General features: G+C 36.7%; 10 protein-coding genes across 11 annotated transcripts in view; 6 read left to right on the forward strand and 4 right to left on the reverse strand.

Annotated features, from left to right (window-relative positions):
* LOC109012797 (ABSCISIC ACID-INSENSITIVE 5-like protein 2) overlaps positions 1-4,080 on the forward strand; it is a 7,386-nt gene extending 3,306 nt beyond the window's left edge. The window contains exon 4 of the mRNA XM_018994615.2: positions 3,696-4,080. Within this exon, the coding sequence (XP_018850160.1) occupies positions 3,696-3,776 (81 nt within the window). The 3' untranslated portion in view covers positions 3,777-4,080. The remainder of the gene's footprint in view (positions 1-3,695) is intronic.
* A 762-nt stretch (positions 4,081-4,842) lies between these two features.
* Positions 4,843-13,463, reverse strand: LOC109012796 (protein ZINC INDUCED FACILITATOR-LIKE 1-like). Its single transcript, XM_018994614.2, has 18 exons — positions 13,208-13,463; positions 12,815-13,081; positions 12,544-12,584; positions 12,257-12,317; positions 12,059-12,161; positions 11,842-11,944; positions 11,628-11,681; positions 11,480-11,542; positions 10,761-10,810; positions 10,574-10,649; positions 9,914-10,126; positions 8,475-8,562; positions 7,760-7,845; positions 7,559-7,666; positions 6,661-6,705; positions 6,476-6,564; positions 5,386-5,429; positions 4,843-5,142 (listed from the first exon to the last, which is right to left on the reverse strand). Exons 2-18 carry the CDS (start codon positions 12,957-12,959, stop codon positions 5,057-5,059), a joined length of 1,455 nt encoding a protein of 484 aa, XP_018850159.1. The 5' UTR covers positions 12,960-13,081; positions 13,208-13,463; the 3' UTR covers positions 4,843-5,056.
* A 6,384-nt stretch (positions 13,464-19,847) lies between these two features.
* LOC109012800 (ACT domain-containing protein ACR11) lies at positions 19,848-25,193 on the reverse strand. Of its 2 annotated transcripts, none has more exons than XM_018994622.2 (10): positions 24,652-25,193; positions 23,248-23,302; positions 22,970-23,095; positions 22,690-22,784; positions 22,073-22,157; positions 21,903-21,962; positions 21,034-21,089; positions 20,724-20,829; positions 20,561-20,629; positions 19,848-20,136 (listed from the first exon to the last, which is right to left on the reverse strand). In XM_018994622.2, the coding sequence occupies exons 1-10, from the start codon at positions 24,804-24,806 to the stop codon at positions 20,074-20,076; spliced, it is 870 nt and encodes a 289-aa protein (XP_018850167.2). In that variant the 5' UTR covers positions 24,807-25,193; the 3' UTR covers positions 19,848-20,073. The 2 variants fall into 2 exon arrangements, with proteins under 2 accessions (XP_018850167.2, XP_018850165.2); XM_018994620.2 differs by having other exon boundaries at positions 23,248-23,305; positions 24,652-25,191.
* Positions 25,194-25,937: 744 nt separating this feature from the next.
* On the forward strand, positions 25,938-27,365 carry LOC109012801 (wound-induced basic protein). The gene is made up of 2 exons (XM_018994623.2): positions 25,938-26,129; positions 27,049-27,365. Exons 1-2 carry the CDS (start codon positions 26,059-26,061, stop codon positions 27,119-27,121), a joined length of 144 nt encoding a protein of 47 aa, XP_018850168.1. The 5' UTR covers positions 25,938-26,058; the 3' UTR covers positions 27,122-27,365.
* A 2,707-nt stretch (positions 27,366-30,072) lies between these two features.
* Positions 30,073-31,365, forward strand: LOC109012809. Its single transcript, XM_018994630.2, has one exon. The coding sequence runs from the start codon at positions 30,073-30,075 to the stop codon at positions 31,363-31,365; it is 1,293 nt and encodes a 430-aa protein (XP_018850175.1).
* A 2,164-nt stretch (positions 31,366-33,529) lies between these two features.
* On the forward strand, positions 33,530-36,482 carry LOC109012798 (galacturonosyltransferase 8-like). Its single transcript, XM_018994617.2, has 3 exons — positions 33,530-33,838; positions 34,119-35,366; positions 35,832-36,482. The coding sequence occupies exons 1-3, from the start codon at positions 33,653-33,655 to the stop codon at positions 36,105-36,107; spliced, it is 1,710 nt and encodes a 569-aa protein (XP_018850162.2). The 5' UTR covers positions 33,530-33,652; the 3' UTR covers positions 36,108-36,482.
* A 1,998-nt stretch (positions 36,483-38,480) lies between these two features.
* Positions 38,481-39,557, forward strand: LOC118344540. The gene is made up of 2 exons (XM_035685509.1): positions 38,481-39,210; positions 39,411-39,557. Exons 1-2 carry the CDS (start codon positions 38,778-38,780, stop codon positions 39,485-39,487), a joined length of 510 nt encoding a protein of 169 aa, XP_035541402.1. The 5' UTR covers positions 38,481-38,777; the 3' UTR covers positions 39,488-39,557.
* Positions 39,558-41,402: 1,845 nt separating this feature from the next.
* LOC118344440 lies at positions 41,403-43,155 on the forward strand. The gene is made up of 2 exons (XM_035684967.1): positions 41,403-42,310; positions 42,546-43,155. The coding sequence occupies exons 1-2, from the start codon at positions 41,531-41,533 to the stop codon at positions 42,627-42,629; spliced, it is 864 nt and encodes a 287-aa protein (XP_035540860.1). The 5' UTR covers positions 41,403-41,530; the 3' UTR covers positions 42,630-43,155.
* Positions 43,156-43,440: 285 nt separating this feature from the next.
* LOC109012799 (nuclear transport factor 2-like) lies at positions 43,441-50,742 on the reverse strand. Its single transcript, XM_018994618.2, has 10 exons — positions 50,500-50,742; positions 49,558-49,628; positions 49,326-49,463; positions 48,557-48,830; positions 48,249-48,475; positions 47,818-47,995; positions 47,568-47,689; positions 47,401-47,460; positions 44,574-44,637; positions 43,441-44,090 (listed from the first exon to the last, which is right to left on the reverse strand). The coding sequence occupies exons 2-10, from the start codon at positions 49,612-49,614 to the stop codon at positions 43,795-43,797; spliced, it is 1,416 nt and encodes a 471-aa protein (XP_018850163.1). The 5' UTR covers positions 49,615-49,628; positions 50,500-50,742; the 3' UTR covers positions 43,441-43,794.
* A 13,144-nt stretch (positions 50,743-63,886) lies between these two features.
* On the reverse strand, positions 63,887-68,324 carry LOC109012802 (ninja-family protein 5-like). The gene is made up of 2 exons (XM_018994624.2): positions 67,182-68,324; positions 63,887-64,824 (listed from the first exon to the last, which is right to left on the reverse strand). Exons 1-2 carry the CDS (start codon positions 68,011-68,013, stop codon positions 64,217-64,219), a joined length of 1,440 nt encoding a protein of 479 aa, XP_018850169.2. The 5' UTR covers positions 68,014-68,324; the 3' UTR covers positions 63,887-64,216.
* Between the last annotated feature and the right edge of the window lie 1,234 nt (positions 68,325-69,558).

The raw sequence follows: 69,558 nt of genomic DNA on the forward strand, positions 1-69,558 counted from the left end.
TGAGCGTTGGAGGATCAATTGGCTAGTTAGAAATGACTGAAATTTTTAGTCATGGTTCTTTGGACCAAACCTGGACTCCTGCTCTCTTAAACAAGTGTAGGGTGGGCCATAGACTCAATCTTGTAGGAGTGCACGGTTTAGCAACTGAGTTTTGTAAGATTTATAATTTTATACCATACATGTGTCTTAACATTTTGTAAGATCAATGGGCTAGATTTTCATATTTTCTTGTATACTTCCTGTATAGCTTGGACTATGCCTATTCCTAATGACAATTTCATGTCTCTAAAATTACTTTTTTTCTTGTTTTGCCTAGGGAAGAAATTAGGAGCCTGGGGAAAAAAAAACTGGAAGAAGGATGTTTAAACCCCCCCCCCCCCCCGCGAGAGTGATGCTTTTTTTCTCCCTTCTTAACTTTGGGGGGAGGGATGGTAATTTTTTTTTTATAAGTAGGGGAGGGATGGTAATTAGGAGGCCGACTTTTCTTCTCTATCCTCTTTGCTTCCACCTCCTCTCAAAATTCATTGTCCATATATGCAGGGGCACAGAGGGGCCTTGGCACTCCTATCACTCCAAAATTTTGAAAAAAAAAAAGTTTATAGGAGGTTTTAATTAATTTCCTCACATTGCTCCCCCTAAAATCAGTTCCACCCAACAAAAGAAAAATAAAATCCCTAAAAAAACTGCTTCCTGGCTTCGTGCATATATGTATATGGTATCATGTCACAGGTGGATTTTTTTATCACTCAATTTTCAGTTGGAAATTTGATGATGTATTCTTACCTGTCAAAAAAAAAAAAAAAAGGAATTGATGATGTATTCCTGAGTTTTTGGCATCATAACTCCACAAGTTTTGGGAGACTGTCAACTTATTGTTGTTTTTAACTCTAAACCTGTTAGGTAATTTTGTTACATTGGCATTATCATTTAGCTATTACAATGGGAAGTAGAGGTCTTGTTGTTTGGCTCACGGTTTACTTGACAAGAACCTGTGGGAGACAACATCCTCCTTTTAATTCTTCTGAAGGGCAACCTTAATTTCTTTTTCAAAATATAATTTAAAGAATCTGTCATACTCGTGAATAAAGGAAAAAGGGCTGTGTGGTGGTTTTATTTATTTTATTCTTTTTCTGGCAGTGTGGTAAGTTTATGAGGCTGGTTTTGTTTAACAAAATTCAGAACCAAGCTGATATTATGTTTAACTTTGAACTCATGTAAGCATATTTCAATGAGCTGAAATGGTGTAAACATTTATCGAATTATAGTAGATATATATATATATATACATATAATTACTCTAGAAGGTTTATCAAATTTAGATTTGCAAACACCAGATATCCTAAATTTTTGAGAAGCGAAGAAAATGTTCATGTGTATGACTTTGTAGCTCTAGTCCAGGATTTTGGACACAAGGGCTTTTTTTGGTGGATAGGTATACTTATGTTTCTCCTTTTTAATGAGTAAACCAACTATATAGAAATTAAAGTAAAGGGACTACGAAACTGCAATGCTATGAAGTTATAAGCATTGTAATAAAGGTACTTAAAATTACAGTAAATTTGAAATCCAAAAGATCTAGGACAAAGAATGGGAGTACAATCATCAACAGATCCAGTCAAAAGGTGATTGCAGGGAAAAAAAGGTTGGACTTAAATTAACCATAGCCAAATGGTTTTCTGAATTTAACAAACTGCACTTTCTGTGGTTGGCTAGTTGATTCTGATTTCAGTTGCACTTGTGCTTACTTGAGTTGAATAGCTTTATGCAAATGGCTAACGTGTTCAGAAATATGATAACATAATACCTGAAAATGCAAATTTGGTCTATGAACTGAATGTTAGATTCCAATTTTGTTCTTGTATTTTTTATTTTCTTTAAAAAGTCCCATGGCTACTAGGGGTGTGCTACCCGCCCATGCAGGGGTGGCCCCTTCCCTCACTGGGGTTTGCCCCCCCGGAATCCGCCCTGGTCCATCCACTCCCCTTCCACCGCCTACCCACGGCTGTGACCCAACAGGAAAAAAAAAAAAAAAAAAAAATCACAAATCCACAACAAAATCCACATTCCACAACAAAAAAATCCTTCACAAACAACAAATTGGAAAGAGAGAGGGTCTGAGGAAAGAAGAGGAGGAAATGCCGAGGAGGATGAAAAGAGAGGAGAAGAGACTAGAGAGGCTTTGAGAGAAGAACCAGACTGACTGTGAGAGAGAGAGAGAGAGAGAGAGAGAGAGAGAGAGAGGGGAGGGGGGGGGGGGGGGGGGGGTTTGACTTAACCCCCCAAAACAATGTCATAATAAAAATAAAAAAATTCGTTACCAATTTATATATATAATTACATATATATTAATTTGGACTGGGCTTAAAGCCCAAGCCTGGGGTGCAGGGTGTGGAGGGGGGCGAGCCTGAGCCCAGACTGCCCCCCACCCCTGCTGGGTTTTCTGCCTGTGGGTGGGGTTGCCCGCGCCTCCCAGGCGGGGCAGGGGTGGGGACACTGCTTCCCACCACCCCTAATGGCTACTCTTACCATGTCTTGTTGTTATTATGGGAACAAAAGTTGCTGATCTAGTGGACATGTTTTGTACATATGTTTTTATAATGTCGACATGGCACATTGGGCCACATGCTGATCTCACAGCATTCATTTGGCATCAATTTTCCATCTCAGATGTGCTCAATTTCTTTGCTGGCTGCTTGGCTGTTATTAAGCCCACTTCCAGCTAGCCTTTAATGTTTTATCATCGTGTTTTGGGTAGTTGAGAAATGATGTCGTTGGTTTGGTGGGTGTCTATCAAAGGCAGCCTGCCTTCTACTTCTATGAATTTTTTTTGGATCATTCATTTGTAAAATTGTAATTTAAGGGATTCTCTAGTAGCATACTTTAGTTATCGCCTCTTTTTTTTTTTATGAAAAAAAAAATCTACTTGTGGAAAGAACAAGAGAAAAAAATAAGTTGAAAGCTTTGAAATGTGTCTGCTAGGTGTGACTTCTGGGCTTTATGATCTTCTGTACCCAGTTTACGCTTACGGAGTTGCTGCTCTTATATGTCATATCATCACAAAGTAATTAAATATTAGTTATTCTCATATTTTCTATCTTACCCTTTCCCAGGTCACTCTGTCAAAAGGGAATTGACCAAAGACTGCCGTATCAATGATATTAGTTATGATACATATAGGTTTTTCATTCAACCAGCCCATGTTGATCTGAGAATGTATTAAACAAAATTTTTACTCAGATATTCACTCATTCATTCAAATGTGTGGGAAAGTAAGAGATAGAGATTCCCTTTATTACAAGCAATATGGGTTACATTTAATTGGGCAGCAATGGTCAAATAGGATTTATTTTGATCCATACCTTTCTGAATCCAGTCTAAAGTTATGTGCTTCCTAGAAAATTATTTGGTGTATATACCTTTAAGAAAAAATTGAAAGTTGCTCTTTGGGGGACAATTTCTTCTTCCCTTTCTTCTTTCTTTAGTTTGTTACATCTTCCTGAGGCTTTTTATCCTCCATAAAAAAGAAAAAGAGAAGAAAAGGCGGTGTCACCATGACATGTTGCTGTGATTAGTGTTGTTTTCTGGGTTGATAATTATGATTGTCATGCCTGTCGGAGACTCGGTTTGATACTTTTTTTCCCTCAACAATGGAGTACTCATGAAAGTGACGAGTAACTTTGGTCCTTGTCTTGCAGGAGCTAGAGAAAATGTTGCCATCTGTACCTCCTCCCGAGCCAAGGTATCAGCTTCGCAGAACATCATCAGCCCCAATCTGACATCTGTATTCATTCATGGAAGTATGTAGACATGATGCATTTTGGGATGCTCCTTTTAGTTTACTGTTAGGTGGATGAAAGCACTCGCCCAATCTCCCGCTGAACCAACTGTCTGTTGCATCTTTGTGGATGGTTTACTCCTCCCTATTATGGGATGTTGCTTGTATCTATTTCTGTGTCAAATCATTCACCAAAATTTCCATCACTCTTTGTACTATTTCACATTCACTAATGAGTTTTGACAGAAGTTTGGTATATAGCCTCTTTCTCCTAGCCATGGTCTAATCATATTAAGTTTGGCTCATCGGTTCTTGTTGATAATTTGCTTATTGAGGTTCTAATTGAAGTTGCTCCTGCTATTTTTGAGCTTACCCAGAAGTATTATGAAACTCCACACATGATTCTCTCTCTCTCTCTCTCTCTCATGGGTCTCTTGGAAATTGTTATTTAGACCTTCTGAAATGTTCTTCTTGATCTTTTAGCTGTAGAATGTTATGGTTTATGGGGAAGTGCTATAATTTGGATCTGAAATTCTAATCAAGGCTCAAGGTTATCCATTTACTAAGTTCTGTATGTTAGAATTCTCATTTTGAGTAATTTTATATACAATCGTAAAGTGCGTAAACGTCACGTAATCGCTTTTAAAAAAGAGTGAGATTTATTTACTATTAAAAAATTAATTTTGATTACGTGAAAGTGGTACAATTCACGATTATGCAGACCAAAGATTAACAGCCAAGAGAGAATTTCAAATAAATATTCCCATACGTGGGTTTGGGTCCCAAAATAGATATAAAAAAGAAGGTAATAGTGAGGAGAATTTAGAAACAAATCTCAGTTATTTTATTTTATTTTGACATGTTTTCAATTTGATAATGCAGAGATGCAAGTTTATGCCTAATTTAAGGCCAGGATTCCCGTTATGCTTTCCACCAAATTATTGACTGACATTGCTGGCGTGGCGTCAACACCACTCAAGTTGAGGTGGGAAATGGAACATGCGTGAATACAGACAGCCCCAGATTTAACAACAACGATGCATATAGGAAAAATATTGTTAGGAGTATTTCCAGTACCTAAATCATGAAATGGTTATAGATTGCTTTCTTTCCTTGTAATATATAGCTGCTGATCAATTAGTCAGTCTCAAATACAATGCACGCACACGCACTGATCTACCAACACAATAAAGAATCATTAATCATCCCAAGAATTTTATTCAACAATTCTTGAGATTTCTTTACATTCAACTCTCTCTCTCTCTAACCATGGCATGGCATTTACTTCTGAGCAAGAAATGGTTTGAATGTCATCAGCACCCCAATCACCTCGATCACATTCAAAGCGAAGAAAACCATCTGGTCACCTATATTTCAACACCATTTGCAAAGCTCAGCTCACACATTTTCAGTTCAGATTAACTATTATTGTTTTCATTGTGCTGGTGAAATAATCACATGCATTTTTCACTCCATAAATATGAGGGATGTAAAGATTGAAATAAGTAAGACACTGACAAACTTTGTATTGAATGCCGATGAAATAAATTGATGCCGATTAACGAAAATCATCTCAGTAAATATGGTTTTAGATGAGTGCAGCAACATACCTGGGAGGAAAACAGCATGTTGACGCTTTTGTGCCCAAGAAAATCTACACAGACAAAGGAAATGCAAAAATCAGAAGTCTAGAGTTCCCCCATAAGAGAAAATGTAGTAAAAATATAAAAGGATAAATACACTTTGCACCCCCAAACTACCATGGATGCAAAAGTATGCTTTTCTCAAATATAAATATGGCAATGTACAAAACAATGTAACATATATCATACACGTAAAATTATATACATGCTCTACAATTCCTCCAATAAATTGGTCATGGTATCTTCATCATTTAAAATCAACCCCGGGTAGGGTGCACGTAGAAGGATAAGTGACCTGGTTCAACATTAGCATGGAGAATTTCTTAAAAGATTAGGATATGACTGATTTAGTGGGTACATGCTACTAAAATACACCATTATTTAGTAATTATATACTCATTTTTTTTGTCAAACTAGGTAACAGTAGTGACATAAAATTAGATTTAGTTTTTATTTCAATTAACACATAAGTAGGACCTATATAGTTATTTATACATACATAAGAAATCTTCTTCTATATATCGTATTCAATGCATGTGTTCATTTGCAATGGAATTTAAAATCTCTACAAGTATAGAAGGAAGGTACGGCGGCAACAATGCTCTAGGAACATGACTGTAGAGTCCATGCTACTTAACCATATACAAATATTTCCAATGAAATGGATCCCGGCTGTATTTCAATGGCTAGCAAAACATTTGTTCCTAGCATAATTATGTCATGAGCATTAGGGATGGCATCAATTTCAGCCAAAACCAACGTTGGCTACTTCGCGGTTCACCCACAAAACTACGATTGGCAATCTTGATCTCCATTTTATGACCACAATACTAACATTTGTTTACAAGCATAGATTTAAATTATGGGAAAAATAATGCTAAAAAAAGGAATTTTATTATGTCTCATATGAAATCTGATTACTAAATATGAAGTGTAGTTTAAGAAAATTGTCGACAATGCACATTTAACAATGTAAAGCCCTATTATAATCCATAAATGGGTTTCTGCATCACCAACAAACTAAAATAAACGCCAAAGAAATTCAGAGGACACTCACAATGCACCACCTCCAGCTGGAGCAGCTGCTTTGAATAGAGACATTGCGGTCATAGAAATACCATTAGCAGCTCCTCTTTGGTTTTGCTCCTATTGAGTTGACATAAAAATATTTTGTGATTACGACCACTTCAAAAGATATCAAGAGAAGGAATTACATTATGCAAAATGAGGAAAGAGGAATACCACAGCTCTATTTTGCAGAATGAACAAGGTTGTTATAATCGCCACCTGCTTACGAAGAAACATTAGAAACTTCAAAAACGCATGATCTAAAAAATTTGACCATGAGTATTAGTAATATGGAAATATTTTATCTCATCAGCTAAGAAAATATTACCCTACCTTCTACTTTCATCTTTCCATTCTGTGCAACGTTATTGCTATTGCACGCATAAATATAGTATGGCATCTAAAGAACTAACAAAAACTACTGCTTAAAAATGCTCTCTTCTTCCTTTTGCTTACATCTAGCTCTATGTAAAACCTAACTCGTGACTCGCATAGATTTTGACACTTATGCATTAAACAATTAGCACATGACCCACAAACATTATCCTTTCACTTGGCCACATGGCTTGCTACACAAAGAAATACCAATATGACCAATATATCAAGAGTTTAATACCTATTTTCAAAAGTATGATACTTTCTTGTAACCAGCCAACAAAACACAAGAGAAGTGACACGATGTTCCATTTTTATTGTCCATCTTCAAAGTGATAGTGATAAGAATAAACAAACTGTGAACAAGAAGAATGTGTTGATTTAATGTAAGGATATTACAAATGCCGATTTGATTTGGTACATTAATCTGTGAATATCTAAGCAATACCTTCTAGTACAAGCAATAAAATCTAATTTTCATATATTGAGTTTCAATATATTTTAGTCAAAAGTCTATCTGAATGACTTGCAACACCCGTAATTAGTCCTAGAGAGACCTTCTAATACAAGTGGATTCTCATTTTCAGATAATCAAAATGTATCTCAGCATCTTCCGATCAGCCTACTGATGAAGCTTGATATCACGCTGGTGAATTTTTAAATTAAAATGAGTTCTTTAAGACGTATATGGACTTACAGAGAAGACATTCTTGAACAGAGAAGCACAATTTAGCAAGATGGTGAGACTGAACCCAGACAAGAAGGTCATGAACGGGTAGCTTGCTAACAAAGGAATGGATAAAACCTGCATATGGGATTTATAAGCCCAAAATCGTGAGGAAAGACATGATTATACAGAAATGAGGTACAGATCAAGTACAGAGATTTGAAAACTTACACCTGCAATGCGCATTACCATTGTGGGCCCAATATATCTCTCCACGTATGGATATAAAGAAAATTGAAAAACGAGAAGGCCAAAACCTAAAAATTCATGTATGTGATCAACAATAATCCAACAATTGTATTGAGTGATGGATGTTTCAGCACAAGTATCTATGTTTATGGAAACACCCACTATGTTTAGCAATGAATCTGCAGATGCATATAACTTTGTTTTAAATATGATTATAGGGATGCATTACAAACCAATGACAAAGCTGAAGTGCAAAAGTAAAAGCTAAATTCCATAGAATTGAAGGGGGCAATTTAAGTGCACAAGTGTATTATCCTTCCACTCTTGAATTGTTTGTGAAACCATATATGGACTGTACATTAAAACATCATACTTAATTTTCTATTAAGAGGTTGAAAGGAAAATATATCTTTAGATTGAGTGGATGATGCAATCCTTGAAATTTCTCGTCTAGAGATTCATATTGGTAGAAACATACACAACTCCTTCAATATCCATTAAAGAAGTGTGTTTCCTAGTAGTAGAGATAGAACAACCATTTTTAAACAAGTTCTTTTTAATAAAAGAAAAAATCTAACAGATGGTATAGACCTGCCCCTTCACATTTGATTCAAGAATGTGTTAAAAAGCTTTTGGGACAAAAATATGAATTGATTAATAATTAATATGAATGGAGGCATAAGTATAAAATAAATACCTGAAAATGAAAGAACTTCGCCGACATCACTGGTTGAGTAGCTCAAACCCCCAAGACTTCGGGGGCTGACAGCCCATAAGGAGAATATCTAAAAGAGATGTTGGTTTAGTAATATCACCAACTTAGAAATTCGGAGACAGGAAAGGCAAGAAAGAATTGAAAAAAGTTATACAACGTCGGTTTCTTTGCTTATCAAAGTAGAATTAGCCTTAATCTCAAAGTGAAAAGTTCTTCATTGAGGACTGCAAGAATAACGGGCATCTAGACAAGATGAAGGGAGGGAAGCCAAGAAGAAGAAGACCCCTGCTGGAAGTAGTAGAGTAAACAAACTATGGGAGACAGAACTTGTCATTCAATGTAACCCCATTAAGAATTTAAGACATCAAGATCATATAGTGACTTGGGAATGCTCGTCAAGAGTCATAAAAATTCTGAAGGACTCTGGACCAGAAGTTTTCACCCAATCGGCCATCATCTGATTGGAATCCCAATGGTATTTTCACTTCCATCAAAGGGTTGGGTAGAGGGGGTGAAAATCTCAACGGAATCTCAAGCGAACTCTGCTTGTCTGAACTTGGCCCATCCTCTTTTCAGCATATTTAGGCCTACATTCGAAGAAGGACCGGCTGTACTTGGGTTATCTGTTTAGACACCCAGCTTGACCTATGACATAATAGGACTTGGGACCTTTTTTTTAGTACGAGGGACTTTTTATTCTTGGCTTTGAGTGTGAAGGACTGAATGGCTTGTTTATCATCTTCTTACATGAATTTGGAGTTGAGACTAACACTAAAAGATAAAAACTGTGATTCCCCTACAACTTCTAGTCTTCCCTTCACTATTTTTTCAAATATACAACTAAAAGAATAAAACATAATCGATTATCAAATGACTCCTTCACGTAAGCCTTAAAAAGAGTAATATTTGTTGGTACCTGAAAACTACATGGTGATCTATCTAACTCTTGCTAGAAAACCTTTCATTCAGCAAAATATACCATCACACAGAAACATCAAGTGCATGTCAGGATGTCCCTTGATGTAACCATTACGTCTAACAAGGTGTATCCAGCAGGAGAAGGATAGCTCTACCTTTGGTGAGTGGAGCTTCTAATCATAAATAGAAATTGTGGATTTTTTTAAATTGGTACTTTAAGATACACCGTATTTGTTGACTGTGTACTACAGTTATTCCAATTTTACAGAGAAACCAAGAGGAAAAAAACAGTAAACTTTGTATGTATCCAATAATGGACACACAAGCCAACTACACACATCTTACAAAAAAGAAAAAACCAGATATTTCACTTTCATGAGAACATAGATGAACCAGAAAATATCCGTGGAAAACTAATATGCAAGAGTAGTGACCAACCAAATCATGATATGTTCACAAGTCTACAACAAGATATAAAGAAATCATTTAAAACATTTTCATACCTCCGTATAAGCCATATCATGAAGTGAGAAAATACAATAAACAACGATAGCTGACATCAGAGGCCAATTCTTTATGAGGTTTTCCTTTGCAGTTGGTCTTGTTCCTTCAATTTGTTCTGTTTTTTCATTTATGTTAGAATTGCATGACCCGGTTTCTAAACCCTCATCTAAGTCATCGGGTAATGTCTTGCCACCATGCATGTGCAGCGTTTCCTGTAAAATCCAGCTATTTTTAGACAAATATGTGCTAAGTAGACAATAATAGTCCAGGCAAGTAATTCTCAAGCAAGTGCAATTATATTAGTTGTCGACCTGTGCCATTCGCAGTGATAGCTAAACAAGAAGCCTTTCTTGAACAATCATTGCTTTTCCACTCAAAAACAACAATATTTTTTCCAAATAGCAACTTTAGCTCGTGAACAATTTTCAGTGTAAGTTCATTACGAAATCCAAAGATATTAAACAAAGTACTGATTCTAACAACATTTTAATTTAAAACATAAAGACTTCCAAACTTCAACAAAAAGTTTTAGTTGAATCGTAATAAGCTAGAGAATTTGAGGCTATTAGAAACATCTATTGTGATGACAAGTTGTGAAAAAAAGTAGAAAAATAATTAGATATTATATAACTACAGAGCATTAGAAACAAGGAAAGTACCGGAAGCCAGAAACAAGCAATGGATACTGCCAATGCAAACAGTGATATACAAAGGCAGGGCAAGAAGTATGGGAATCTGCATTATAAATTTTAGAATGTTAATGAAAGTATAAACATCAGCCAGTAGTGGAAATAAGACAGTCCCTCTGCATGTTACCTAAATGTTCCTCAAAAGAAACACTTTTACCTCCCAAATAAAGATTCCTTGGAAAATATATTTGGATATTTTTCTGCTGGCTGAATAACAAATTTGTGCAACAAAAACAATAGAGGAATCAGTTAAATAGAGAATACTGCAGTTAAAAAAAGTATAAATAGAGAATTATTCAATCTGAATTGTGACAATCAATCCACTAGTGTTTCATGAGGTACTAAACACATTGAGGTTGATTGCCGTTTTGTCTGGGATCTCCTAATGCAAAAGCAGAGAGTCACTCCTTATTTCCAGCATATGGACCAATTGGGTGATATGGTCGTTAAACAATTGGCTCATTCTTCCTTCAGCAGTCTTTGTATCCAAACTGAGCATGTTTGATCTCTATGCCCAGCTTGAGGGTTCTTAGAGTTCGAGTTGATGACATTGTTGTTATTGTGTTTTTCTATATTTTTTCTCTTCTGGGAGATTCCAATAGAGCAATTATGTAATGTATTTGCTATATGTTTTTAACATAAATAAGTGAAGGTGTGTGAAAGAAGCACGATCCAACACACAAAAATTATCTCAAACTTCCTTTCTCTTGCTCTTTTTCTCAAACACTACCCTAGATATTCAATTTCTATCCTTTTAACTGGGCTGTTTCCTTATTTCATACCTCCTGCATTAGAAAATTTCCTCCAGTTCATGTGAAAAAACTGTTGCATTTTCAAGATACGTTTTCCCCACAAGAGACCAAGAAATAGAAGTACCTGTGCGAGAAATCCTCCCAAAGCAGGGCCAATAACCAACCCCATGCCCCATGCTGTAGTAACCTGAAATTAATCATAATTCTTAGTGTTGATAATTTACAACACTTCAAAGAACTCAATAGACTATACATGGGTCAACGAGACTTACTGCTGATAACCCTAAAGCTTGGTATTCTTCGCGGAAAACTTCACCTGCATATGCCTGGTAGGGGAGGAAGTTAATGTATGTATATGTGGTAGGAAAACTAGACCAAGCAAAAAGAAGGAAGCAGTCCAAAAACGAAAAGCAAAATGATTTGCAATCCAAGAACAGAATGGAAATATTTCCAGTATTGCAGTGCTCAGTAAATCATGCAGTGTACCTTTATTGGTCCAAGCAAACCATTCAAACTTCCAAGAAGAAACCTTGTTGTAACAGCCATCCAAAAATTGACACTAAGGCCAAACAGTGTGTTAAAAATAACCCTGTTTCAAGAATTAAAGAAAGAAAAGAAAATCATAGATAAGTACTAGAGGCATTTGAAGAAAATATTCAAACTCAAATGCATATACATGAATTGTCAAATGGTGGGTACTAACACTGTGATAGTCCCTATAATTATAACGGGTTTTCGACCGTATCGATCAGCCACAATTCCCCAAAAGACAGATGTCAAAACTCTACCAAGCATAAAGGAAGACCCTTCAAGATATATGGAGTGGCTTGTTAGGATTACTTCTTCAAGATTACGAAAAAAGGTATCGCCAATGAAGAATAAATTGTGCAAATATTCTCACCCACATAACCGGCGTAATAGCCAATGTCTTCCTCTCTTTTTGCGATATGAAAATCCCTAATCTGCAAATAGAAATTAGTAGAAAATCAGCAGAGATTAAATTCTTGAATAATGTTCCTAATGATTAAAGTTCAAAAGGTTGGAAAGGTTAGATCTTCAAGGGTTTTTAATTTCGTCACTTCCAAAAGCAGAGAAATTATTCTGATTAATAAATTCTACAACTCCTATACGAACATGCAATTTTGTCCAAATTTTTACTCAGCATTTTGATGATCAGAATGGACTCACCATGAAATAAAGGAACGGAAAGAGAGATGATATTGGCAGCGCTGGAAAGAACATGAAGATTATTCAGTAGGGATCACATTAAAGGGTACAGTTGCATGCACGCTTGCAAACAATATCTCAGTGTTTCCAGCAAACTTTTTCCCCTTAAAATTACATCATGTTAGGATAATTTTCCTGTTCTTAACAAAAGAAGAGAAACATGCTCCTAAAGTAAACACCAGTGAGAAAAGCGCATGAATACAGGCACAGATTATTGGGTGAGAGTGGTTACCAGTACAAAGCACAACAACCCATGTAGACACAAGCTCTCGGATGGGAAAACCTCTGTGTAACTCTTTATATTGATCCACTTTGCATCCAGGACAATTCTCGTAGTAATTCTTCTTCAGCAGACTCTCTGTACAAGGTTCTGCCATTCTTGACCGAGCCAAAATAACGATACTTTGGCCCGAAATGCCAGCAGCACTACCTCAAACTCAGTCCTTGTATCGGTAAAAAAAAAACAATTCTCCTTTCTTCTCCAAACCTATTCACCAATCTGCAAATAAAACAAAAAAAAAATGATTTCAAGACTGTCATGTGTTCTTCAGGACCAAGCAAACAAGATTCTCCTTCTGAATATGCTGGAGTTAATATTCATAGAAATCAGCTTTCAAAAACATACTATATGCTCTCAGAATGAGCCTTGTTCGTCACAGCTTGGTTTAAGGGAATTCGGAGCAAGTACTTAAAAGAGTCAAGAACGTCAGGTTCTGCAGCTAGAACACGAGAGGACCACCTTGGCTGCGGCAACTGGCATCATTGCATGCGTCAGCCGAATGAAATTATAAGGATAGGACGAGGCACGACCTGTTTCTTTCCTTTGTTATTGCCATTGTTTTTCGATGGCAAAGGAACTGGACAACGTGTTCACGTCTGTCTGAATCAGAAGAAAGAAAAGTAGAAATAAAACTCGCAACCTTGCAGACAAAAAAAATGCAAATAATAACAATAAAAAAATAGTTGGCCAAATTTATTTGCAGGAGGTCACGTTTATTTATTACTCACAAGACAGCAATGATTAAAAGCGAATCATTTATGACGAGATGGGATTGATGTGTTCCATCCCCATTTATTATAGAGAAAAATATTTACGCGTGAATTATATAATTATTGTCTAATCGCGTTAAAAATAATAATAAAATATATAAGATTTATATAAAATAATAATAATATTTTGATAATAAATTTTACTCTTTTTTAAAATAATAAAATGATATTTATGTATTTTATAATTATATATAAAATTACATTTAAATTTATATAATATGAATGAGTAACTGTTCCATAAAAATGTAAAAGTATTTTTTTGTTATAGAATATAGGAATATATTTTATAAAATATAGAATATAAAATGTTAAATAATAGCTGATGAAATAATTTCTCATTATACCATCTATATAAACGATAGATCTTTGTTTGCAAAAAATAATACTACACGAACAACAAAAAATGCCCGCAATATAATATTTTAAAAATAAATGAAATTTTTATTAGATGTGCACATGACTTTTGGGAAAAAAAAAATTATATTTACAGTGTAAGTAAATGTCGTGTAATTTTAAAAAAATTAATAATAATTACTAAATTTATATAAAACATTAATTTAAAAAATTGACTTTATTAATAAAAAATAATATTTTATATAAATTTTAAATTAATTTATTTTTAAAAAATAAGATATAAAATTTAGACATTTGGTAAGTTCTACTAAAAAAAATCACAAATTTATTTAAAAACACTTCTTAAAGTAAAAAATTAAAAAAAAAATAAAATGTAATTACGTAAAAAACTTCGGTATAAAGTCTCTGTGGGAATAGTATGTTTCATTTAAAAATAATATAAATCAATTTTCACTCGAATGGCGCATAAAACAAAATAATTGATTAGTTTATTTTTGTAAATGAGGTGAAATGAATTGAGATTAAAGTTATAATTTAAATAAAATATTATTAGAATATATATTTTTAATATTATTTTTATTTTAAGATTTAAAAAAATTAAATTTTTTATTTTATTTTATGTAAAAATTTAAAAATACTGTAATAATTAAATAAAATGAATTAAGAGTAATTATGAAAACTAACTAGGCCTTAATATTTTACTCATACTCATCATTTTTATATATCATATATTATTTTTTTTTAAATTAATTTTATTATTTTTAAATTAATTAAATTATTCTACTCATCATTCATATATTAAATATTTAATAAAATAAAAAAATAAAAAAAAGTATAGTGTATAATATTTAAAAATAATAAATATAATTTTTCTTTACTCGAACGCGTTTGGATTGGAAAGTTTAAAAACAAAAAAAGTTAAAATAAAAGGATATGTTTGTTCAATTTAAAAATGTATTTTAAGCACTTGAAAAGGTTTATTTTTTAAAATATTAGATTAAAATTTTAGTTAAAAAAACTATGATATACAAATTCTATTTAAATTATTTAATTCAAAACTTGTAATAACATGTAGAAATAACCTCGGTAAACTCCTGAGAAAAAAAAAAGAAAAAGAAAAAACCGTAAACAAAACACGTGAGCTGATGATAAAATCATAAGGGTAGTGATAGGCTTACTACCTATCTACTACCCATCTACTACTTGTAGTGTTTTTATTTTTTTATTATTTTTTTTAAATATTTTTTTAACATCCTTAATCATTAAGAAAAAATTAAAAAAATATATAAATTTATTAATTATCACTTCCTTAACTATTAAGTAAAATAAAAAATTATAAAAAAAATAATAAATGAGTAGTAAGAGGGTAGTAACCCTATCATTTTCCAAATCATAAAACGTTCTTATTTGCTTTAAAAAACGATAAAAAAAAAAAAAAATTATTTATTCTAAAAATAAGTCAAATGGGTCCCACATGTTTTCATCCGGCATCACGTGTTGACGAGGTGGCAATTTGTTTGTTTTTCTTTGGCAAATACGTAGCAAATTCAATGTTGGCTTCTCTTCGCAGTTTGGTTACAAAATCAAATTATATAATCTCATCTCATATAATTATTATAATATTTTAAAATTTTATATAAAATATAATAAATTTTTTAAATTATAAAATAAAAATAATATTAAAAAAATATTTTATAATAATATTTTATTCAATAATTAATAAAATATCTCATCTCATTTTTTCTAAATTACATGACCAAATAATACTTGATTCACTAATCACTCGTAAATCAAAATAAAGTCTTTATATAGTATATTATTTATGTGATATACTTTAATTTTTAAAATTTAAATATTATAAATCAAATTATATTAAGTGAATTGTAGTTGATATTAATAAAAATCAATATTTATTTAAATAATATAAATAAAATATTTGAGGGCACTGCATTGTTCATGTTTTAAAATAATTTTTTACTTCTCAAATAAATTATTAGTTTGTTTAAGACTCACACATAAAAAATAATATATATTTTTTTAATAATGAATCACATTTTTTAAAAAATAAAAAATGAGTGCGATAAAATTTAAACACTCTAAGATTATATATAACAATACTCTTTATTATATAACAAGTTAACCTATAAGAGCATTGGCATTAGCTTCATCAAAAGTCTAGCCAAATGTAAAATATGATGAATTTCATCAAAAGAGAGTTGCATTGGATTAGTCAAAGAGATAAATATGAAACTTTGAGTTACAGTAAATGAATATGTTTCTTCAAATTTGATGAACTACTGTTCACCCATCAAATATATTTTTTATTCACTTTTAATCTCCAATGGTCATTTTTATTCACGTTTAATCTCTAACTATCTTGTAATAATAATGTAAGAATCAAATTAAATTATTAATTAATATATGATTAGTGTAATTATAAAATATGAAAATAAAATAAAATATTATCATTAAAAAAATAATATTATATTATTATTTTGATGAATTTAATAGCTAATTCAATGTGAAGTTATGAATAAAGAAGTTTTAGATATATGAAAAATATGTATTTTTCATCAAAATTTGAAGATAAATTTGATTGCTCTAATGTTTACACATTTTACAAAGAGACATCGAGAAAAACATAGGTGGAGGCTTATTTGGGGATGCTATTATTGCTACACGCCTTCTTTATTTTAATTTTAATATATTATGTTAGGCATCATTCACCAATCAATCAATCAATAAATATGGGTCTTGAACAGTTAGAGGTGGAACTAGACTCCTTGGTGGTGGTCAAATGGTTTAAGGGGCAGCAATGTGAGAACTGGTACCTTGAGGAATATTGGGAGGAAATCTTGGAGGTTGCGAAGTCTTTAGAGATAACAGTATCACATATATACAGGGAAGGAAATGCTTCGACTGATTTCTTGGCAAGGATGGGTGCGGAGGGGCGTGGTGGTCAGTGGGGGTCTCCAACAGATGTTCCCCAGGAACTTAAAGGTATATTGAGGCTAGAAAAGACAGGACTCCCCAATATTCGGCTAGTTTAAACTCTGGACTGATTTAGTTGGATGTGATTTGGCATGGGTGTGTTGTTTTTTTTTCTGTTCTGGTTTGTTTTTGATTTTATATAGCCTGTTGGTTCTGGTTTGGAAGTCATAAAATAATGTAATAGCAGGCATAGTGTTTTGTTACCACGGTTTTCCTCCGTCAAAAGTGAGGGATATCTATGTACAGTATATCGTTGAAGTTAAAAAAAAAAAACTCTTTTTTTAATTTAAGTAACAAATTCAATAATTAATAGATAATTTCAAGTCAATATAAAAAGAATAAGATAAAAAAAATATAATGTTTTATAAAAGATTGATATAATTTTTTTTTTTCTTATGTGAACCACCAATATTTTCTATATCTATCATATCCTAGTAAAAGTTGAGTGAAACATGTCACATGCGTTGGAAAAGGTTTGAACTATACAAGGATGGATCATGGCATTATTCTTTATACAATTTTTGTCGTTTTGCCTTTATCTTTCTTTGAAGGCTCTATTTATTTACTGGGAAATCGAGAGAAAAAGGAAAAAGAGACAACTTTGGAAAATTTCCTTCTGTTTTCTTAAACACGACTGGCATTGACTATGAATAAAACTTGGAAAGATCTCAGAAAGATTGAGGGAAATACAGAATTTCTGTTTCACTTTTAATTTAACAGCTTGGATGAACCCTATTTTGGATGCATATCTTTTTTTTTTTTTTTTAAATGAGAATTTCTTTAAGACAAAGCCGTTCGAACCCATCCTTATAGAGTAAACTTCGATTTCATATACTGCACTCTCAAAAATTTCTCATACACAAAATGAAATAAGTCATTGACTTTACTAGAAAGTGTAACCCCAAAAAATTAGAGACATCTCTTTAATTTAGGTTGTGTTTGGATGTTGAAGTGAGTTGAGTTGAGATGATAAAATATTATTAGAATATTATTTTTTAATATTATTATTATTTTAAAATTTAAAAAAATTAAATTATTTATTATATTTTATATTAAAATTTAAAAAAATTATAATGATGAGTTGAGATGAAAACTCACCATTAGCAGCTTGGAAATACAGAAAGTGGCCTTGGCTGCTGAAAATAATTCCCAGACTTCGAGGGGACCAACCAATCAGTGACTATGGCTTCTTTAAATTATTCAACAGCTGTGGGACCATATTTATTTGTTTTTAATGGGCAAGCGCCGGCACCAATTCCCTCTTATAAATTTGATGACAATAATTTCATTCATTATTTTCACATCACATATAATATAAAATTTATTATATTTTTTAATTTTTTTTCTCTTAATATGTATGTAACGTAAAAATGATGAGTAAAAAAATCAATTATTTTAATAGAAATAAAAAAAAAATTAAAATATATATGATGTGTGTATAAGCAGCATATTTTACTATCTTGATTTATATGTTTAGAAATAGATAAATAATTTAGCCACATGAAGATTACATAAAATTAAATTTATAAATTGATGTGGTTTAATGTATTATGTCAGATTATAAAATTATTTTTATTATAAAATAAATTTAATAGATTATTTTTTTACCGTAAAACTTCTTACAAACATGTAGTAGCATTTGCATGTTGTTAATGCTTGGAACGTATTCATCAATTAACTCAAGAATTCTATTCGATCCATTCTCAGTATCTAGCCATGATAATGTAACTCATGTGGAGCCACACATCTAAACTCATATTAGGTAGATTCTACAGAATTCATTCTATTATCTCAATTCACTACTATTTATAAAGAACTCAACTCAACTCAATATCTAAACGCAACCTAATGATTCAAACTCAATTCATAGTTGACTTAATATTTTAAAATAATAATTAATGCTATAATTGAAATTCCTTTAAATCATAGTTGATTTTATGCTACATCAATTTATAAAATTATTTTTGTGTGTTTTTGTGGTTAGAAAATTTTCCAACCCATTATATCTGATTCAACATCTCAGACTAACTATTCGTCTAACAACTGAGCCATAAAGCCAGATCGTCTGTTTCGATAGATATATAAATCACTTAAACTTTCTATTGATTCTTCTTGAGACATATGGATCCTACCTCTTCTACAGCTCATCTTTGTTTCATGGTTCAATTGCCTCTCCAATGTCTCCATCTACCGCCAGAGAAACATCATCATGTAAAAGCAGCTTCATCAACTCACTCAATGTTGTAAAGGTTTTGTCAGTCTCCAGTCCACATCCAATCCAAGGGTCCAAATGCTAAATTCAACATGAATTCTTTTACAAGTGGATTTGGATTTCTCGGAGGAGCTACAGTATAGAGATATAAATCGTGGATTTCTCTGAATGATTTGCCGAAGGCTAGGATTTTGAATTTGGATACGGGTGGGGGAATGAGCTCTCGCATGTAGGGAAGCCCGGAAGCAGCAATGCGCAGAGAAGCAGCCAAAATGCGTGCAAGTGCAACTATCGAAAGGTCCTCTTCTCCCATTCAAAGACGATCCTATTCATTTAACGATTCTAAAATCAAGCACCTACGATGAATTTTGGATGTCATGCTGGTGAAAAGCCATCTCACTATACTACCATTGGGGAGAGAATAATGTCCAAGCCTCGATAGCAGTATAACTCTGTAGTGAAAATACTTAGTTTCCCAGTTTCAAGCCATGGTTGACTAATAAACACGGACAAAGAAAAAGGTATGAGAACAACAGTTATCTGTTTAAAAAAAATGCTTAATTTCCCAGGTCTACCTTTAACTTTCAGCTTTGCCTGAGGTATTTGCCAGATTCGAAGACTCCACTCTCTATTGACTGCCTTCTTGCTTGATGTGGGCTTCATCCAAGGCATTTTTTATTTTTATTTTCCGTCCAAAGAATTTGACATATCTATCTTGGCTAAAAGATTACAGCATCTTAAAAGTGGATTTGAAAGCAGTTGACGTATCAATATTGTCTAAAGATTATCCCCAACATGTTTCTCTGAATCTTAAATAGAGGTTGTTCCTTGACAATGCCGAAATCCTTTGAATACATTGTCCTGAATTTGGTCTTCTATGAGAATCAAAAACTCGCCTCTTCGGTTGTTGGTCGCCTCAAAAAATATCGCAAGCTATTACCAAGAACCTGCCAAATTGCATGGAGTAAAGTCTACATCAGTATCACAACAAAAGAGCTGCACCAGACTCCGAAGATTGTCAAGTCTTGAACGGGCTCAAGCTTTTACAGGGTGCAGGCCAAGCACATCACGATGATATGGTTTAGTAGAGAAAAAAAAAAGTGAGGATTGGGTTTATCCTCTTAAGTTTGAAATGAGTACAAAGGTAGCATTTAAAAAACAACTTAAGCAAAAAGTTTACGATCTTGGATCTTGTATCAATAAGAAAATAAAAATAACATTGATAGGGACAAAGCTAGTGGACTTTGGACGAATGTTTTTTCAAGTCACACTGGCATCATGGCATGGTCATTCGGAAGGTACTTAAAGTTTATCTGATAATTCGAAAAACAAAGCTGATGCTGCATAACCATTGCCAGAATGCTGGCTTACCTGCTGGAGAGGCTTGATAATGGCTTTATCCCTGTAGCTTACATGAAACTTTGCCTTGGCCAATAACCCCTAGCACCAAAAGACAAAATATACGAAATAAACTACTATACTTGACCTACAGTGGCAAATCAAAGCCAATAGATAGTAACAGAGATTTTATCACCTCTGTGTCAAATTCTCCTGATTTAACGTCAATATTGATGTCAGTGATGATCTTCACGAGATCCACCAATAATCCGGGGCGATCAGCTGTCTCCACATAGAGCAAACTGCAAAAATAATATTATGTTATGGAAGGGGGGGTGACGGGGATTTTTTTTTTACAGCTGCATTCTCATGCAAAGATATCATCATTTGATGCTAGGCAGATTTGATAATATGGGGGATGCAGTCTAAAAACTTGTCATAGGAGCAACCCTTGTTGGAGTGCAGGTGCAAATCACACATGAAAACAGCACCGATACATGCATTACCTCCTGTCAGGGCCATCATCATAGATGCTTATATGTGTTGCTACATCCACATCAACCTGGGGAATAACACCACAACATGTTTGAATCAAGCAAAAGAGTAGGTCTTCAACAATTGGCATATATTTTATTGGTTCCCTCCAATCCCTCAGGACGCATAAACACTATATATTCCCAATGAGACATGAAAACAAAGCCCACTGTCTTACTTCCACCATGTCCCACAGATGAACTTGTGAACAAAAATCATGACATGGCACTAGCAACTCTACATAATAGTAAATCAACATTTTGAGAATTTGACAAAGTACTGCTTAAACAAGTTCCAATCCACTGCATCAGGTATGTAGAAGTGCAGAAAAGTATTTTATTCATAAGCATTTCCTTTTTTATTATATTTGAAAATTTATTTTTCCAGGGAAGGGTGGGAAGGGGGTGGCTTCACTTTCTGTAACAGCAGATCCAATCATCATTTCTTAAATAAAATTATTTCTGTGATGACCAAGATGGAAAAGGCAATGGTCATTACAAAAAAATTGAAAACATTGACATCATCAAATCAATGCCACATGCACATTCTCATTCACAATTGCACATGCATATTCAGTGTTCACAAAGAGAGAGCACAGGCAGAGTGTACATGTGTACATACCACATAACCTCAAGCCACAGGTTTGAACCACAAGTATGAAAGACATTGCAAACATCTTAACTAAAGATACGTAAACCTAGAAACCTAGCATTAATCTTCCAGATACGATAGTTTAATCCTAGAGTTAACTTTGCAACAAGAAGTGTTCCACCACGGTGACCAAACTCCGAGCAGATGGAAAGTTTACAAATAAAAATACAACAATAAAGAGCTTTAAAACCTGTTGTTGAGGTGGCACTACTCCAAAGGCTACTCCCATTGCTAATTGGGCGCTTGATTCCTGGAACATGATCAGCAAGCTTATAAAGAGAGGAATCCTAGAATAAGTGCTTTACCAGATGTTATCTTGAGAAAATTAATAAAACAAAAGTTAAGTTAAAGATGAAATACCGGGTGATACTGAATCATATTGTTTATAATTGTCAGCCGAATTGCCTCGAGTAATTCTGGATCTTCTACTTTTCTACCAGTATCTCTGCAAACAAGCTCAGGGAACAAATCAATCAAAATCACCATAGAACAGCCATTACAAGAACAGATTCACAACTTTTTTTTTTTTTTATCAGTAAGAACAGATCCACAACTAGGAACAAGTAACATGTCAAATTCGTAAGGTTTTCAGAGTTATCTAGGAAACTAAGATTTGCAATCATCTCACAATTTAATAGCTGCATTGTTATCCATGAACTTGTGTCAAAGTTCTCTGTTATCTTTAGGCCTTTGCATTAGTACAAGGGGCTGCAAAATTTGTGATTCAAGTACCACCAGCTGTCAGGAAGCGCAGTGCTGAGAAAAGATAAGAAAGTATCTCTTTACAGGACAACAGAGATTTGAACTTTCCAATCTCTTTCCAGTCTAGAGTAACCAGTGGATATGGTAGAAATCAAGGGAAAAAAAATCAATTGGTTACAAATTTGGGAGCTGTCAACACAATATATGAACAGAGGTAGACACAAATTTAAATACGGAGTACAGTCCATATGAACATGTAGGGCACAATAACTTACGCTTTAGTGATGGCAAACTTGTTGTGCTTTCCAGAAGAATCCAAAAAGACATTTGCCTTTACAACATTGAGTCCAAGATTTTTAAGCGCATTTATCTGAAACCCATTTGCTGATGGTTAATGTTCACTAGCTGACATACTCTCAATAGAGATTGAGATAGATCATACAGAATCACAAATCTTCTAATTCTCAATATACTAGAGACTCAAACATCAGTACAACAAACACAAATAACAAAGGTAACATTATCATGTAGAGGAGGAGGTCACTAGCTTCATACAGTATCAAGAAGTGCTCCAAGCCTATCCCCAAAAGTTATCTCCACAATAGTTGCACTTGGATCGGAGTCTTGGTCGATAATAACTACAGGAGTTGGAATGATATCAGCTTCACTGTGACTTGGATCCTGTTAGCCACCCCATTTCCCAAATCCAAAACCCAGAAGAAACAAAAATAAGTTATTTTAAACAAGAGAAGATATTTTTTACAAGTTCAATTAGAGAAGTAAGCGAGTTAATATGCAAAATTCCCAAACACATAGCTAAAAAACTGTTCAACCTCCACAGCAGTAGCCGATGATGCTCGTGGAGTGATTGTAGCCACTGAAGATAACCTTCTGACAAAAATCACACAGGAATTTAACACAAATAATGGCAACAATGCAATGCCTCAGTGTACTCTGAGGTTACATTCATGCACATACAAGCATATATGTATGTGTGTGAGTGTGGATGGGTGGCTGTCTGTGACCACGGGTATTAAGTACCAAGATTAAATTATTTCATTATTCAATTCTAAGTAAGTATCCCTAAAAGATGAAGCCGTGCCAAGTTGAATTAATAAACAAACTAATTGTCTAACTCTGACAATGCAGAAACAGAATCATGGGACAATCACAAGATCGTCTATGCAAAAGACTTCCTAAAATTCTATCCAGTGAAATCCTTCCCAATGAGATTATTGTCCCATTTATCATTGATCTCTGGAATTATAAAGAAAATGCTAAGCTTAGAGAGAATTTGCAAACCACAGGAATGCCTGGTGCTTCGTGGGAGAAAATTTTGGAAGTAGAGATTACAAATTTGAATCCTAGTTTCTAATGTGCCTACATAATTAGGGCATTTTCTCTGTATTCGACATTTGGTATATTAATAAAATCTTGTTTTACTTATAAAAAAAAAAAAAGAGATTACAAATTTGAAAAAAAAAAAAATTAGCAAATACCAATCATTGTGATTTACAGTTCTCATGGTGTTTAGATTCACATGAGGAGGGAGGAAGGTAGAGGTAGAGGTAGAGATAGAGGTGCCAAAACATGCTTGTGGTGGAGCAAGAAAAGCAGAGGGTTTGGAGGGGGGCCATCATAAGAGAAATGCTTGTGGGATCAACCATAATTGTGCCTCTACGGTTGCAAATGGTACAGCAGTTCAAGTCTAGTGACAATCCTCCCCTCTCAGAGACTGGTTCTCCCGTGCAGTCATCAGAGGTGGCCTTGATGAAAGCTTGTGATTCATTGAGACGGGGTTTTTTTTATTCCTGTTTTGAGGAATGTGGGATTTCCAAGCAACACGGACAATAGCATCAAAGAGTATGTCACTACTTCCAGATTCTCAATTAGATTGAATACTCTTTAGAAGAACTTCTGGTTCCAGACAGCTAGGAACAACCTGATTCTCTCTTTCGTAACTCTAATAGCTAGTGTTTTGTCCGTTGCCCTATGTAGGCCTGTTTTGCAAAGCTTATAACATAGCAGTGAAAATTTTCCTTTTGAATAGTGTTCGTCGTATAAATCCAAGTTCATGACATAAAAACAGAATCTTAAAATACAAATAACTCGAACTATTCAAATGAGAATCAACAACACTTGTATTAAACTAAATAAGGAGATTATATTTTTTTCCAAAAAGAATAAAACGCAATTGAAATCAGAGACTTTATGAAGAGAGAAGGTGGAGGGCTTACTGTCTCTTATGCAGAATGGAGAAAGGTTTGGTGGCAAACCCAAAGGAGCTCCTGATCAAAGTCCCCATTGACCCGCGACTCTCAGAGGCTTTCATAATACTATTATTATCACTGAGGTGAGTCCCAACAGCCAAGGAAGCCACAGTCATAGCCATTTGTGAATTTTCACTCAAAAACTAAAACCTACCAATTTACCAAAGGAAACCAGTACCGAAGGCAGAGAATGAAGAAGAGTCGAGAGAGAAAAGAAACCAAGAAAAGAACCCAAAGGAAGACAGACTTGAAGAAGAAATGCAAATGGGAAAAAGATTTTTTGGGCTAGGAAGGTGAACAAAAAGGTAGTTGGGTTGGAAAGCTCCAGAAATATACGCCATCGGATAGAGTGAAAAAAAAAAAAAAAAACTTTTTTTATCAGCTACCGACCTCTTTCACTCCTTTTTATTTTTATTTTCATAGGCTAAATATCTCATCATCTGCAGCAAAATTATCTGGCAGCGTCCGTTTCTAATCTCATCTCCATTTCTATCTACTCTTCTCTACCCTTCATTTTCAATGCTTCATTGTTTTGTCGCCCTTTCCCCCATTTGGCATTCATATCGACGTGCTGGGTTCAAACTTAAAGTAAATAAATAGATAAATAAATAAGATTGTGCTTTCTGTCCCCATCCACATCGTAGGATTCCACTCTCTTCTGTCTTCGTTTGCTTTCGATCGGATAGGCTGATAATTAGGGTCGGTTTGGATTAGAAATTAGATGATATTATTTTAGATAAAGTATAAAAATAAAATAAATTATTATTATAATATTATTTTTTAATAATAATATTATTTTAGAATTTAAGAAAGTTAAATTAAAATTTAAAAAAATTAAAAAAATTATTTATTATATTTTATGTAAAAATTTAAAAAAATTATAATAATAAAATGAGATTAAACACTTTTTGAATCTAAACGAAATCACAGTGTTTGCTTTGTTGGTTCTAGTTATATCAAATCATCGTATTTAAGTTAATTTTAGTCCATTCATTTTTTATAAAAATAAATTTATAAATTGACGTAATTTTATATTAAATGATTATTTTTTTATTAAATAACTTGTGAAAAAAAATTTGAAAAAAGAAAAAGTTTATAAATTTGGATGGGCCGACAAAATTGAGCCTAAACCGGCCTTATTGCCTATTCTCCGGGACCATGTCTGAAAACATTCGGACCGAGTTGAATTGGATCCAAATATGGGTTTGATTTGGGTCACCCGACCTTCACAAATACCATATAACAGGCGGTGTCGTTTTACCGAGGGTCCGCACTCCGCGTCCGCGACTGAGAGAGAGAGAGAGAATTAGGGTTTTTCTTTTTCGCGTGGGAGAAGAACATAACTTTTTAAGGCAACGAATCTGATCGGCTGCAATGATTTACGACGTCAACTCACCCCTCTTCCGCTCATTCCTTAGCCAGAAGGGTGGCGCCTCCGACAAGAGGTTCTTCCTCAAATAGTTTTCTTTATGCTTATGCGTATCGTTGGTTTTATATGCCTAGTGATTGCTTTGATTCTTCTGTAGGTTTTTATTATTATTATTATTATTTTTTATTTTGATGGTTAGGTTCTGATTCCGTTAGAAACTTAGAAATTGTGAAATCATGAATCGAATAAGTGCCTTTTGGGGTGATTATTTTGAAGCTTTCCACAAAGGGGTTGGATAAAGTAAATTATTTTGGGGACAATATGGTGCGGATTGCTGCTTTAACTCTGACCCAATAGGAGAATAGAACGATACGAAAAGGGCTCTTTTTTATTGCAATTAAACCTCACCGGAATGCTATCAACAAATATTGTATTCGTAAAGGAAATCAACTCATGGGTGATTTTGATATTTACTCCTCTATTAATCTCTAGAACCAACCACATCTGTTTTTGAATACTAAATGTGTTGGATGGAATTCAATTATATATGGCATATGCATATAAACGAATTGTCAGTTCATTCATTATATTTCCAGTGCATCTAGTTTAGGAGGATCTGATTTTATCATATGAATGTGTATAAATACTTGTATAATGGAGTGCTTGGAGAAGTATCTATGCTCTTTAGTTATACCCATATCGTTTGTCTCTCTCTCTAGCTCCCAGTAAATATTCCTTATTATGTGTTAAAGTTCTTGGTTTTGCTGTTAACATTGATGCATGTGCGATAGACCCACCCATTTGGTGTATGCAAAAGCACATATTGCATTAGACCCGCCCATTTGGTGTATGCAAAAAGAACATATGCTTGCATAATTTTTGTTTTCGATTTAAAATCAGTTGATCTATGTAATAACCTTTAATTGAAACTTGTTGATCTTGTTCCTTCGAAATTGTTCTGATTTATGGACGACATTGCATTGTTGGGGTTTCAGGAAAATGGAAGAGCAGAAACCAAAGGAGCAGAGACCCAAAGCAAGTGAGAATAAGCCTATTATGACAGAATGATATCTGTTAGGGCTATTATGTCTTGAATGGGGTAGGATAGTGGATGTCCTAGCTGCCATGGTAAGTGTTGGTGGTTACTTGATTAAACCATGCTGCGATTACTTGTCTCAACCCACGGTTACAGACTTTACTTTTGAGTTTGTAATGGTCTCTGTTTGGACATGGATGTTATCTCTATTTTCTAATGCCATAGCTTTCCTTTGAAAAAAGACAAGCCACTTGTTTATGCATGTGGCTCTTGTACTTGTTGTTGTTCTTTTTCCCTAATTTTCTTTTGGTTCTTCTCTTTAATGGAATGATCAAAGACCGGTGGTTGACTTAAAAAGGATAAGACTATTCCTTTAGGATAAAATTGGAAGGTAGATGCTGCCTTTGCACGTTACGATGCTGAAATTGTCAACAGTAGGCCCTAATTGTAATCAGCTAAGCACATGTGACATGACTTTTAAGGTGGGGTCTGTACTGAAATGAATGGATAGCTCCCTATTTGAGTTTTAATAGGGTCAGTGTCTATTCATTTGTGGCCAGAGGCAAATATCAATATATATGCTACACGAAGCACAAGCTTCATATGACTGTTTCGCTAAAATCTTGGATGTCAATAAAATAGAGATTATGAGTCATGACATGCATGAGCAACTGGTGGGAGCTTGCATTGTGAACATAACTGCTCCATTGGACAATTTGGACTGCCAAATACGTTATTAGGTTTTTGTGGCCTTTTCTTCCTGCAAAGGAATCCTGAGTTGATCGTCAACCTCGGTGGGTGTCCGCTGTCCGTACCTTGCCATGGCAAGCTACTGGTGTTGAGGTGCTAAGAAAATCAATCCATATGCAAATAAGAATATCAAATGCCCAAGGAAACCAAAGAATTATACTTAAAAGTTTCGGGGGGGAAAATAGAGTCAAGAAATTTTATGTTTGGAGGGATCGAGGTTTGAGAGACTTGTAGAGGCAAAGGTGAGTCATGAGGAGCTAAAATATTAGTGTATATTTATTGGGATGAAACAAAGCTGTCCCTGCCTATATTTTGTTCTCTTCTGCTCCTACGATCGTAAAGTGCAAATCCCACCGACATACAATAGGAGATCAGGTACATTTTGGTATCGATAAGTTGGTCAAAATGAGATGGGAAAGGAAATCTGCCAAAGGTTCCACGGAGGACCCAAAAGGTTAGCCAGCAAGCAGACAGAGTGGGTCCCTTGAGAGGTTAAAAGCCATGGACCATATATATAGAGGGGTGCATGCAGGGCATGAACTTGAGTGGCAATGAGTGGCTTCCCATGTGCACTCCCATCTTACCTTCCAAACGCTTCAATCACTCTCTGTCTCCTTATTATATCAATCTTCCTATATGTGAGGCACCCACTCCCACTTTTCTGGTTTAGATATGTTCCAGCCACATCAAGTTTGAGTTATATCTTCATAGCATTGTTGGTTTTTTTTCCCCATTTTGGAGGGAAAAAAAGGCATCGAATGGATGCGAGGTTGTAGGACCAACTTCAAATGTCCATCTCTCATGTTCTAAGTTTTGAAACTTGAAGGATCTGAATTCCATTCTATGTGAATAACAGTCGGAGTTTAATTGAAGGTAGAGATTCGTCTACATTTTGTACAAAGCAGTAGCAACACGAAGACCAAAGCATTTGGGGGAGCAAGAGTGGTGGAATGACCTTTTCACATATAGAGAAATTCTATTTGCAGTCTTTAAAAGAGGACTGCGTGTGCAGACCCATTAATATATTTCATTAAATAGAATATATTAATGGAGACTATACGTAACATTACTCTTCACATATGCCATCATGCCAATCTTTTGAAAGAAATATAAGTTGTAAATCAGGGTTTTGATTGCTTCAATACTTTCCATTCCGGTCAAAAGACAACTTTTGCAGCCAAATGGGCATATGAAATTTGATACAAAAGAGATCAAGAAAAGTCCAACGAATATGTTCCATTAGATTCCACCCATACATACATACATACGTACGTACCTACATTCATACATACATATATATATATATATATATATAAATATATATATCTCTTAATTAATCTAACTTGTAATTAATTGAGGTTCATTGGGGATGAAAGAAGATCTAGTGCAAGAAATTAACACACGATTTTGCCTGGAATAGTGCCTACAGATAGCTGGGAATCTACCTGTAAATTCCAAACTTTAATATCCTTAAAACAATAAGATGTTTACCATGATAACCATTGTACAAGCATGGTGGTCACACGAAAACTCACAGCAATTTCCTCGGAAAATAGGTGGTTTCCTGGAAATATATGAAACTCTAGAAGCCTGTTCAATTTTTCTTGATGTGATGTTCTTATTTGTCTTGTACAAATAATAGCGGGCGATGGCGTGAACATGTTAGTTAGTAAATCCTTGTCGGGCAACCCTCTGATTTGTTATTTGCATGCAGAAGATGCTTCAAGCTAAGCTCGAGATTTTTATTATATTGGTAAAAGGTACAGTGCGACATCTAGCAGCAGATTTTCCACTCCTTCACCTGATAGTATAAACAGACTCTTCCTTCGACCGAAGTTGATTGGAACTAGTAATTTTCTTTGAAAAAGACGTTTAGTTTATACAGACTCCGTGTAATTATTAACGAGGTCTTAAGGGTTTGTTTATGAAAATCTGAAGGAAGAAGGTGAAGAAAAGAAAAGAAAACATGGTGGTTACGGACAGGAAGGAAAAAAGTTTCTAAAGGTGCTTTTTCTTTCTAGCGGTAGTTAGTACTCTCTCTCTCTCTCTTCCCAGTCTCTTCCCTTTATTCACGCCGCTCTCACTTCCAATCTCATGCTTTTCTCTTCCACTGCTAGGAGAAAAAAACAAGGAGAAAACTTTCCTGTATCTCCATTCCATTACCATAGCTGAAACAGAATATCACAACCAAGCCTCCGCCCTTCACTCTCTCTCTTAGATCCCAACAGAGATAATGTCTCAGTTCTCTTTCTCAGCAAGCACCTTCAAGAAAAGAGAATTCTCTAGTCTTCTCCTCTCTGACTTCTTCCATATTTGTTTCTTCATCCTCTCTCACCCTCTTTACTTTTCTTACTTCATTTTCTTCTCCCCATATCTTCTCAAGCTTCTCTCTTTCCTGTCTCCTCTCTTCATCACCACCTTTCTTCTACTCCTTGTTCTTCTCACTTTTTCTCCCAACCTTGTCCAAGAACACTCTCACTCCGAATTGTCAGAGTCCGGGGTGGGTTTTCTTGTTGGTACATGTCAATCTGTTTTCGAAAGATTACAGTCTAAAGGGCACGATGAAGATGAAAATTCTCAACAATTTGAGGATCTTGAAGTGTATAAGATTGTGTTTGACACATCGACGTTTGAAATTAGAGATGACCCTGCGGAAGTTTTGGAGTTGGAAGTTAAAGAAGTTTGCTCAGAAGCATATGATGTACCGGTTGACAAGAGTTTGGATTGTGGGGACAATTTTATTGGTGGATTGGAATCTCTAACAGGCAATTCAGATACATATCCGGCTGAGACAATAAAGCCGGGAATTACTCAGCAGATTGTCGATGTGAAGAGATTAGAATGCTTTTTTCAAGAAAAGAACGAGTTAGAAACTATGTGGGGTATGGAGGAAGAGAAAGAAGTCAACCAACCAGGCGTAGAGTCCTATAAAGTGGAAGAAAGAGCAGAAAAACTGTCCACGAGAAGCGGATCCGAGGCAGTGTGTAATAAAACAAATGATACTACTGTGAACACTGACTATGGTGGAAAGCTGGATTCCAAAATGAGGGTGAACTCCAGGAGACTGGGTGCAAGTATGGAGAGTCCTAGTAGTGATGGAGAGTATAATTCCCCAGTTATGGAGAATTATCAAACATTTGACTCAAATCTAGGAAGTTTTGGCTCCATGAGGAAAGAGAAGGAGTGGAGAAGGACATTGGCATGCAAGCTTTTCGAGGAACGACACAATGTGGATGGAAGTGAAGGGATGGATTTACTTTGGGAGACATACGAGACAGAATCGAGTAAGGTGCAGGCAAAAAGCAACAAGAAGAAGGGGAAGAACAGCAGGGTTGACTATGAGGATGAGGATGAAGAAGAGGAAGACATGGATGCACAGCTGTGCTGCTTACAGGCTTTGAAGTTCTCAGCAGGGAAGATGAACTTAGGAATGGGAAGGCCTAATCTTGTCAAGATCTCCAAGGCCCTGAAAGGTATAGGATGGTTGCACAATCTTGGTAGGAATGGCAAGAAAGTGTACCATTGAATCAAGATTTTATCTTATCAATGTCATATTGGCAATATCAGATATGTGTAATGTTCAAGGATCACAAGTAAATATTGCCTCTTGTTTCACATTTTATTGATATGTTTTCTTCCCTTCAATCTGGGGACGGTGTGCATGTAAAAATTAAATCTCCAAACTGTGTATAGAGAGCAGAAGGGCAAAAGATCACTTTTCTCCAGAGCTTGGATTATTATTCTCTGATTTAGTTGGTGGAAGTGGGTATGAGATGATGGGTGAGATGGTTACCAGATTAGAGACCCTCCATTCTGCACAATCAGCAATAAGTGTGCTAGGGGGTACATGATGTATTATAGAGAGGCTCCAGCATTTTGCCTCCGAACCCCCCCACCCAAAAAAAGAGAGTGATCAGAGATATATGGTAAAGTATGCATGCTTTTATAATAATGATGTTAGGGCCCTTTAATCTTATAATGCATGTCATGCGTTATGCTGTGATTTATTTGGGAGACAACCAGATAGATAGGCGTTGCATCCAACAGCCATAATATATATGATATTTGGTAACCTTTAGTAGGTATTAGTTACTACCTGCTTTCACACGGCTAACGTGGGCATCCTAGGCATAACCAAGGTCCAAGGATGTCATGTTTCTTTGTTTGATCTGAAATCCTCTACTTTTTTTTATCAGATCTAAATTCCAACAAGATACGTTTAACATAAGAATTCACTTCTTTTAACTTGCAGTAGGTTTTGTATGACGATCATTCATCTTCCAGTTTCTGTTTTAGGTATGAGAAAACATGTGAATAGGCAGCCAACATGTATCTGTTTCATGAGGGATTTGCCAGTTTGTTTCAGGAAAACTCTCAATTTCGTCGAGAGAAAGTTAGGAAGGCTTTGCTTTATAGCATGCCGCCCTGTAAATCAAACATATCATATTTTCAATAGACAAATCATCTATCAGTTATTCATCTTCTCAAATGCAACTAAATTCAGAAAGAAGCATGCTATTAACTTTGGAGAGAATAAACCTCAATCATTTTCCTTTTGGAGCAGGGAAACAACCTTAATCATGATCCTAGAAAAAGCAAATCCAAGCATGCTTCTTGTAGGATGTTTGTGAGTGGAATATCATTCTTTTCTTTTAGAAGTTTCATATTCTTCCTGAACTTTCTCAATCACCCTAAACTAGTTATTCCTTGGAGGAGGGATCCTGATCGAGGAGGTCTATGCACCCAACTATATGAACAATGATCCCTTCTTTAGATCAACCTCTAAGGTCTCATTTGTTTTCACATATGAGATAAGTTGAGATTAAAGTTAAAAGTTAAATAAAATATTGTTAGAATATATTTTTTTAATATTATTTTTATTTTAAAATTTGAAAAAGTTAAATTATTTATTTTATTTTATATAAAAATTTCGTAAAATTATAATGATTAGATGAGATGAGATAAGAAGAATTGTGAAAACAAACTAGGCTAAACCTCCTCCTTCAATGTTAATTTGAGCTAAGTAGAGCATCATGGGCCTAAAGATCATTTTTTATTTAAGAAATTAAAGTCAACACGTCCTATATATACATTTTACCTAAATTTGACTTTAAAATATCACTTTCAAACTTCTTAATGTCAAAGGACGTGAGTGAGTGAGTGAGTGAGTGAGTGAGTACCAAACCTATTAGCCGTAACGTTTGACAAAGTTTTTCTTCCAAGGAAAAAAAAAAAAAAAAGAAGAGATATTTCTTCGCTTAAAATAAATCAAATACATTTAAACATAAAAATAAATAAATAAATAAATCTGATAACTGTGAATTATTATGTACTAAGATTAATATTCTTATTTCCATATAACTAATTTTTATAATTAATAAAGCCGACTGATATATTATTAATTAGAAAAATATTAGTAGAGTCTTTCAAAATTATCGTTTAAAGTTACTGTTTAATTATTTTTATTATTTTAATTAATAATTAAAAAAGTAATTATTAATGAAATTATGTATTTTTTTTAATTATTAAAGATATTAAAAAATTATTAAAAAAAAAAAGCTGTACGCGTTACTGCTGGTCGGCCTTTTACCACTGTCTATTAATTAAGGATATTAAGAAAAAAAAAGTAGTGGTACGTGGGTCGGCCCGTTAGCACTGTCCTATTAATTATAATAAAACAATTATTATATAAATATTATTCCGATAATGTTCTCTCTTTGGGAGGCTCTATTCGGAGAGAACAGTGAGGATTTTCAGACAAAACACAATTAACTGAAGTCGAGTTTTCAGATAAGCGAGAAACGAGCACGAGAATGGCGAGCATTCGGACCGCCCGAACTGCCGAGAGAGTAACCGGAGTGGGAGGATCGATCCGGAGCCTGAGTTTCATCTTCCGACTCTTGGCCTCTGCCATCGCCATCGCTCTCTGCCTCTTCTTCACTCTCTCTTTCCTCTTTACTTCCCGCACCGAAGACAACACTGCCGACCTCCACCACTTCGTGAGTATCCCTTTGTCCTTCTCTCTCTTAAGATCTGATTCCCGGAATCTGTTTTCTCTATAGACGAAATGCAAGGCATTTTTTTTTTTTTTTTAAAGAATTGAAGTGATTAGATTTCCTTGCTTTAATTGGGGTTTAACTTCCGTTCCTTATCTATCGTTCTGGATCCGCTTGAAGGAAAATACGAAGCAAACGTGTTTCTATTGTAGAATTGTAATGTAAAGGCAGGGAGTTTTTCTAGGTGAAACAAGCAGTTAATTAATGGATTTCTGTGGATCAGGGTTTCAGTTCTGGTTCATATGGATTTGGAATTACGAGAAGATCGGTACTCGCCCTCAAGTCGGACCCTCTCAAGCCCCGGCTGGATCAGATCCGGAAGCAAGCGGACGATCACCGGTCCTTGGCTCTGGCTTACGCCTCCTATGCACGGAAGCTCAAGCTCGAGAACTCCAAGCTCGTTAGAGTTTTCGCCGATCTCTCCCAAAACTACACCGATCTCCTCAACAAGCCCTTGTATCGTGCTCTCTCCGAATCCGACGCACTCTACCCTGACGAGTCGGTTCTGAGGCAATTTGAGAAGGAAGTGAAGGAGCGAATTAAAGTGACGAGACAAGTGATTGCGGAAGCGAAGGAGTCGTTTGATAATCAATTGAAGATTCAGAAGTTGAAGGATACGATTTTTGCGGTGAATGAGCAATTAACAAAGGCTAAGAAGCAAGGAGCTTTCTCAAGCTTGATAGCTGCAAAATCAATCCCAAAAAGCTTGCATTGTCTTGCAATGCGGTTGATGGAAGAGCGAATTGCTAATCCAGATAAGTATTTGGATGAGGGAAAGCCAACTCTACCGGTGTTTGAGGATCCAAAGCTTTACCATTATGCAATTTTCTCGGATAATGTGATTGCAGCATCAGTGGTGGTCAATTCGGCAGTGAAGAACTCAAAGGAGCCGTGGAAGCATGTTTTCCATGTTGTGACTGATAAGATGAATCTTGGGGCAATGCAAGTTATGTTCAAATTGAAGGACTATAATGGAGCGCATGTTGAAGTGAAGGCAGTTGAGGATTACAAGTTCTTGAATTCTTCATACGTGCCGGTGCTTCGACAATTGGAGTCTGCAAATTTGCAGAGGTTTTACTTTGAGAATAAGCTTGAGAATGCAACAAAGGACACCACGAACATGAAGTTTAGGAACCCAAAGTATTTGTCCATATTGAATCATTTGAGATTTTATTTGCCGGAAATGTACCCAAAATTGCATAGGATTTTGTTTTTGGATGATGATATAGTGGTTCAGAGGGACTTGACAGGGTTGTGGAAGATAGATATGGATGGGAAGGTGAATGGGGCGGTCGAGACATGTTTTGGGTCATTCCATCGCTATGCACAGTACATGAATTTCTCCCACCCTTTGATTAAGGCGAGGTTTAACCCCAAAGCATGCGCGTGGGCTTATGGAATGAACTTCTTTGATTTGGATGCTTGGAGGAGGGAGAAGTGCACGGAAGAGTACCATTACTGGCAGAATCTGGTAATGGCTTGATTCTTTTCTGTTAATTATATTCTTTCTAACATGCTTGAGCAACATTTGGTCCCTTAAATCAGTATCAAGTTCGTATATTTTTTTATTATGCCTGTGTCCTTTCAAATTACGAGGCACTATTTGAACCCATTGATCTTTTTTTTTTCATGCTTTCTAATTCAAATTGTGAGGCACTATTTGAACCAATTGATCTTGTTTTCATGCTTACTAAACGCCCTGCCTGTAGTTGTCTTAGAATTACTTTGTAGTTTCTACTGAACGTAAATGAGGGGGGATATCAACACTGCTAAAGGCTGCAATTTTGTAACAAAAAGTTTTTAGTTTATTGAAAATCATGAACGCAGAGTCATTAATTTGTTTATCTTTTGCATTTTTGTGGGTGTCTGAACTCTACAATTTATTTATAGGAACTTTCTCAGGTTTAGTATTAACCGATAGATGATCTTGTTGCAGAATGAGAACCGCACCTTGTGGAAATTGGGCACATTGCCCCCAGGTCTAATTACATATTACTCAACAACGAAGCCTCTGGATAAATCGTGGCATGTTTTGGGACTTGGTTATAACCCAAGTATTAGCATGGATGAGATCCGTAATGCTGCAGTGGTACACTTCAATGGAAATATGAAGCCGTGGCTCGACATTGCGATGAATCAGTTTCGGCCACTTTGGACAAAGTATGTTGACTATGATTTGGAGTTTGTCCAGGCTTGTAATTTCGGTCTCTAAACAAGGAGCCACACATACTCGAAGCCTCTATCCAAGGAATTTGGCTATGCTTATTTAGCCGCAAGCATACATGCCATAGTTCTGTTGCTATCGCTTATACATTATTAACCAAGTCATCTTATTCAATACTGAAGATAATTTCTTCTGTGCGAGTGTAGAATGCTGCTTAGTTGTATCAGCTTTAGATTCTTCTCTAATTTGTTCATACAAGAAGCTTGTTGGGTTATCTCTACAATTTTCACATTCCCATTTGCTCTTTATTTCACCTCTAAAATGTAGTGACTTTTTTATATGACCTCACCTGTTGTTGAACATAAATCTATTTATAAAAGATCAGAGCCTGTGAAAATTGTAAGTTGAGTGTATTGCAGCATTCTTGTTTGTGGAATGTTTCTGTATATTTCTTTAATCCTCTGATAATGCGCTCTCTATTGCTCATCTCGATCTCTTTTTCTTTGTTTTAATTATCTGATAACTAAACGAGCCCATATATACAAGAGGTAAGAGGAGAATGTATGGCCTGGTTTTAATACGGCAGGAACACGTGAGGAGAGAGAAACGCTCTGTACATCAATACGCCCGTTGAGGAGAGAGGATCCGTTGAGGAGAGAGACTCCCGATCGCCGCCCCTGTTCGGCGAGTGGCGGCTCACCGCCGGCACAGAAAGACTCGCCCGGCTCAGGCGACCTCTCCGTGGGTCTTCCGGCGCTTTGATCAGCCTCCCCCCAGTATGTTACGCCCGTTGAGGAGAGAGGAACCGTTGAGGAGAGAGTATCCCGATCGCCGCCCCTGTCCGGCGAGTGGCGGCTCACCGCCGACACAAAAAGACTCGCCCGGCTTAGGCGACCCCGCCGTGGGTCTTCCGGCGCGTTGACCACCCCCCCAGTCCGATCACAGTTCTCCCTCACCGATCTCTGTCCGGCGCGTGGCTGCGCACCGCCGCTTCAGACCGCCTCGCCGGGCTCAGGCGCCCTCGCCGAGGGTCCTCTGGCACGCTGATCGGCTCTAAACTCCGGGCTATGGCCAGTGACTGAACAGCAAGCCACTGCTCGTGCAAGGAACTGCTCGTGCTGGAACCGTTCGTGGGAGGGGCTACATGGCGGACGTAGAGCCACCGGTGGCAGGTCGCCGCACCTTTGCTGATGTCTTCGCAGCACCTCAACCATTGCCTGAAGTGGAGGTTGTGCTTAGGCCACCGAAGATAATAGAAGGGGAAATATGCTTTATTTTCTCTGCAGAGGAAACAGAGGCCACTGCAAGGCCATTTCGATTTTCCATTGTTCTGAAGTTCCTCCGTCAGAGACCCTCACTTGACTCTATAAGGTCTTTCATCCGTAGTCGATGGGGTTTATCCTGCTGTCCTGTAGTCTCGGCAATGCAAAATTCTAGAAATGTGTTCATCAGGATGTCGAAAGAAGAGGATTTTAACAAAGCTCTGTCCAGAGAGTCATGTGAGATCAATGGCGTCTGCTATAGGCCTTTTGCATGGTCTCCAGATTACACAGAGGAATATGAGTCACCATGCGTGCCTGTGTGGGTTTTCTTGCCTGGACTCCCCCCGCATTTTTACCATGCTTCGGTATTAAAAATGATAACGGCGCCGATTGGAAAGTTCATTCGGAGAGACAACCCGACCACATGCGCTACAAGAACTGATGGAGCAAGTATTTGTTTAGAGGTCGATGCCTCCCGAGATCCAATTACTCACTTCTGGCTTGGATGTCCAGGACTACCTCACAGCAGGAGACAAGAAGTGGTCTATGAAACATTACCTGCTTACTGCTGCAATTGCCACCAACAGGGCCATAATTCTAAGACATGCCGCATTGGTAAAGACCATACCAAGAAAGGGACTGGGAACCAAGTCTGGGTCAAGAAAGGATCTTCAGCAGAATCCAAGACAGAACTAGAAGTTGGGAAAAATCAGATGGATGAGAATGAAGCAGGAGGGTCTTCGAAAAATGAGAATAATACAGACAATGGAACAGGGGGCCAACTAGTTTTTCAGGAGAAGGGAGGCGAACAAGAAAAAGTGCAGCATGCCACACACAACCTGCATGAAGTAGAAGAAGAAGAAGAAGAAAGTAGCGAGCTTAAAGGGGCGAATAGAGTTAATAACCAGGAGTGTAGTGGAACAACAGGGCACACTGTAGCTACAGATCAAGGTCAGGACAGCGTTGTGGTCCAATTGAATGATGATCTACCAGAGAAGTTTCCTGCCCCCTCCACACAATCAATAGAAGAGCAAGTTGTTGAGGACATAGGGAAAGTTTTAATTGAGCAAGAGAGCCTGCAAATCGTTAAATCTACATATCCCCTACCAAACCCACAAGAGGTTAGCACAGAAGCCATTAATCCAGTTGTGAGCGAAGTCACTGAGTCGGGCGAAGAATGGGAGAATCCTCTGATAAGCCTAAAGAGGAAATCGAAGAAGAAAAAGGCAAGATCCTTAGCAGTCAGTGTTAATGAGACGTTTATGGTTGCGCATGAAGAGGAAAGAAGGGATGAGATACTATTTTCCCATTCTGATCACGAGAGTGAGAGAGACAAAATCAAGGATGATATGCGCAAGGAATACTGCACAGACTCTGAGGGCTCCAACAACCCCAGAAAAACAGGCCAGAAAAGGGGCGCTACCAGAGTGGTAATTCGTCCTTCCAAATTTAAATTATGATCAGTCCTATTATTTTTTGGAATATTAGAGGAGTAGGCACTTCTTATAGGAGGTTGAGGAAAATTATTAAGCAATTTAGCCCTAATATCATAGCTTTAGCTGAGCCCTTTTTGTTAGAGGATAGAATCCCGTCATTCTTAGGAAGATTTAGTTGCAATTGTTTTGTCACAAATGAGGTGCATGGTGGTAAAATTTGGTTGATGTGGAATTCACTGGTTTCGATACAGTGGGTGGCGGGGTCTAATCAGTTTATTACTGTGAAAGTAGAGGAGAATGGTCATACGTTTCTACTATCTATTATATATGCAAAGTGCAACCGTAATGATAGAAGAGAGCTTTGGGCGGATTTGGAAAATATGGGGACTGCCAGAATTCCTTGGGTTCTCTGTGGGGACTTTAATATCATTAAGGACGAATCAGAAAGAAGAGGTGGGCGTCCTCGTCCTTTTGTAGCCATGGAAGAATTCAACCAGTGCATTCAAACCTGTGGTCTTTTAGAGATGTGCTCCAAAGGCCCGAATATGACCTGGTGCAATGGTCAAGGGGGTCAAGCGCGCAGTTGGGCCAGGTTAGACAGATGTTTTATTGATACTAATTTTCTTAATTCTTTTCCTAATGTGTCTTACCAGGTTTTGGCGCGCTCTACTTCGGATCACTCCCCGTTGGTTATTCAAATGGGGGAGAACTTATTCAGGTATGGTCCTAGTCCTTTCCGCTTTCAATATATGTGGACTGATCATTTGGATTTCTATAGTTTTGTGGATGGAGTGTGGAAACGTGAGGGCCTAGGGCAAGGTTTAATCAACCTTTCCTCTAAATTACAAAGGGTTAAGGTGGCTTTAAAAGAGTGGAATAAGAGTGTTTTTGGTAGGACTAACATCATAATCAAGGGTCTAGAGGCTCGTATTGATTATCTGGAAAGCCGTCTTCAAGTCTCTTTTAATGCCGAGGACGACTCTGACCTATTAGCACCCAAGTTGGAACTTTCAACTTGGTTGGGTAGAGAGGACACTAGGCTTGCTCATATGGCAAAGAAAAACTGGTTGAAAGATGGGGACCAGAACTCTAAATTCTTTCATGCTTTCTTAAAGGCCAAACTGCATAAAAGAGTTCAGGAGATGAGTATGTCAGATGGTAGGGTCTTACAGTCCCCTCTTGACATTCATACAGCTGCTGTTGATCATTTTCAGGAATTTCTGGGTCAGAGTAGTTCTCGTGTTCTTCCGAATTTGAGTGACTTGATCTCTCCCATTATTACTAATGAGGATAACTTGACTATTGGTAGAGATCCTTCCATAGAGGAAGTAAAGGATGCTCTATTCTCTATTCCCATTGATAGTAGCCCAGGGCCAGATGGTTTTGGATCAGGTTTTTTCAGAGTTTGTTGGGACTTGGTTAAAGATGATCTCCTTTCAGCCATTGTTGAATTTTTTCATAGCCATATGCTCCCAAAAAATTTCACTGCATCTTATATTGTGCTAATTCCGAAGGTGGATAAGCCCTCTGGCTTTGATAAATTTCGGCCCATTAGCCTTTGCTCCGTGGTCTACAAAATTTGTTCAAAAATCATTGTGGCTCGTATGACTAGTTTGCTCCCTAGAATGATATCGAATGAGCAAGGGGCTTTTATTCCAGGCCGCAGTATCTTTGAGAATATCAGCTTAACTCAGGAAATGGTCCACTCTATTCATAGGAAATCCATTGGGGGCAATGTTCTGGTTAAGCTTGACATGTCTAAGGCTTATGATCGAGTAGACTGGAATTTTTTATTACATGTTCTGTTTAGCTTTGGGTTCTCTCCTAATGTTTGTGACCTGATTAACTCTTGTATATCCTCACCGTGGTACTCTGTCATGATGAATGGGACCCCCATGGGTTTCTTTAAGGGAAAGCGAGGCCTAAGGCAAGGTGACCCCTTATCGCCTTACCTTTTCATAATAATGCAAGAGGTGTTCTCTCGTCTCCTTAAGAATTCCTTTGAGACAGGTAAAATTGGTCAATTTGTTCAAGCTAGAGGGACCCCGATTATCTCTCACCTTATGTATGCAGATGATATAGTTATCTTTGCAAATGGTGGAAAAAGAAGTATGAGAGCTTTGATGGAAGTTTTGAACAAATATGAGGAGTGGACTGGTCAAGTGCTCAGTAAAGAGAAGAGTGCTATTTTTTTCTCTAAGAAAATTTTTGTCTCTAGGAAACATGCTCTTCTCTGCTCTACTGGGTTTACCGAGGGTTCTTTTCCTTTTAAGTACCTGGGGGTGCCTATTGTGGATGGTAGGCTAAAGGCTTGCGATTTTGGCGACTTACTGGGCAAAGTGAACAAGAAGATTGCAGGATGGAAGATGAAGATTCTCTCTGCTGGTGGTAGAACTATTCTGCTGCGTCATGTTTTATCTAGCATGGCCACCCACCTGCTGGCAGTTTTAGATGTCCCTAAAGTGGTGATACGTAGCCTGAATAAACTCATAAGCTCTTTCTTTTGGGGTGAATCGGGAGGCAAGAGTAGGAGGAAATGGATTTCTTGGAAACACATATGTACGCCTACGGACGAAGGTGGTTTGGGTATTAGGGACTTTGGGGATGTTCAGAGAGCCTTACACATGAAACTTGCCTGGATCTTATTAAGGGCAACTCTCTTTGGGCGGAATTTTTTAGAGGTAAATATGTTAAAGGAAATCACTTATCCCTCCTTGAGCCTACTAAAGGGACCCGCTTTTGGAAATCTATTGTCCGTAGTATTCCGGAGGTGATGAATAGCTCCAAATGGATTGTGAAGGAAGGTAATATCTCCTTTTGGTATGACAATTGGGACAACGAAGGCCCTCTCTATGCTCAATTTCCTGTGATTGAACAACCTTTGATTAAGATAAATGAGTGCCGTATTGAGAATGGGTGGGATATTTCTCTTCTGAACAGATTAGTGGGCCATCAGAAAGCCAATGATCTGTATGAGTTTTTTGCTAGACAGAAGGAGGGTGAAGATGTGCTTGTTTGGTTGAAGGATAATGAAGGCAATTTTACTACTAAGAGTGCCTGGGACTGTATAAGGGTTCGGGCGCCCCCTTTACCCTGGGCTCAGTGGATATGGCATACTAATCTTCCCAAGAAGATTTCTATCATGATGTGGAAGGCTACTAATAACTGCCTCAGTGTTGACAAGAATATTAGTATGGTGGGTGTTTCAATGGCCTCTAAATGTAATTGCTGTCAAAAGGGTCATACTGAGGACCTGAACCATGTGCTCTGCACGGGAGATTTCGCTAGACACATTTGGCGTCTAGCGGCCACTCATCTAGGGGTTCATATGGCCCCTTTCTACACTTGGAAGGATCAAACTAATTTTTGGTTTCGTCGTGCGGGTAAGTCTTCACAGGTTAGAACCATATTTGGCCTTCTGCCCTCCATTATTTCCTGGAAACTTTGGGAGAGGCGCTGTAAAGCCCGATATGAAGATAAGGCTCACTCAAAAGAGTCGGTTTGGCACGCTATTAAAATTTGGCTCCGGCGCATCATGGACCAGATCATGAAAGTGAGTTCTCTTTCCGCCCAGGACATGAATATTTTGCATAGACTGGAAATTCCAGTCTTGTTCCCTAAGCCCAAGAGGGTCCGGGTGGTAAAATGGCACCGGCCCCCTCGGGGCTGGGTAAAACTCAATACCGATGGAAGTAGTTTCGGGAACCCTGGAACCTCTGGTGCTGGGGGTGTTATTCGGGATGAGGATGGTAGATTACTTCTGGCTTACTCTGTTCCATTGGGTTTAGGTACCAATAATTTTGCAGAACTCAGCAGCTTATTGGAAGGTGTTCGCAGATGTCACGCGCTTGGATTTTATCGTGTTCAAATAGAGACTGACTCCCAACTGGTGGTCAATTGGATTGTTAAGAATAAGTGCCCCATTTGGTATTTAGAAGACTTTTGGGAAGATTTACAAGGACATCTTAATAGCCTGGAGTATACAGTAACACACATTTTTCGTGAAGGCAATGTCGTGGCTGACTTTCTAGCTAAGTGTGGGGCTGAAGGTTTGAACTCTGATTGGTCTGATATTCACATGTTGCCTAGCCTGTTAAGGGGTCTTCTCCGCATGGACAAATTGGGTATGCCCTACCTGAGGATATCATGAGCCTCTTGCCAGGTTTGTTTTGTGTTTTTTGCTTGTCTAATTTTGATATCTTGGTATTTGCGTCTCTTTGTTCTTGTTTTCTTGGTTTTTTGCAGGTTTCCCTCTTTGGCTTTCTCGGAAGTAGGTTATATATATTTCTTTAGGCTTGTACCCTATATAGTTACACTTGTTTTGATGCTTGGGTACTCTTTTTCTAGATTTAGGTTTTTGTACCTCCCAGGTGTCGTGATTGTAACCACGGTTTTCCTCCGCCAAAAGTGAGGGCAATCAATAAAATTGGGGCTCCGTCCTCTTTTAAAAAAAAAAAAAAAAAAAACTAAACGAGCCCATTGATTTCTCATGTTAAAGATGAACACAAGGTACAAAAGCATCAAAACAGACTATGACCCAACATTAGCCACTTTCCAAATCTAATGGTGCATGGGTTTGCAACAGTTTCTTCGAATTGCAGAACATGAAAAATAATTGTAAATCCGGATGCACACATTTTTTCACATTCAAAATTTAAAACTGCTCAGAATAGAGACTCGAAATAGGTCTACTACATAAGCCGTTTTTGCCATTAAGAAAAAAAAACATATAAAGATGACCTATATAGCCCAAGCATATGCTCCTCTCAGTCCCAGCCCCAAACTCCAAAAACTATGATCGGAAGAAAATTAAAATAAAGTGGCCTACATGTACCACATCGAACAAACTCTCCTGGAGGATGGACAGGACATACTACTAAATAGAATTTTTAAACAATTATCCACCCGAGATCAATGAAAATGACAGATGGGCCAAACCATAAATAAATTTCATATACCTCGCTCAAAAAAGATCCAATCACTTGATTAACCAACAGAAAAATCTTCAAACGCTATCCTCCTGAAAATCTTTGCTTCCTAGGCAGTAGCAGTTATCCGTGGAGCTGTACTTCTGGCTGCTGCATTTACAGCCAAGCCACCAGCACGATTCACACGCCCACCATTGCCGCCCGTGTGATCAGCCCTCTGATATCCCTCTCCACGGCTAGAAAATCCACCTCGATTCCCATTCCTGCTGCCAAACTCAGTCCTGCCATTAAAGTCACCACGGCCATAGCCCCTTCCACCTCCATAGTTTCCGTTTCCACGCCCTCTTACTCCTTCGTGCCTATATCCAGCTGTCCTTCCAGATGAAAATCGTCCCTTACTGTTCCCTGGAAATTGAAAAACAGCCACCATCAAATGTCACAATATCAAGGTGTTAACTATGATACCCCATACTGAGTGATAAGGGTAGGTAGTATGGAATCTCGCATAAAAAAATGGAATCTTGCATTGCTTGGAAACGAGAATTTCTTGCTCTTTATAATTTTTCCAATGTGACTCCAATTGTATTATTAACTAGTCCTTTTGGAGTATAAACCTAGATGTGGCTTGAGCTTGTATCGGATAAGCCCAAATCTGCAGGTCAAGCAGGGTATGAAAACCCTTTGTCTATTTATTACAAATTGCACCAAAGTCTAATCAAAACATATTGCAAGTGCCCATCCCTCCAATAATTCAAGCGACATAGGTCTAACAGAAACAATTGCGATACCTAAACACTGCTTTCTTGATCTCTCTTCCAGTGATGAAAAATAGTATTTACCTTCAAAGAAATCTTAAACGAGTAAACTCAAGCACAAAACCCAACCTACCTCGACTGGTAGATCTCTTTTCCTCAACAACAGCTTGGCGTCCACCAATGATGATGGGTGAAGCCTGAAAGATAAATGGAAATATTATTACATAATAACAATATACAATATAACATTAGAAGCTAAGGGCAACAACATTGGATTAAAAAAGATTATTCAAACCACTCATTAGGAAGAGGTTGAAACATCTACAATATTTTTTTTTCCTTTTTTTTTTTTTGTTAAAGTGAAAATTTTATTAATAGCAAAGCCTGAGCACACTGGATGTATACAAGAGAAACACCTAGTTAAGAGGAGGAATCTACAACATTTGTTAATTTTGAACTATTAGAAACATTTACAATTAAGGCATCATTAGAGTAAACATAAGATCTTTCTTAAAGTAAATAATTACAACATTCTCTTCAAATTTCTATTAATATAAATTAATGAAGAATTACTGCAAACTAAATTTGGTCAGGTAATTTGGCAAATATCAACATTGAAGAACACCAAAGAAAACTGACCCCATAAGAAGGGAGGGAATTCTATATCCACCGAATTTAATGATTCAACCATTGACTAGATAGAAACAGGCAGGACTATCAGCAATCAATCTTCAACCAAACAAAAACAAGTACAACCCAGTTAGACACAAATACGATCAATATAACTGAATTAGCCTCGACAAATAGGTGTCTGCATCATAAGGAAAGACAGGTATGAATACTCGATCTCATTAATTGTTGAGGTGAAGAGGCAACTACAAGGTGGGAGCAAAGAAACATGCTTTTAAATTCCAAGAAAGTATGACCATTGGGGGACATGACAAAAACATTAATTTCTGGCATGATAATTGGTGAGGGGATCCAGCTCTTAAATATGTTTATCCTAATCTTTTTAGGATTGCTAGAAACGAAGGGGCTGCAATGGCTGACTCTTACCAATTTTCTAATAATATGTTGCATTGGAATGCGGAATTTACTAGAGATTTATAGGACTGGGAAGTGTGTGAAGCTGCTGATTTCTTTGTAAAATTATATGATACGAGGATCGAACAGAATAGGGAGGATAGGCTGCTGTGGGTGCATGATTATAATTCCAGATTCTCAGTGTGGTCTTTCTACAAGGTGTTAAATAGTCATGGTGACAAAGTATACCCCTGGAAATGTGTCTGGAGAGCAAGGGTACTTAGTTTTTGTTGGCTGGTGTCTCTTGAGAAAATATTAACCACAGATAATTTGAGGAAAAGAGGTTTATTTGTGATTGATTGGTGTTATATGTGTAAAAAAGATGGCGAATCTGTTAATCATCTTTTCCTTCATTGTGAGGTGGTGACAGAGCTGTGGAATGAGATTTTTGCAAGGGTAGGCATTGCTTGGGTGATGCCTGAGCGAGTGGTGGACTTTTTGGCTAGCAGGCAAGGTTCAGTGGGATGTGGAGGCAGTGCAGCAGTGTGGAGGATGATCCCATTGTGTTTGTTTTGGTGCTTATGTTTAGAAAGAAATGGGAGGTGTTTCGAAGATAGCAAACGTTCTATGGGGGAATTCAGGGATTTTTTCTTTAGCACTATTAAGTTTTTGGGTGAAGAACCTTGTAAGGGATGAGAATATTTGTAATGTTTTGCCTTAGTTCTGTTTTGCTTTAGCTTGTATTTAGGTGTACTCACTTGTATACTTCCTGTGTACTTGGGCTATGTCTATTTACTTGAAATAAATTCTCTTATGGGTAGTGATAGGGTAGTAGGGTCACTACTCTATCACTACCCATCTACTATCCAAATGCATTTCAAGTTTTTTTATTTTTTTATCATTTTCTTCTAAGTATTTTTTTAACATCCTTAAATCACTAAGAAAAAATTAAAAAAATATATAATTTTACTAATACTCACTTTCTTAATCATTAAGTAAAAAAAATTAAAAAAAAAATCAAATACAAAAAGAATAGTATATGGGTAGTAGTAACCCTATCATTATTCTTCTCTTATTATCTGTCAAAAAAATAAGTATGACCATATCATGTCACTAATTCAACGAGGATCAATAAGTATTGAGAACTTGAAAGAAGTCACTAGACCTTTTATGAACAAAAACAATTAGAGATTCAAAAATAATAAACATGTATAACAGTAATAAAAATTCAAATGAGCCATAAAAAAATCCAAAGTCTCATTCACATTTTTTTTTTTTTTTGCTAATAAGAGATTTTATTCCAAGAAAATAGGCATAACCCAAGTACACGGGAAGTATACAAGAGAAAAAAAGTGAAGTCTCATTCACTTTAAAATTCCACTTCAGTATTAATTAACCCTAGCATCAAAGTGAAGTCTGGTCAGATTAGCATGTAAAAACAGAAATGGCATGGAATCAAAAAATTAGTAAATAACCACTATAACACAGCAACAGTTATAGTTAGAAGATAATGATGTCACTAAAGATGTAGGTAGGTGTCAACACAAGGCTGCAGATAATTGTCATGGTGGATGTAATCATGTAACTTGCCCGATTGAGTCTAATGATGATAATGAGCTAAAAATGTAGGTAGGCGTCAACACAGGGCTGCAGATAATTCTCATGGTGGATGTAATCATGTAACACCCCCGATTGAGTCTAATGATGATGAATGAGATCCCACATTTCCAAAGAGAGAGAGTTCTTGCAATTTGTACTGAAATAAACTATTCTGCTGATTTTGTTAGTGAAGACAAACTGCAAGACCTGAATTTGAGGCAAGCATGCCACAGCTGGTTTTGTATCTACATACGCTAGACCAATTGTATTTAGATTATAACAGAAGTGCTTATATATTAAAAAAACAACAGATCAGCACAGAAAAACCAAATGCATACCTCGATTGCGCTTTGCACAGCGCTTGCCACCTCAAACTCCACAAAGCCAAAACAAAATCCCTGGTGTATTGATGCATGGACAATAAACATATTTTTATAATTCATGGACTAAAAATATTAGCTGAGGAAACGATCAATAAGCAATTTGAGTTTACATTATGGCATACCTTTTGGCTTCTAACTTGAATACCGTCAATCTTAATAGGTCCAAATTGCTTGAACTCACTTTCAAGCAAGGCAGGCGTAGCATTCAGAGGGAGGCCTTTTACGTAAATAGAATGACCATCAGCTGCAAATAAACACAAACATATAGACAATAAATACAATCATACAGAATAACCAACACAACCAGGATGCAGATCATATGGTAAGCTTACTAGCAGAAATAATGGTACAATAACAAAACAAACTACAAACCTTCAGATTCCTTCTCACCACCATTTTCAGCAGCATTTGAGCTGGAAACTGGTGTCTGAGACAACGGGGCAGGAGGAGGTCCACCAGTCACTAGTTGTTCTTGGCTCTTGGAAACAGACTTCCGAGGTGCTGGCATTTGGGTTGAAAATGGAGCAGCATTCTCCTTCAAAACTTTAACCTGTAATAGCAAAATATATAGGATTTGCAAAAAAGAAAAAAGAACACGTTAAAATAAAACAAACTAGCAATAAAAAGTTAAAGGAAGACCACTTGTTCCCAAATCTTTGTCCTTTTACTATTAAATAATTAGCCCCCCACATTTAGAGATTATCCGAACCATTATTGCCAAACCATTATTGCCGAACCATTATTGCCAAGGAAATGATAAGAAATAAATCCAAAGCATAGGATTTTACATAATAGCCACTTACAATATAGGCATATGACTTCTTGGGAGCTTCTTCAATTTTAGAATTAGATTCAACCACTATCTGCCAACCATCTGAAACTTCGTCAACGACCTCAGGAACTGCTGGTTCCTCTTCTTCAATTGAAGCATGTCCATTCTCAGGAGGATTACACACTTCCTCTTCATCAACAACCTCTGGCACTGTAGTCACTGGCTCTGAAATATGATTCTCCTGCACAGGAGAAGGATCTGCAACAATATACATCCACGAAGTCAGTTGGCGTGAGCCAAAAATCTAAGCTTTGAATTGTAAAGTGTGTTTCACATTACCAAGGTCAGAAGCAAGAGGTTCTTCGACATCATTAATGAGACCCTCGTTCCCATTGTCAACATATCTAAAAACATCATTTAGAACAAAGTAGCCTATGTCTTGAGGAGCCAGGAAGAAAGTTTGAGTAAATTTGCGCCTCAAACTATCCTTTGCAGTCAAATACCCAGTAACAAGAACAAGGACTCCCCCGTTGAAAGAATCTTGTGAATCCACAGTTAAGATTTCTGCACTTAGTTCACCATAATGAAGCGAGAGTATCTTCTCATTGATTGCCTACTCAAAGAAAATCAGTCAGCATATAGAGAGGGATCAAGGTTTCCACTCCTAATTTTCACCATTTGAAGGTGAACACCTGTCAATTCCTAAAAAATTTTACCATACAAATAAAACCAAAAATGTAATAAAAAGAGAGTCAATAAAACTCAAATCACTCCCTCGTTTAACTCTCAAACTGCACCTACTTTACCACCCTAATAGTCAGATTTTCTAGATTGCTCTGTTTGGTCTCTGAGAAAAAAAAACTATAAAAATTGTTTTAAACCTTAAAACCCTCTTTTTCACCATACTTTTATCAACCAGAGAATTTTTCTAGTCACACAACCATTTTTTCAGCAACTGAAGCATATTTAATTGCATAAAGCAAACTGGTAAACAGTAAACAAGCCGCATCATGCAGGCAACTAGGCTTTGCAAGTGTAGGTGAATAGGAAAATTAACCAAAAAAAAAAGAGAGAGAAAAAAAGAGGAAAGAGAATGACGGTAGCTCACTTGCATAGTGGTTGTAATACTCATCGCCCCATTTTCTTCTTGACGACCAAGCTTACTAGTATCCTGGTAAAACCGATGAACAAGCTCCGGGGATTGATGCAAGATAAGGTAGTACTGGTGGACAAAGGCATTGCCAACCTAGGTTTGACCACAAATTCATCCAAAATAGATTAATACCCTAAAAACAACACAATACCTTTAATAATTTTCCCAGTCTGAAAACAATACATACAACATCAGCAGCAGGAGTGCAGGCTGCAGCTAAGACTTCCGGCTCTGAAGATGCCATCACCGAATTGATTTCTGATAAGCAATAAAAAAACACTAATTACTTTACATAAAAAATCACAACTACCATGGATCTGCTACCCTAAAGGGTGGCTGGATGCCAGCCACACCCCTCAAAACTGACTCTTTTTTCCTTCCCATTCTTTTTTGGTTATTTTTTATCTTTTTATTTTCAGCATGACATGGCATTTATTACACCTAGATTACCCATATCAGTTGGTTAGATGACATGGCAAGTGTCTTTTCATGTATACTTCCTGAGTACCTGGGCTTTGCCTATTTCTATGAATACAATATCCTTGATTACCTATCAAAAAAAAGATGACATGGCAAGTGTCACATTGGATGACACATCAGTTTGTAAGAAAAAAATAGTACAATTTGAAGAAATTTCAGCATTTTCTCCTGAGGCGATTTGAAAAGACATCATAAATCTTTCACAACCATCACAAGAGAATTATACATCGACACTTGGAACGAAAAATTTTTCGGTAATCTTCACCGAGCAAACATCATCCATCCCGCAAAACAAACAGAGAACCCTACAGAACCATTGGCTACAGCCTACTTCAACGTAAACCTGGAGAGAATTATTAGATTAAATCCTCAGCAATTACTTAAATTTTAAGCCACAACGGTTTCCGTTTTCACGGGAACAGTTTCCCAAGTAAAAAATTGACCAGGAACTGAAAATGAAACAATAAAATAAAAAGTTGGTTTTTGTTTAACAAGTAACGACGATCCATCAGAGGGGATTTTTCGTGTTCATAACAAAATTTTATCATGTAGCATCTTCCCAGAAAAAGAAAACAGGGCCTAAGAAAGCACAAAACAAAACAACACTCCAATAACACTACTGACGTGATTGAGGAAACGACAGCAGTACCTGATCGAAGAGTGCTGATTGGGCGGAGATTGAGAGAAGGGTATTTAAATAGTAGCTCCGCGACCTTCTCTCACCTCCCACGGTGGTTTTTTTTCTAGGGTTTATAACTTTATATTAGGGTTCCCTTCCGGATCTTGAAGAGGGAAGAGAGTGTGCGTGACGGTGTTAGGAATAGAGTGAAATAGAGGGTTTTTTAAGAAAGAAGTGTAAAGGGCGGAAATTTGGAGCACTTGTAAGGAAAGAGAGATGCTTTAGATCTGATAAGTAAACAGTAATATTTTATGAATGTTATTAAAATATATTTAAATATAAATATATAAAATAAATTAATATGATTTTAATTTTTTTTATAAAAATTTAAAAAATAATTAATTTTATTAATAACTAATTTGAGATGAATTAAAATATACTTGCCAATGAAATACAACCCTTTTTTTTTTTATTTTAAAGGAAAACTCTTAAACCATTTCATTATAATAAATAAGAAATATAACGAGGAGTACCCTCCATTGTTAAAACCAAATTTGAAATGGAAAGAGAATTTTTTGCTTACAAATGGGTCATAACATTGTCATTTCTTCTAATATTAGAAACCTCCTATCTAGCAAAGTTTTGCAACAAAAATTTTGCTTCATAAACAAACGAGGCACTGCTACCCCCTCCCTTATCCTTATGCAGAGAGTTGATCACTTATAGGGAATCTCCTTATATGACGACTTGTCTAAGGCTAAGATCCATACCAAATTTAATAGCTAGAAGAGTACTATAGGACTCGGCTAGCAAGGGGTCAGGAAAGAGCTTCTTGCTTTGCCGCATGGTAGCTATTACTTGCCCTTCACTGTCTCTGACTACAGCACCAACACCTATCAGTCCCTTCCTTTTGTCAATAGATCCATCCCAATTTATTTTGAACCATTGCAAGGGAGGAGCCTTCCATGCTGTTGGGGATGAGCAAGATTGTAGAGTTCTGGAGTCATTATGCCTGGTTTTTTCATCTAACAGATCAAGTATGGCTTGAGCTTCCCCAACAAGTGAATTTGGATGAGTGAATTCATTGTTAAAGATGAAGCAATTTATCCTCCACCAAATCTTCCTAACCACTATGACAAATTCTTGAAGCACCTAGTTTTCAATCAATTGAATGAGGGCAACAAAAAGTTCCAGAAAAGATAGTTGTGATAGGTATATCTTCTGTAGCTTTTTTGAAGTGGTCACAATTTTTTTCTTAGCTAGATTTGATTGGGTAGGGAGAGCCTCAAGACAAGCCCTCCATAGGAAGACCTTATCTCCAAGTTGAACCTTTAGCTTCCATAGAGTGTGTCAAATCTCCTTAAATTGATTACTACAAGATGCTTGACCCTGCTCTGCTTATTCCTTAGCTAACTCCATATGGTAAGCACTTCTTACAAAGAAGTGGCCATCTTTAGTACCCTGCCGAATAATTCGATCACTCCCATGCATAGAATTGATAGGGGTTTGTAGGATCAAGTTAGCCTCCCTTTCATTAAAGACTTCCTTCACAAGCTTAGACTTCCATTTGATGGAGTGGTGATCAATTAGCTCAGAGATAGTAGCTTGACTATCCAAATGCACAATTGGGCTAAGCACTTTACTAGGAACTGGGTGACCAAGCCATTTGTCCTGCCATATTTGAACCTTTCTCCCATTACCAATCCTCCAATAGGAACCATCCACCACCACATGTTGAGTTGTCAAAGGACTCCTCCAAATAAAGGATGGTTTGGAGCCTAATTTTACTGTCAGGAAGGTGGCATTTTTGAAATATTTTGCCTTCAATACCTTAGTTGCAAATGAGTCAGGTTCTTGCACCAGCATCCAGCATTGCTTTGTAAGCATTGCCTTATTAAAACACTAAAGGTCCCTGAATTTCATTCCCACACCAAACTTTGCCTTACCCATAGTTTTCCAAGAAACCTAATGGATCTTATGTTTCTTTTCCTTCGAACCCCACCGGAAATTATGAAAGACACTATTTATAGAGTGCAACAAGATTTTTGGTAACTTAAAGACACTCATAGTGTAGGTGGGAAGAGCTTGAACCACTGCTTGTATAAAGATCTCCTTCCCTGCTTGAGATAGACTCTTCACCTTATGGCCATTGATTTTCATTTTAATTGCATCAAGGATACGTTTGAAAGACTTGTTTTTGTCCTTTCCCACAATAGATGGTAAGCCCATATATTTTTCATAGGACATAACAGATCTCATTCCAACCAGTGACAAGATGTATTTTTTAGCCAACCTTGAAGTGTTCTTGATAAAAATTATGCATGTCTTCACTAGGTTTAGTATTTGTCCAGAGGCATTCTCATAGTCTTTCAAAAGGTTGAATAACCTTCCCCACTCAAGACTCGAATCTGCCTTCTTGCCACTGGTACACCATGAATCACTCCTGACTTCTTAGCTTGACCAATAAGATTACTAAGGGCTTCTATACACAAAATAAAGAGATAAGGTGAAAGGGGATCACCTTGGCTAATCTTTCTTGTTGGATGAAAAACCGGTTGAGGAAAACCATTTACAAGGATTGTATAAGAAACTGATTCAATGCATCTCACAACAAGGTCCACCCACTGGCTACTAAATCCTAGTTTGTTTAACACAGTTTTTAGGAACTTCCATTCAATTCGATCATATACCTTGCTCATGTCAAGTTTCAAGGTCATATATCCTTCATTTCTTATCATTTTACTTTTTATTGTATGCAAGGCTTCAAAGGAAACAATCACATTATCTGAAATTAGCCTGTAGGGGATAAAAACTGATTGGTAGGGGATATAATGTTTGACAATATTTTCTGAAGTCTATTGGCAATAACTTTGGAAATCAGCTTGTATACCACATTACAAAGGGATATAGGTCTGAATTCAGTCACTTTGGTATGATTCTTTTTCTTGGGAATTAGAGTTATATAGGTGCTATTAATATCAGACATACTTCCTTTTGAGTTCAACACATATAGCACTGCTGCACTTACTTCGTCTCCCACAATATTCCAATGTTTTTTATAGAAGGCACCAGGGTATCCATCAGGACCTGAAAAGCTAAGGCCATTCATCTGGAAAAGTGCAATCTTCACCTCCTGTTGAGTGTAGGGTCTGAGCAACATGTTTTGATCCTTAGTCACACAAGCCTCCATGGGTCTAAGACAATCTGCAATGTTCATAGGGTTAGAAGAAGAGAACAAGTTTTGAAAATAACCTTGAAACAAGTTTGAGATTCCTTCTTTGGAAATAACTTCTTGGTCATTATCATCAACCAATTTCTTAATCCAGTTAGTTTTCTTCCTCTGAGTGGCACATTGGTGAAAGAATTTTGCATTTCGATCCCTTTCCCTCGACAACTTTTGTTTGGCCCTTTGTTTCCATTTGATGTGTTATTCTTCAATTAGATTGTCCACCTTCTTTTGCAATTGCTTTATGGGTTCAGTGAGGTGGCCAGTATTAGCCTTGTGTAACTCTGATAGCTAGTTCAAAAGAGCATTGATCTCTTTTTTATGTTTGCCTGTATGCTGCTTACTCCACTGCAACAACTGCATTCTACATTTGTTTAGGCCTTCAATAGCAGATGGTAGTATATTCTCAGCTGCTTTAGGTTTGCTCCAGTCATTCTCTACCACCTTGTAGCATTCATCCCTTAAGGACCAGCTAGCCTCAAATCTAAAAGGTTTTGGAGTTCTGTTCATGTCACATTGAAACTGATCCATAGTGATGAAAAATGGGCAATGATTAGAGCTCAGGGCTGGGAGAACATGCACTTTCTAATTTGGGGACTTCTCAGACCATTTCATACTGCAGAAAGCTTTATCAAGCCTTTCCTTGACAAAGGCCAGGCCTTGTTTACCATTAGACCATGTATATTTATTTCCAAAGAATCCCATATCAAAGATACCACTCTCCTCAACAGCTTCTCTAAAGGTCTCTATTTGATTGAAGGGTTTCACAGCTCCCCCGCACTTCTCTCCATTGCTAAGCACCTCATTAAAATCCCCTACGCATAACCACGCTATAGATTCCTCAAGTTTGAGGATCTTGAGAAGCTGCCAACTCTCCCATCTCTTCACTGTAGTTGGGTTTCCATAAAAGTCCGTTAACACCCAATACATTCTATTATTCCCCCCTTTGACTAGCAAGGAGATGTGGTTATGAGTATAGGACAAGACCTCAACCTCCACATCATCACTCGATTCACTCCAGAGAAAAGCCAAACATTCACTCAAACCCTTATTGTCTATAACAAAACTGTTGGTAAACTACAGTTGCCTTTTAAGTATTTCTATTTTAATTCTTTTACACTTTGTTTCCATCAAGAAAACAAAGGATGAGAGCTTATTATGCACTATTTGATGCAAGTCTTGAACTGTCATTGGGTTCCCAAGCCCATGACAGTTTCAACTTAGGCAATTCATAAATCTTGGTGGGGCTGTGACACAGCCACCACCATATTAGAGTTGTGTAAGTCCATAGGATCATCTCCATTTCTTCTTGCCTTCTTGACAAGAGGCTTGACATGTATTTCACTCAACTGCTTAGCATGCCTCTTTTTGTGATTGGAACCCACTGCTGTAGTGACTGGTGGGCCTAAACTTAATCCAGTGAAGCACTTGTCTCGGGCTCTTCTTTTCCAGCTGGCCCTTTTTTTTGGAGTGTTCCAACATTTGGACTTGGTCAGATAAGAATTGGTCCAAAGATGAGACTTAAGCTTTTAAATCACTCGAGCCCACTTGAGCAGGGGTTAAGTTGTAACTCTAGTCTTGAGCAACAGAGTTAACCCCCTCACTGTAATCTTCCTTTTCTGGTTCATATTCCTTGAACACTAGCATAGGACTCAACCCCTCATTTGTTTTGGCAATCATAAAGCTGCCTTTAGAAGGTGTAGACAAACTTTTTTTTTTAGTGAATGTTTTTTAAGGGGACAGTTCCCTGGAGTCATGCAGCTTTTCCTGCACTGTGTCATTGACTTTTGATATGGTAGTTACCAAAACAGTTTCCTGAACATCTTCCTAACAGTTAGAGTTACCAACCTTGGCATCATCCCTGTCCTCCCCTCCTTTCCTCCATGAGTGAATATCTACTCGAGCTTGCTGGTGGCCTCCATTATCATATTTCTTGAGAATCAGGTCACTCTCCTTTACTGTAGGAGCCCTTAACCAAGCTCCATATTGTTGTTGGCCCTTAGTACGAAAAATGGAAGAACATCCTTGCTTGGGATGTTTAATGATACCACATTTGAAACAAAAAGAATGTAATCTTTCATATTTGAACTGCACCCATGTTATTTTGCCCTCCACAATGATGAACATACCCCTTAAAAGAGGTTTTGTGATATCAATCTCCAACCTTATTCTCAGGAACTTCCTCATCGAATACCTCTCAAATTAGCATGAACTTGAAGTACCTTCCCAACATTACTGCCAATCAAGGATCCAACATCATGTGTCATGCATCCAAGTGGCATGTTATACACTTGAATCCATAATTACTCTGTCGAAAGCCACTTCATTGATGGATATACTACCATCGATTACCTGCAAACATATCAACCATCTATCAAAGGACCAAAGTCTCCCAAAGATCACTCTTTACATGTCCTTTTTCAGACTGAACTCGATTAGAAACTTGTTAGACCCAACCTCAGAGAATTGGATCCAACTTTCACATCTCCATACTTTAGTCATAGTTCCCTTGAAGGCCTATTTGTTAACAGACTTCTCAACTAGTATCATTGCTAGTAAACAAAATTGTCCATGATGTACTGCACACGACATGGAAGCAGGTTGTAGGACTAACCCTTCCTTTTCCTTATCAGTGAGACATGGTCCTTCCCACTGCCTTGCTAAGTCTTCTTTCATGGTCACCTCTTCAAGCTGGCTACACTAACTCAAGAGACACACTCTATCTTAGAGAGGAAACCTCACCCTCATAGGAGAGGACTCGAGAGCCCTCACTATGGTTTGATCCATGTCCAATCCATAAGAAAATAGTATCCCATATAACCACTATGGGCTATGGCAATTAGGGGTGGGCTCCGACTCCGATGGAGTCGGAGTTGTCATTTCCGACCTCCGACTCTGACAAAAGTCGGAGCCAAAATTCCCCTCCGACTCCGACTCCGAACGCAGTCGGAGTCCGATTCCGATCGGAGGTCGGAGCTCCGACCTCCGATCGGAACTCCGAACTCCAGTCGGAGCTCCGACCTCCGATCGGAACTCCGACTGGAGTTCGGAGGGAGTTCCTCCGTTCAGAGTTCCGAACTCAATTTTGTAATAGATTTTTTTTTTATTATTATTATTTAAATTTTGTTGTTCAATTTCGTTTCAGATAGTGGGCAACATATATATATTTTTTTTAAAAGTGAATCATCTACAAATATTTGGTTTATTCAAGAGTTTTCAATAATTTAAATATTCGTTCTGATTTTGTTACTGAATTTTGATTATATCTTTAATTTGTTTTATGTCCGCCTGAAATTTAGCATTAAAAGTGCTCATGACTCATGAGTTGAAAATTACACAAATTTAAAATTTTATAGAAAAGAATGATGGTATGAATTTGTATAATTCGATTAATTTCAGTTGGATAATAAATTATAAACTTTTGAGAGAGGATGGATAAAGTAATAATAGAAATTATAGAATAAAGAGTACTTATCCCATGTTTTTGCTCGAGATATAAGTACATAAATATAACTATATAAATAGTTTAAAAATTAAATAACATGTATGATGCAGCCATAAGTTATAACAGTCTCATTTATAACGTAATAACAATATGACTCAGTCTTGAAATATAACTATATAAAAATTAAACACGGGTTTCACTCAAACCCCAATGTTCCATTGGTCACGCCTGAAATGAAGATAGAAAGTAGCAATCAATAGATGAAAAAAAATTGATAATAAAAAATTATATACGGTAAAAGAATAATTTGATTCTTACCAAGAAAGGAGGTTCTCTCAACTCCATCCCAACTCTCAAGTAGCGTCCGTTCCAAACTCTCAATCATCGGTAATTATGTTAGGGTTCACAATTAGATCTATAAAATCATAAAAAGTAGAAGTTAGAAACATTAAAAATAATTAAATCATCATTTAAAAGCATATAAACTTACCCGATTCAAGCCTATAGCTCTCGGCATCAACGCCAACGGTATCTAGTCCAATGGGCGTTTCACTTATCCAATTCTGTGTGCAAACGAGGGCCTCCACGGTTGACGGTGACAATGAACTCCGATAAGCATCCAACACGCGACCTCCAGTGCTAAATGCCGACTCTGAGGCAACCGTAGTGACAGGAATGGCTAGCACATCTCGGGCCACACGGGAAAGGACTGGATACTTGGTGGAATTAACTTTCCACCAAGTTAATAACTGAAATACATCATTAGGTGCCTCGACAGCTTCCATAAAATATCGTTCAACCTCAGATGTACAATGCATAATATTCCTTGTTGACATGAGTTGATGATACTGCCGTATAACACGATTGCCTCTAACCCCTACAGATGGGTCAGTATCACCTGAGGGAACTGTCGATCCTGTCGGCCTCGAATGTGAGGAGCTACCAACTGCGGATGAAGGCTGAGCACTAGTACTGTAGTGATGATATAAGTCATCAACATCACTTTTTAGCAATCTAATAAACTCTCCAGCCTTCACTGCCCCGAGGACGGAATTTACCCAAAATTCTAGAACGGCCAACTTAACTCGGGGGTCAAGGATCACAGCCACAAATAGCAATCTATTTATCTTCTCAATATTCACCCAATATTTATCATATTTGATCTTCATCCTCGTAGCCATATTAGATAACAATCCAGTAGAGTCAGTACAACTATTTTCCAACTGGAAGTGAAGCTCCGAGAGCTCACTGAAAAATGAGTTCGCAGTCGTATATTTGGATCCAGATAGTCGCATGGTTATCTCATAAAAAGTTCTTAAAAATTCAACAAAATAACTCACACTGGTCCAATCATGTGCGTCTGGCGCACCGAGCCCCTGTCCTGCTGGCTCCAACAAAGCATACCTCAGGCCCCCATCCTCGACCTCCATCCGCTCGAATGCTTTTTGGTACTTCTGTGCCACATCCAACATCATGTATGTAGAATTCCATCGAGTCGGAACGTCCAAGCACAGCATACTAGAACATTCAATCTTCAAATCTTCTGCTATTGCCTTAAACTTGGCAAGCCTTTGAGGGGAACCCCTCACATATCGTACAATGTTGCGGACTCGGGTTATGGAATCATGAACCTCTTTTAATCCCTCAACAACTATGAGGTTAATGATATGAGCACAGCATCGAACGTGAATAAACTCGTGGGCCCGAATGACATCATCTCTCACCGTCGTGTTCCGCTTAAACCAATCAATTGCTGTTTCATTCGCACTGGCATTGTCAACTGTAATACACAGCACTTTTCGAATTCCCCAGTCCTTTAAACAATCATCCATCTTCGCCCCAATGGATGCACCTTTATGATCCACAATTTCTTTAAAACCAATAATTTTTTTATGCAAAATCCACTCACTGTCAATGTAGTGTGCTGTGATACACATGTAGCAGACGTTCTGTATGGAAGTCCATGTGTCAGTCGTAAAAGACACTCTCTGGCCAGTGGTAATAAACATCTTCCTCATCTCCTCCTTGTCCTTCGCATGCCTCTTCATACAATCTCGCATCACTGTATACCGTGATGGAATGGGAAATCGTGGCTCAACAAAATTTAGAAACTTTCGAAAGCCTCTTTTCTCGACTGTGGTAAATGGCATCTCATCAGTAATTATCATCTCTGCAAGCATGTCCCTCAACATCTTCTCACTGTATTGAGGGATGACCAATTTCTTAGTCTGTGTACCATCAGTGGCTGTAGAAGTTTGGTAACTGAGGTTGGTCTGATCAGTGGCTTGCAATCCCTTCGCTATCTTATATCGTTGGCAACCATTTAGATGTGCTATTAACACACTGGTACCTTGCTTCTTCGAATGGCATCCACAAAGTGATCCACAGTAATGGCATCTTGCCACTGGGTTCGCAATTTCACCAGGAATTTTGGTGAAATGCTCCCATGTCCACGACCTCTTTTTAGAAGGTCGTGGTGGTTGATCTTGCTCAATGGGCATCTCCTCCTCCTCGTTGAACATATCTTCATCCTCTATATCAACTGGGAGTGGGAGTCGACTACTCGCACAAGATGTAGCTGCTCTAGATGTAGCTGCCCTAGATGTGGCTCTAGGGGTGGAAGTACCCACCGGTGTAGGAGTTGTAGCATTGGCATCCGCCACATCCCCTTGTGGACGATCATCTCCACTATGTCTAGGATCCATATTACAATCAATGAAGCTGAAAAAATTAAATTAGAAGCAAAAAATTAGTTTAAAAATAAACTAGGCTATTGTATTATACAATAGGACATGTATTATTGTATCATAATAATACATGTATCGATGTATTATTACATTGAGGTTCGGTTGATGTGCGCTTGACTCAGACGAACCCATCCAAATGGGTTCGCTCGACGTGCGCTCGAGCAGAAGCCATACAGAGAGGTTCGCTCGACGTGCGCTCGACGTAGCGCTCGAGCAGAACCCATACAGAGAGGTTCGCTCGACGTGCGCTCGACGTAGCGCTCGAGCAGAACCCATACAGAGAGGTTCGCTCGACGTGCGCTCGACGTGGAGCTCGAGCAGAATCCATCCAGAGAGGTTCGCTCGACGTGCGCTCGACGTGGCGCTCGAGCATAATCCATACAGAGAGTTTCGCTCGATGAGCGCTCGACGTAGCGCTCGAGCAGAACTCTTCCAGAGAGGTTCGCTCGATGAGCGCTCGAGGTAGCGCTCGAGCAGAACTCTTCCAGAGAGGTTCGCTTGACTTCCGCTCGACATATCGCTCGAGCCAATGTTCAATACAACGTGCGCTCGACTTGCGCTCGACACCTCGCTCGAGCGCAAGTCTTCAAAACAATGTAAAATTCATGTTTTTGAGCGCCGTGTTGGGGACTATATTGAATATTCAATACACAAGAATCACAAGAATCACAACTGCTGGCTCCAATTCATAATAGACGTGCTTGAATTAAATTTAGAGCTCATAAATTTAGGGCTCACCGTAGGTGGAAGCTGAACAGAGGGACGGCGGCAGGGAGGAGCAACGACGAACGGTGTTCTGAAGAACGCGAGACGGAGGGTTCACTGGTTCATGCACTGGGACGGGAGACGCGAGAGAGAAGTGAAGGAGGAAGAAGAACTGAAGAAGTGAAGAAGGAAGAAGAAGAAGTGAAAAGGAAGAGGAAGTGACGGTGTTCTGAATCTGAACTTCGCATGCCCCTTCAAGAAGGCACTTCCGAACGACGCCGTTCCATATTAAGTGGAACGGTGTCGTTCAATAATTTTTTTTTTAAACCCAGCTCCAAAACGGCGTCGTTTTGGAGCTGGGTTTAAAAAAAAAATTCGGAGTCGAAGTCGGAGCTCCTTCGAGCTCCGACTCAGACTCCGACTCCGAATAATTATTCGGAGCTACTCCGAATTCCGACTCCGAATTCCGACAACTCCGACTCTGTCGGAGTCGGCATCGGAGCGGAAGTCGGACGGAGTCAGAATTCTCGGAATTCTGCACACCCCTAATGGCAATAGCAAAATAGTAAAATTGTATCCCATCAATTTTTAAGTCATCTTTTTAAAATAGTATAATCTCTTTGTAGTTATAGCAGTCCTCATAAGAAAATGCTAAATGTACTTTAAGAAAAACTTAAAAAAAAATTATTTTTTCACATATCAGTTATTGATATACTAAAAATCATGAAATTTGAAACTCAAAATTTAAATTTAAAAAAAAAACTAACAAAATGAGTATTGTAAGTAAAAATGGAAGTACATGTAATACTAATCCAAATAATATTATAGACCACGTTTCATGTACAGTCTATCTATCTTCTACTTATTAAAGTACATTTAGCATTTTATTTATGTACATTTCATTTAAGAAAAGAAAAAAAGAAAGCCTACTTGTATTCCATTTTAGACTCCAACATTTATGTACACGAAGTTTTAAGAGATTGAAATCAATCTGAATCCCATATAATTATTGCATAAGCTGGTTTTAGAAGGAAAAACATTTCTTAAATTGCATTATATATATGTTCAACAACTATTATAATAATAATAAAAAAAAAAACTTAAAACAAAAAAGTTATATTTCCCTTCCATTGTAGACTCTAAATTCACGTATAAATTTTAAGAGATTTAAATCCGAATCCTCTATAATTATTGCGTAAGATTTTAGAATGAGAAAGAAAATTAATTGCATGAATTCGATTTTAAGTTATTTATTAATGAGTATTTATTATTGTCAATGCAATATTCCATATATTAAATACTATATGATATTTTTTATGCGCCCGATTTCTCTTCAACTCTAGGTGGTAGGATTTCTACAAAATTCCTATACTATCTTAGAGTTGCTACCTGCACCCCCGGACGGGATGACCTTGGTCAGGCCCCCAACCCTTGCATGGGAGATGGGACAAATTGGGCCCCAAATCTTGGCACTTTCCTCTGTAGGTGGGTGCCCCCGTTCAGATGCCGAGGGACAGTTGACCCCACAGCGGTCCATCCACCCTGCCAAAAACCAACCGAAAATAAAAAAATAAAAAATAAAAAATAAAAAATAAAAATCCAACAACAAACTCTAGCATAGAAAGATAGAGACATACTTGGGAATAGGAGGTCGGAGTTGGTGAGAGAGAGAGAGAAAGACGGATGATCAGGCCGCAGGAGTGTGGGCGAGATGAAGACAGATTGAGAGAGGGAAGACAAATAGATGCCACAGGGGGTTAGGTTTTAGACAAAACCTAATCCTGAAACGACATCGTATTATTTAAAAAATTATTTTTTTAACATACATATATATTTATATATATGGACTGGGCTAGGTGGACGAGATAAACCTTGAGCGGGATTATCTCACTTTTTTCAAAGGATCTATTAGATGTTTACATATTCTAAAATTGTATATAGTATTACTCCTATTACAAATATGTATTCCCAAAAAACTTTCCCCTTAAATTCTTGCTGAACTTGAATGTCTCAAGTGTGTGAGAGATAAACACATGAAAAGATCCTATAATATTTATATTGCTCATTCAATGTTGTTCAGAATATTTATATGAATAGTAAGAAATGTTGTAGGGCTATTTGATGTGCCTACTTTGCTCCTACTTAAATTCTAAAGTTCTAGTAAGAAATTATCTTGTTTGTTTTCACATATGAGATGAGATAAAATGAAAGTTAAATAAAATATTGTTAGAATATATCTTTTAATATTAATTTTGTTTTTGAGATTTGAAAAAATTGAATTATTTATTTTGTGTAAGAACTTGAAAAAGTTATAATAATTAGATGAGTTGAGAAGAGTTATGAAAACAAACGAGGAAGAGGAAGTTGATCTTGCATTCCCTTAGAAAATACTAACTAAAGTTTTGGAAATAAGAAGTTCTTTAGTTAAAAAAAAAAAAAAAAAAACTCAAAGTGCCATTTGCCAAAGGGTAGTGATAGGCTAAAAACCCATTCACTTTGTTATTAAAATTAAAGTTAAAATTAAGTGCTCTTTACATTAGAGAACAAGATCATGTAAGAAATGTTTCGAGATCATTTTCTAAATTTGGCCAATTAATTAGATTAATGAGTTAGGGTGAGAATATTGCTCCAATGAGGGGTTTTATGAGGACAAAATATAATGAACCTGCAAACTCATTTAATAAACCTTTTAATAGTCAATAATTAACTTAATATATATATATATATATATATTATATCTTTAATAGGTATTTCTAATCCGATTAATTTTCAGTGATGAATAGTTGATAAATTGGTTTTATATATGACCATCATGACACTAAATAATTGATAATATCTGGAGAGCAAAATGTATGATCGATGTCTTGATTATTTGATTTATCAATTTATTATTTCTACTTATTAACAAATAACTAAGATAGCTTGTCTTTAATTGTATTAAAAGACTATCATTAATTCAAGAATAAATATAGATAGAAGTCACTATTGGAAGCATTCATTTTGCACACATGATGTAACATTATCTAAACCACACATCTCCCCAAATGAGTGTTGGAAACAATCAACTAGAAGCAGCCACGCAGTGAATGCAAAGTGTGCACTGCTATAGTAACTTCTCTCTAACATTACTTTTAATTCAAATGAAATTGAGAGATTAAACTCTCACGTGTATTGACTTCATGTATCTCTTTGATCCTTTAGCGTGCACTTGTACTATTGATCACAAATGTTCATTTAATTCCATATGTATCATCAACCCGTAAAAAAACGAAAGAAGTTTTTGCAAAAATTGTAAATGCTCCAACTTCCAAAAACTATTTTGGGGGTGACACCATCATGCTGTGGTCTGCATGTATATACATATATGTATATGTGTAACCAGGCTTATACTAAGCGCGCAAACCCAAGAATCGCGCGAAGAGAATTGCAGACCTCATGCTTTGAATATAGGACATCAACTCTACAAAATCCACTAGATGTTAAAGAAGTTAAAAGAAAGGGTGCATCAAAATGCAATAGATGCAAGTCTCTCTACCATTCATTTTAGGAATTATTAGGCTGCACCAACTTGAGTATATATACCCATTAATATCCTGCATTCTGATTTCCCATCCATTCAGTGCATCATCCAAAGGCAGAAGGAATGACGGTAATATGTTTCAAGGGATGGGAGACATCCGTGCCTCCAGCATGCTGCACAAACTCAGCTGGTGAGAATGAGCTTCCATGGCAGACACAGATGATACTAACCTCCGATTTTGTATATCTGTACAAGAATCCAGTAATGGTTTTCCCATTTGGACCATTCCCAGTGGTTGATACATATGGCATTTGAGGAAGAGAAGGGGTATTTTGGTTCTGATGACCAGTCTTTGGTTTGGGAGGCTTTCTGGCCATGTTTGTCTTCGCTTCTTTCACTGGATAATTAGGGTTTCCATTTTCAGCATTTGAAATGTGCCTGTGATCACTTGGTTTTGCTTCAGTTTCTGGCATGGCTTCTTCCATAGGTCTAGCTGGGCTAGGTTGATGGGCAGTATCCGAATGAAGCACTTTCTCAATGGGGATAGATGTCCTATCATTAATATTGCCAGCGTCGGATTCTACAGGTTCAGAGGAAGAACTGTGTTCTGACTGCCCCTTGGTATGGTTTGCTTTCTGACCCTTTAACTCAAGTTTCTCTGGTGAGGATTGAGTACTGGACTGGCTTCTGGAGTCACTGCCGCCACTACCACCTGGAAAGATAAAGGAACAATAAGTTAAACCTATCTTGGAAGCTGTCTGATATTCTTCTTGCAAGCTAAAATGGACATATACTTTGGATGCTCAAATGAACAGTAATTGTGCATTTATGAAAAAATAGTAATATTAGATATAGTTTTAGGGTGCGTAGATAAAAAATAATATTTTCAAATGCGTTTCAGATTTATTCAAATTTAAAAAAAAAAATGCGTGGAAATTATAAATATCATTTCCAAGAATTAGCTAATGCAAAAGGAGGCTGCAAATGAAGTACATCCAAAAGCACCAATCTATATAGTTACTTCAGGTTCCGAATAGAGAAGACACTATTAGTGGGAAAAAGGAATCCTAGTACTCCAACGTACAAATATGATCGGAGCATTAGCATTAGTCTATACATATGCATATGCAAAATTATCTATTTTACATATCTATTTTGTCATTCAAGCAAAATTTCTATATTGGTTTATGCATATTTGAGACAAAATAATAATAAAATATTATTATTTTATTATTATTAATTTTTTGCTAAAATCAATTTTTTTATATATATTTTACAATTAACATCCACTACATACATTTGACATTAATAATATAAATACAATAATAAAAAATATAATTTTTTTATATATTATATTAAAAATATAATAAAATGAAAAATATATATAATATATTATAATAATAAAATAAATGTACAAGTGAAGGTTTGTTGTGTTGTTGAAGGAGAGAGAAAATGAAAGGATTGTGAGAGAGAGAGTGGGAGGAGAGAGAAATAATGATTAAAATATAATTTATAGGGTGAATAGTAGTTATCTAAATTTAGATAAGCATTGTTCATAAGTAACTAAATATTTGAATATGCATAAGTCAATGTAAAAGATTTTAGGATCATATTATGCAAATATGACTTTACATATATATATATATGCATAGACCAATACTAATAAGGGGGTTTAGATTGACTGATCAACATTATGCATCAGAAGCTTGCTTGGTTTGATTTCTGTCATTCATCACAGTTCAAACTAGCTAGAACGATTGATACCAAACAAGGTTTTTTGTTTTTAATATCATTTTTTCCCTCTCATCTTTAGTATTTACTTATTTTTTCTTATGACAATTTTAAGTTCCCCTAGGTCTTATACACATTAATATTTTTAGAGAAACAATATTTGCAATTCTAGTGAGTGAGTACCGGCATGCACACTCAGTTTGAGAAAATAGTTAATTTGAAACTTACATTAAAAAAAAATTATTTTTTTAATTATAAATTTCACTTATTTAAAAAAAAAAATGCACGGGAATACATATCATGATGAAAAGAAGTATATGGAATTACCCATATTTTTAGGTCTCGTTTGGATACGTAATTCAGATGAGATGATATATTTTGTTGAAAATTGAATAAAATATTGTTATAATATAATTTTTTAATATAATTTTCATTTTGAGATTTGAAAAAGTTAAATTGTTTATTATATTTTGTGTGAGGGTTTGAAAAAATTGTAATGATTATATGAGATAAAATGAGATAATTTTATGTATCCAAACTAGCTATTAGTCTTTCTTGGCTTGAGTAACAGAGACACATTGAGCAAATCCTCCCATTTGAAATGAAACAGCTTCCTATAATAAAATATAAGGACCCAATCGTGAAAAGATATGATTAAGCCTAGTTTGTTTTCGTGAAATGAATTGAGATTAAAATTAAAAGTTAAATAAAATATTATTAAAATATATTATTTTAATATTATTTTTATTTTAAAATTAAAAAAAATTATTATTTTTTTTTTTTTGTGTGAAGAATGTGAAGAAATTCTAATAATGAGATGAGATGAAAAGAATTATGAAAATAAATTAGGCTTAAATTGCATTACATTTATTTTGAGGCTATACTGATCGAATGGTTATGAGTATTCTTTCAAATGCCAATTCCAAGATATTAAGATTGTGTTTGATTGTTGAATTAAATTCAAATCATCTCAATTCATTATAAACCAATCATTGATAAGATTTGTTACTTTTTCAATTTTTTAAATTTTTATAAAAAAATTTAAATTCATATCAATTTATTTCATACATTTCGATCTGAAAAATTAAACTCATCTCAACTTAAAAAAAAAGTTAAACCTATCTATTCACAAAATATTATTATTTAAAATTCAACTAAACGTAAATAAACTGAAACATTAAAAAAAAAATTGTAAGAATAAATGACTATGGGCATTAATGAAATGTGGTCTGTTTATCTAAAAATAAAAAAATAAAACTATGGGCATGGTGATAGATTTTCTCGATAAATTCAAGGAAAAAAGAAACAAAACAAAAGGAAATAACAGGAGATCGGTACCTCCTTCGTGGGAAGAACTGCGCTCCTCCGAACCTGCAGAGGAACTGCAAATTGGCGAGCTATACGACCCCGTTTTCCTATTCCCTCCATCTTTCTCGCCATTTAGCTCCAACTTGCACCCATTGGACAATTTGAGTCCCGGCATTTGATTCCCCTTGTACGGCCTGAAACTCCGGCACGACGCCGATGGCTCTAACCCGCCACCAGCGGGAGCCCAACACGGCATTACGCAAGGAAGACCCAAGCGCCCGTTCGTGTTCGTGAACGGCACGTACTGTACAGGCGCGTACGGATACTGTACCATCGCCGCCAAGGCTTGAAACGGGACTGGATTCGGAAAGTCATTGTGCCGGTGCTGCTGCTGCTGAAGCAGCATTTTCATTTCATCATCGCTCTCATTCAGATTCACATTCATCATACCGTCGTCCGTCCGCTCTTTCTTACAAGCCGGCTGCTGCTCCTCTATTTGACACTCGTTTCGGTACTGTCCGTTCCTCGCTCTACACGTACCCCTCTTCTGCTGCTGCTTCTCTTCTCTCTTTTTCTTCGCTTCATACCTCCGTAACGCATGCATCTTCCGCTTCGCCTGCGAGTCCACAATCCCTGCATCTTTTGCGAAAGTCGGGGACTCGCAGGATCTTGAAAAACCAGGATGCTTTTCCGTCACATCCACACAATACCCGTCAGATTTCGAATCAACCGAAAGAACATGAATCTTCTTCACCGGCTTCAATTTCTCTGGCTTTCCAAAACTCCCTCCGATTGACAACCCTAGATCCAGCTCGATCTCATCCTCCTCCTTCAATCCAGTACTCTCCGAAACCTCCACCATTGCGCAAAACTGAAGCACACAAAAGTCACAAACTAGAAAAGTTTCATTGGAGCGAGACAAAAGAAAGGAACATCGTCGTGTTTTCCATCCAAGCTTTAAAAAATATAGGGTTTGGGTTCAGATTTTACGGGGTAAGAGAGAGAGGGAGGGGAGAAATAGAAGGAAGGGGAAAGCAAAGGGACATAGGCACGCGGCGGAAGCCGAGAAGGTGAGGAGGGCGGTTGCTGGCACTATCTTCCATAATTAATTCGAATTTATTCAGCGGAAACGCGGATTTTAGGGTCGTGTGATCGGCCGAAACCGCCTAGTAAAATGTTTTTAAGCATTGGTTAAGGTTTTCTTCGAGTTCTCAAGCGACCACGTGGCGCACGTGCATGAAGAGCCCAAACTTCGATACGTGTTCGTCTCTCCCACCCGTTGGTTGTAGCTGTACGTTCCAACAAACTAGCAGAATTACGGACACGTGGTGCGAGATCTTGCTGTCCCCGCGAATCCCGACTTTGAGACAAAGAAAGCTACGTACTTCGTCGCTGCCTTGACGCGTGTAATTGTTATAGGGGGTGGGTCCGGGGTTTCTTATTTTTAAGTCTGGGGCTGACAAGTGGAGTACTTTCTCAGGCGTAACAGCTCAGCATGTCAAGTTGCAGGACCAACCTTTATGGTACGTGATGCGGACGTGTCGACGTGTTCTTAGCTGGAATGTCGATACACGTGTCGCAAGTGACTTGGAGAAGTAGATTATTGTGGGATGTCTGTTGCGCCACGTTAGGTGTTAGCCATCCAAGAAATCCCATCAAAACTGATCACTTGAATCAAAACCTTATAAAAGGCAACCAGATCTTCCTTTAAAAAAAGTTACGTAGAAGCAGAAGTTTTACGCATTCTATTTATAATTTAAAAAATATATATATCTTAAAAATTTAAAAAAATTTTAATTCTAAGTTAAAATTATAAATATTATTTTTTTTTAAAAAAAATAGAACGAAAATAAGGGAAAAGAGGGAGACATTAATTGAAATGTCAGATTTCGAACAGTGGCTTTGATGCAGGGTCTGGATAAGCTTGAAAATACTGCTGTGCTATCCAACCTGATTTCTAAACTGGCATCGTCATTACAAGTTGGCCTTGGCATGAAACTGCAAATCGAAGAAAGATGGGAGGGGAGCGAGAGCGACGTGTTACAGACTTGGTATGAATATTGAAAGGGATCAAAGACCAGGCACAGCACACCTAAAGGCAATTATTAGAAGATGAGAGAGAAAAAAAAGGTACAAGTAGGAGACGATGAGAGAGAATGTCATAAGAAAAATGGGTAAATGATAAGAAGAAAAAATAAAGGAGTAAATATATAATAATATATTACATAATAATATTTTAAATAGATGATATTTTTATAAGATATATTTTATTTAAAATATAATTATATAAAATATTATAAAAAGTATTGTATATTAATTTTTTTGTAAAAGAAAAAGTGAAAAAGGGAGGGAGATGTTAGACACTTAGATGTTTCTAACCACTACTGCAATTGAAAAGAAGATCAGA

Source organism: Juglans regia, chromosome 14 (assembly GCF_001411555.2).
Source record: "Juglans regia cultivar Chandler chromosome 14, Walnut 2.0, whole genome shotgun sequence".
Lineage (NCBI taxonomy): Eukaryota > Viridiplantae > Streptophyta > Magnoliopsida > Fagales > Juglandaceae > Juglans > Juglans regia.

Excerpts from the sequence above, each read along its gene's own strand:
- LOC109012796 (XM_018994614.2), bottom strand. The coding sequence starts at position 12,959 with ATGGCAGAACCTTGTACAGAGAGTCTGCTGAAGAAGAATTACTACGAG. Across the intron at positions 6,706-7,558 it reads TGTTCAAGAATGTCTTCTCT|GTGGCGATTATAACAACCTT; the intron begins GTAAGTCCATAT and ends CTTCGTAAGCAG. Across the intron at positions 5,430-6,475 it reads CCAGCTGGAGGTGGTGCATT|ATTTTCTTGGGCACAAAAGC; the intron begins GTGAGTGTCCTC and ends TTGTCTGTGTAG.
- LOC109012800 (XM_018994620.2), bottom strand. The coding sequence starts at position 24,806 with ATGGCTATGACTGTGGCTTCCTTGGCTGTTGGGACTCACCTCAGTGAT. Across the intron at positions 20,830-21,033 it reads GATGATGGCCCTGACAGGAG|TTTGCTCTATGTGGAGACAG; the intron begins GTAATGCATGTA and ends TTATTTTTGCAG. Across the intron at positions 20,137-20,560 it reads TTATCAAGCCTCTCCAGCAG|GTTCTTGGTAATAGCTTGCG; the intron begins GTAAGCCAGCAT and ends GCAATTTGGCAG.
- LOC109012801 (XM_018994623.2), top strand. The coding sequence starts at position 26,059 with ATGATTTACGACGTCAACTCACCCCTCTTCCGCTCATTCCTTAGCCAG. Across the intron at positions 26,130-27,048 it reads GGTGGCGCCTCCGACAAGAG|GAAAATGGAAGAGCAGAAAC; the intron begins GTTCTTCCTCAA and ends TTGGGGTTTCAG.
- LOC109012809 (XM_018994630.2), top strand. The coding sequence starts at position 30,073 with ATGTCTCAGTTCTCTTTCTCAGCAAGCACCTTCAAGAAAAGAGAATTC.
- LOC109012798 (XM_018994617.2), top strand. The coding sequence starts at position 33,653 with ATGGCGAGCATTCGGACCGCCCGAACTGCCGAGAGAGTAACCGGAGTG. Across the intron at positions 33,839-34,118 it reads CTGCCGACCTCCACCACTTC|GGTTTCAGTTCTGGTTCATA; the intron begins GTGAGTATCCCT and ends TCTGTGGATCAG. Across the intron at positions 35,367-35,831 it reads ACCATTACTGGCAGAATCTG|AATGAGAACCGCACCTTGTG; the intron begins GTAATGGCTTGA and ends ATCTTGTTGCAG.
- LOC118344540 (XM_035685509.1), top strand. The coding sequence starts at position 38,778 with ATGATCAGTCCTATTATTTTTTGGAATATTAGAGGAGTAGGCACTTCT. Across the intron at positions 39,211-39,410 it reads GGACGAATCAGAAAGAAGAG|GTTTTGGCGCGCTCTACTTC; the intron begins GTGGGCGTCCTC and ends GTGTCTTACCAG.
- LOC118344440 (XM_035684967.1), top strand. The coding sequence starts at position 41,531 with ATGAATAGCTCCAAATGGATTGTGAAGGAAGGTAATATCTCCTTTTGG. Across the intron at positions 42,311-42,545 it reads TCATGGACCAGATCATGAAA|GTACCAATAATTTTGCAGAA; the intron begins GTGAGTTCTCTT and ends CATTGGGTTTAG.
- LOC109012799 (XM_018994618.2), bottom strand. The coding sequence starts at position 49,614 with ATGGCATCTTCAGAGCCGGAAGTCTTAGCTGCAGCCTGCACTCCTGCT. Across the intron at positions 44,638-47,400 it reads CTGTGCAAAGCGCAATCGAG|GCTTCACCCATCATCATTGG; the intron begins GTATGCATTTGG and ends TTTATCTTTCAG. Across the intron at positions 44,091-44,573 it reads AAAGAGATCTACCAGTCGAG|GGAACAGTAAGGGACGATTT; the intron begins GTAGGTTGGGTT and ends TTCAATTTCCAG.
- LOC109012802 (XM_018994624.2), bottom strand. The coding sequence starts at position 68,013 with ATGGTGGAGGTTTCGGAGAGTACTGGATTGAAGGAGGAGGATGAGATC. Across the intron at positions 64,825-67,181 it reads CAGTTCTTCCCACGAAGGAG|GTGGTAGTGGCGGCAGTGAC; the intron begins GTACCGATCTCC and ends TTATCTTTCCAG.